This window comes from Psittacula echo, assembly GCF_963264785.1.
Source record: "Psittacula echo genome assembly, chromosome: 3".
NCBI lineage: Eukaryota > Metazoa > Chordata > Aves > Psittaciformes > Psittacidae > Psittacula > Psittacula echo.
This window is the reverse complement of record NC_137736.1, coordinates 63447471-63519559: the sequence shown is the minus strand read 5'-3', so window position 1 is coordinate 63519559 and position 72089 is coordinate 63447471. Positions and strand designations below refer to the sequence as shown.

General features: G+C 40.7%; 2 protein-coding genes across 2 annotated transcripts; both read right to left on the bottom strand.

Moving 5' to 3' along the window:
* Positions 1-17428: 17428 nt before the first annotated feature.
* Positions 17429-43375, bottom strand: GCC2 (GRIP and coiled-coil domain containing 2; the record flags this gene model as incomplete). The annotated part of the gene is made up of 23 exons (XM_080614199.1): positions 17429-17559; positions 19206-19407; positions 20365-20504; positions 21288-21482; positions 22860-23077; positions 24565-24741; positions 26548-26669; positions 26833-26970; positions 27670-27747; positions 27865-27965; positions 28507-28669; positions 29290-29394; positions 29777-29941; positions 31006-31125; positions 32530-32628; positions 32709-32809; positions 33477-33546; positions 34238-36727; positions 37481-37585; positions 38387-38454; positions 39491-39575; positions 40227-40289; positions 43268-43375. 23 exons carry the CDS (start codon positions 43373-43375, stop codon positions 17489-17491), a joined length of 5184 nt encoding a protein of 1727 aa, XP_080470325.1. The 3' UTR covers positions 17429-17488.
* Positions 43376-50292: 6917 nt separating this feature from the next.
* LOC308218997 (sulfotransferase 1C1-like) lies at positions 50293-66932 on the bottom strand (the record flags this gene model as incomplete). The annotated part of the gene is given in 7 exon segments (XM_080613535.1): positions 50293-50365; positions 50866-50927; positions 50931-50968; positions 51125-51160; positions 51163-51298; positions 51506-51591; positions 66776-66932. Coding segments are annotated over 7 exon segments (588 nt in total).
* Between the last annotated feature and the right edge of the window lie 5157 nt (positions 66933-72089).

Sequence of the window (72089 nt, the reverse complement as noted above, 5' to 3'; positions counted from 1 at the left end):
TTCTGGCAAAATAGGTATTTCCACCTTTGTAATGCCCCTTCACCCCAGACATCACCAGCACTCACAAGATCAAGAAATCAATCCAGACTGGGACAAAATCAGTTTTAAATCTACGTATCTACTAGTCTCTCTCACCACGGGTTTTCAGCTGGCTCAGGTTCCCATTGCCGGCATGAGCGATGTTGTGGGACCGGAGCGTGCAGGTCACCCTGGTCAGCTGTAGCACAACCACATGCTTAATTAAAATGTCTCTGTAATTGCTGCCTGCGGGTAAAGCAGCTGCCCGGGCACAGCCCAAAGACAGTCTGTCCTGCTTTGTGACACTGGCCAGAGCTGGGGCTGGGCGATGATCACTGCTGGGTGAACCTCAGCCCACTTACCAGCAGACCCCAGCAAAAACAAATTACTTAATCCAGCGCAAATGTTGGTGTCTCTGTCACAAAACCTAAGCCTGTCCTGCTACCAAAACAGTGGAGGGGTTACAAACTGAAGTATGAGCCTATTTGCAAGCATTTCCTCACAATGAAGATTCACCAAAACCAGAGGGTTTTGCAAGCAGATCTGCTGTGCTGATTCAGCCCTGAATCTGCAGGGGCCGCCTTACCCTGACCACGCTGGCTGGCAGCCCGTGCTGCCCTGCCTGCCAAGCTCTAGCTTTTCATTCCCAAATCAGAGACAGCATGCCAGGACACACCAAGGGAGGACTCAGTGATGCTGTGGCTCCGGGAGGCAAGAGGCTGACAGCCAGAACCTCACCCCCACCGGGCAGCACCCAGCGCCAAGGGGATGGCCAAGACCCTGTGACAAATCATTGCAGAGCACTGATGCCTCCTTTCCCCCTCCCAGGCAGATCTGAAGCTATTTCTCTGCGTGGTTGTCTCTCCCCACATCAATGCCACAGCTGTTGTGCATCAGCATGGGGTCTGGACAGGAGCCACAATGCCATGCTGTTGCCTCCCAAGTATTCGCTGGCGTTACTGCTCCGCTTTGCTGTGGTCTTTCTCAGTGCCCTCAACTACACTAAAACAATGCATCAGTAGAGAAAACCCGTATAATTCTGAGCATGGCAGCTTCCCCATGCTGCTCAGGCCACCCAGGAAACGTTCATAACATCATTACATTGCCTTAGTTTCTCAGATTATCCACACCAACTTCCCACCCATGATGTGAGCAACAAACACTGAGGTTTTAACTCTGCTGTTCCCACCAGTTTAGGGTTTACTCAATCAAAAGTCCATCCACTGGTGTGCTCCTAGTACTTTACACTATTTAATGCAAGCAGTGATTGAAGCAACCCTAAAAGCATCGAGTGACTTAGGACTCACCTTCCTATCGAATTCTGTAGAAGTGGCTGGTGGGTTCTTTTAATGAGCGAAAAAATGGATGATCAGAGCTGGAACTCAAGGACTTCTTATTTAAAATATAAGGGAAAACAATATAAAAAACACTTAGCATAAAACCTCATCCTGGGTGCTGTCCTTGTTGCAACATTGTTTTCTATGCATCCTAGGATACTCCAGACGATGCCATTTTCACATAGGAACACGGTTTCAGACTCCAGACAAGAGGTCCACCTTGCCCATAAATAGTTTGTCACTGAGCACACCATCAGCTTCTGCCTCCCGGACCTTGCCAATGGTCTCCCAGGACAAACTCATCAAACTAAACAAGCTGCATAAAGGGTTATCAGGGCACAAAAAAACAGCCAAAGAAATTACCGTATCTTTTTTTTTTCCTTCTATCTGCTTAAAAAACATAAGTAAGCATTTTCATAAAGACTTAAGACACCACAGGAAGGGAAATGCTGAAGTAATTGCAAAGGAGTGTCCTAATTTGAAGAAAAGCGTTAACCCCAGGGCACATTCCCTTGCTACATTTTCTCTAATTATCAGGTTGAATTAGGACCTTCCCATCCTTTCTGTCTGAACACCATCACTTCTGCACAAGCTGTTCATGCACTCCAACATGTTGCTAACGCAACAGGGACAGCAGACCACGTACACAGACGCTTGGTTCATGCTATGGACAGTTTATACAAGCGAAGGCTTTGGCTATCAAAACATGACTGTCAGTCTAATTTTCCTTGTCATCAGCACCTGCCATCATGGAAAGACCTGACAGGAGTAAGTTCCCCATCAACTATCAAGCTGCTTTTAGCACAGCTCATAGTTAAAGCCTCCCTATATTGTAAAGTAATAAGAGAATGTATTATGGTACGGAGTGAAAAACCTTTAAATCGGGCTTTGGAGAAGAACAAAACCCAGATGAATCAGGATGTCTAACCTCACACACTTAGCACAAAGCCACAACTGCAGGAGCTGAAAAGCCTGCCTTAAGTGCTTCAATAATAAATATTTTATTGCAACTTGAAAAAGAATTTGTTAACTATAAAAACCATTCTCTGCCTACTGCAGGCCATTAACGGTTCCCAGGCAGTAACTGTATGCAGACAGTTCTAAGAAAAAGACCTGTGCATCGCAACTGAGATAGAACGCAGCATCGCATTTAGATTCTTACTTATGGAGTCCCCTATCAAAGCCAGCAACACTATGAAGTGCCTGTATTTTTGAGCTTTACAGACTACAGCAGATCAAGAGCTATAAATCCAATTGGTCTATGCTAGTTTTTCAAATGCAGTTATGCTCTAAATAAAGAGCAGCTTGCTTTGTTCAGTGTTTTATGCATGTTGGCCTGTATTTATTGCTACAAAGTAAAATATTTGTGCTAGGAAACTACAAAAACTTAAGATAATAATGCAATAATACTGCAAGCTGAAGTTTTTTCTCTGAAATGCCTAAGAAACTTATTCCAATGATAACACATCAAAATGAGTTCAGCACAACCAGCTGGAAAAGCTGCCCACAAAACTCAAAGGATATTTATAAAGCAAGCACCCAGCAATCCCAAATGACAGCCCACCACCCAGCACTGACTTATCTACAGGACACACTGCACATCCCTCCCTGCCCAAACCCCTCTCCTCTGGGGCAGTCTCATCTCCCAGCGTGATGCTGAGTGAGATGGCTGTACCTTGGGCAGTGGGTGTCCAGGTTTATAGCACCAGCCTCCAAGTTGCTTCAACTGCAAAACAAAAGCTGCAGCAGCCACTACAGTTTAAAAAGCCTCTATAAAGTGAAGGAGATAAACAAAAAAGTTAAGAGTATTTCCTAGGACAAAAGCAAACCCCATGCATGCACCTATTGACCTGCTGCTCTTCCGTGTACCAAATCAAGAGACAGACCTCAAGTCATTCCTTCCTTTTTTCTTTCCCAAGATTATTTAAACTCTCTAAATCAGAGCAAAAAGTAAAGATCCAATATCCTTAGGAGTTTCAGCCTGTGGAAGCCTTTGAGAGCACCACTTTTTGTTAAAAAGTGGTTTTGAATGAAAAATTTGCATTTTTTGCTTGTTTGGGTTTTTTTTTTCCCCAAAGAACCAAAACAAGAAAGCACATCGATTTTTAATTTCTTCTCCTTACATTTTACCAATCGAAATCTATCTCATACAAACCTTATCCTTTTATTTTATTTTGACCTCAACAAACTGGAATCATTTAAAGAAAAACTCCTTCAGCCAGCAGTCCTGCAACTGGCTTCTTCTCTGGAGCTGACCCCACAGCCTGTCCCCGCTGTGCCCTGCCAGGCAAGCAGCATTCCCTGCCTGGCCAGCAGCTCCCTCCAGCCACACTGCTGCCAAAATCAACTGCACAGCACCATCACTTCCTGAGCTACAGCAGAACCCCTCGCCCTCAACACGACGATTCACCCCAAACAACTGGTGGGAAAAGCACCGCAGAGGGGTCTGGCCAATTTAGACAAGGGGCCCCATATCCAGCCCTTGCTGGGCAAGCAGTTCATACTCAGAGTGCATCAGCAGCAGTGGGACTCCAGGCTGACTCTCAGCCATGGGAAGATTTGCTCGGCTGGGAGGCAGCCAGGCTCATCCCTGCTGCCAGGGAGGAAGGATGCTCAAGCTATCAGCCAATCCCGGATGGATGCTCTGCCGATGCCGCTTCCCTGGATGTGCTAGCCACACACTTTTCTTCTTTGGGATGCACGGTATGCATTTTGCATTGAAAAAACTTCCCCTAGACAGCTTTAAGCAAACTGGGCTCCCATCAGAGCGCTCTGCTGCTTCGCCTCAGCAAGTTTCTGCAAGCGTGGGCTCTAGCCTGACTTTGTCCCAAAATTCCTTGCTGTGCCAGGGGTGTAGCCTGGTTCATATTCTGGGAAGCGTGTACCAGCAGGACAGCTGGCTTGCTCCTTGACAACTTCAGCACAACAGATGCCAAATACGCAATTGCTCTATTTACTCGATGAGGCAGGCTCTATACTGGAGCTGAAGCACCTGCCTGGGGCTGAAGGACACGCAGATCCTTGCAGATGCAAAAGGCTGATGCTCACAGCACAAACGCTGACCACTTGGGCACTTCTGGGAATAGAACCTCTCCTATGAAGACAGGCTGAGAGAGTTGGGCTTGTTTAGCCTGGAGAAAAGAAGGCTCCAGGAAGATCTTGTAGCAGCCTTCCAGTACTAAAAGGTAGCCTATAAAAAATCTGAAGAGGAACTTTTTACAAGGGCATGTAGTGACAGAACAAGGGGGAATGGATTTTAGCTGAAAGAGGATAGACTTACATTAGATAGTAGGAAGAAATTCTTCACTATAAGGGTGGTGAGGCACTGGCACAGGTTGCCCAGAGAAGCTGGGGATGCCCCATCCCTGAAAGTGTTCAAGGCCGAGTTGGACGGGGCTTTGAGCAACCTGGCTTAGGGGAAGGTGTCCCTGCCCATGGCAGGGGTTGGAAATGGATGAGCTTAAAGATCCCTTCCAATCCAAACCTTTCTGTGATTCTATGAATGCAGAAAGAAGCCTGGCCTAGAAACACTCATCACCCACTGAGATGTGGGTTGCAACTTAGAATGACTGAAGAGAAAAGCTACCTTAATACACACAGACATCTGAATCACTTTGTCATCCTTTCCTCAGCATGCAGCCTCACAGCAGCTATCGCTGAAGCTGGCCAAGGCTGGTGAGACCCTCCAACTCCCCTCCTGTGCCCCGGGGTTACCAGGGCACTGACCCGGGAGCAGGGCCAGCTCAGCAGTGTCCACCACAGTGGCCCCGATTCGGTTTGACTTCGCTGCTGCCAGAGCTCTCCTCCAAAGGCATGCTGCGGAGCTGGAGGAGCTCACACTAGAAATTGGGCACGGGAAAGATAAAGCAGTCTTTAGCCAGGCTAAAGTCTGGATGCCGGCTGACATCCCGAACCCGCAGCCCAAGCCGGCTATGAGCCGTTCTTTTCCCTTACCGCAACCCCAGGTTTTGCCATGTTAGTGCAGCACTTGCCAAGTGCTTTAACGAGGGACGTTTCTTCTTGAGAAGTAACTACAGCGGGTGAGGCTTTGAACCACCGGACTAGCAGAACAGACTTTGCTTTCCATAACCCATCCCCATTAACCATTCCCCAAGATACGACTACTCCGTAATTGCGGGATAGGCATAAAGCTGCACAAATCTCACCACGTAAGCACCCGAGGTTATTCAGAACCGCGCTTTTAAAACAACCACGTTCCCTAGGAAAGGCCGCCTCTTAAGGCGAAGGGCACTAAGCCATCCTCAAACTCCGTTTAAAACACGTAATACTTGAGGTTTGTGTATCACTTCCAGCTTGCTGTGACAAGGACGCCCGGCCCATCCCGCTGCTCCTCGGGTGAATGCAGCCCCGAGGGGATAAGAGAACAGGGGTTCGCCGTGCCCGCTCCTGCCGGCCCCATCCCGGTGCCGCCGGAGGGAAGGGGAAAGTTCCCCGTGAAACGGGAACTTCCCGGGAGGAGGCGGCTCACCTGCCCGCCTGCAAACCACCGGCCGCGGCGGGGCCCCGCTCCCTTCACCAAGCCCCGCAGCGGACCGTCCCAGCGCCCTTCCCACCCGCCGTAGCCCGGGGCTGCCGCCGCCGCCTCCCTCCTCCCCACACGGCGCCCAGCGGAGCAGAAGGGAGCGTCTTCCCCGGGGCACCGGAACGGAGGTGGGGAGGGGGTGTTCGAGCAAGCGGGCAGCAACCGCTGACAACGGCCGGGCCGCGCCGCGACAAAGCGCCGCCCTCGCAGGCGCCCGCCGCGGGAGGCGGGACGGGGCGGGCGGCCCCGTGCTTCTCCTACCTGTTACAGTTCATCCCTGCTGCTGCCGCAGCGGTCACCCCCAGCATCCCGCCGCTGTCCTGTCGCCGCCGCGGAGCGCCCGCCGCCTCCGGGAGGAGCCACGCCGGGCGGCGGTAATGGCGCTGGGCGGCCGCAACACCGGCACCGCGCCCACCGCCGCCGCTGGGGGGCGCGCTCCGCCCGCGCCGCGGCTGCTGCCGGGCCCGGCTCCGTGAGCCACGGGCAGGCCCCGCCCCGGGCAGCGCCCGCCCGCCGCGCCTGGGGCCAGCTCCCGCCAAGGCCGCCCAGCCCCGCCCGGGGAAGGAGGGCGGGCCCCGGCAAAGGCGGGAATCCAGGTTTGGCCATGGGGGGGGCTGAATCAACTGAAGTCCCGTCCGTGGCAGTGTTCAACGCCAGGCTTTGAGCAACCTGCTCTAGTGGAGGTTATCCTTGCCCATGGCAGGGGATTGGAACTGGATGAGCTTTAAGGACCCTTCCAACCCAAAACATTCTGTGATTCTATAAGTCTTGGGAATTTGGTGTATTTGTGGTTTTTATCAGCCCCTCAGGAAACGCACAGGGTTGGAGGGGTGTTTCTGGGCAGACAGGCCTGTGAAGGAACCTGTACTAGGTGCCAGAGACCGCCTGTTGCTGTTTTTTTCCAGACCAGAAAATCACCATTGAAAAAATTCCAAGTATTTTTGCTATTTCTTACATGTGGTTGTGTAGTATGGTATTATTTCTAGCAAGAGAGCTGTCGCCTCATGTTAAGGAGGTCTTTCTATTCTGGCTTGGAAACTGGCTTAAGGTGAGGCAATAGCTCTCTTGCTAGAAATAATCATAGAATCATAGAATAGTTAGGGTTGGAAAGGACCTTGAGATCATCTAGTTCCAACCCCCCTGCCATGGGCAAATAATACTGTATAATGTAACATAAGGCTCCTTAAGGTGAGTGCTGGAGCAAGGTTCAGGTTTTAATCAACATTGTTTAACAACAGTACTATCAAGCAATCATGTAGGAAAGGGCCAGCACCTCACCCGGATTCTGCTAACATTGTTAGAAGGCAAATACAAGTAAGTAGGAGCCTTCACCACCAGAGCTGCCCAACCTGAGGGTGAGGCGCTGCCCAGCTTGGAGAGAAGCAATCCCATTCCCAGTCGTACAAGTTCCAGAGGTATACGGACAAATGAAAGAGGGTTATGGAAAACGTAGGCTTATTAAGCTATCTATATTGCCAACCTGTTGCCAGCCTTCATATCAGAACAAGGAAGTGGCACGGTGAAAGGAAAAATGCAAATATTTGCCTGCCAGGATTGAGGAAGTCCCTGTGGCTCCAAGAAGACAACACATGCAGGCAATACATTAGGCCAAAGAAAATCAGCATAGGCAGGTACAAGTGAACACACGCCAGGAAGAGTTACCTGAACTGCATGCCCATGGAGTGTATCTTCTTCAGTATCCATTAGGACCAGGAAAAAAATGTGAATTTTTGGGTCTATAATTCACAAAAGAGATTTGGTGGCAGTGCTGCAAACATGGCCCTGGACAGAGCTACCACTGTAAAAACACACAAACTTCAGCCTGTCTGTTGGGGTTTTGTCTGTTTGTTTGCTTGCTCGCTCCTCCAGGGGGTTCAGTTTTGCTTGCCAAGTTTACGAACCCAAACAGAGCAAAATTTGAGCATCACAGGGAATACATTTCTGCACAAAGAGGGAATTAAAGTATATGGCTGCAAAAGGGAAGGGGTGGTATGCCAGAAGGGAGAGGGGTGATCCTTTCCTCTGCTCAGCACTGGTGAGGCCACATCTGGAGGGTTGGGTCCAGGTTTGGGCTCCACAATACAAGACACGTGGCCATACAGGTGAGAGTCCAATGAACAGCCACTCAGATAACTAAGGAACTGGAACAGCTCTGCTATGAGGAGAGGCTGAGAGCTGGGTCTGTGCAGCTGGAGAAGAGAAGGCTCTAGGAGATCTCATCCATGTGTATACATACATACCTGGTGGGAGGGCGCAAAGATATTGGAGACAGGTTCTTCTCAGTGGTTCCTAGTGACAGGACCCCTGGGGAAACGGGCACAACCTGAAACACAGGAGGTTCCCTCTGAACATCACAAAATGCTTTTTCACTACGAAGGTGATCAAGCACTAGTATGGGGCGCTTTGTGGAGTCTGCACCTGCGGAGATATTCCACAGCTGTCTGGACATGGTCCTGGATAACTAGCTGTAGCTGGCCCTGCTTGAGCAGGGTTGGACATCGTGAACTCCAGAGGTGCCTGCCAACCTCAACCAGCCTGTGATTCTGTTAAAAAATGAAACAGACGCACTCCCCGACGAAAAAAAAAACCCAACCGAAACCAACCCAAATCAAAACACGCACTCATTTTAATGAGTCTGTCAGCAGAGCTTCCTTGCATCATCTAAATAAGCAAGCACTCATTCTGTGCCAGTTGCAGGTAATACTACCCTTCTGTTTTTCTCTCATCAGCTTTGGGCAGTCTGCCATTACTTGTAGGCAGCTTCACAACTGTCTTTAATTCACCCCAGTTTGTCTGCAAGGATTTCAGGACCTCTCCCTTGCAGGTCCTCCTTGGGGAGCTGTACGAGGTGGGTGCCCTGGCTGCTGAGCCCAGCTGAGGAGCAGCACCTCTGGCCAGAACAGCCGGAACAGAGGGGAGGTGGCTGGGCAGACGTGCAGCTGCCAGGGCAGCGAGCTCCAAAACAGTGAGTTCTGGAAATAATTAACAGGCAGGGCCAGCAAATGAAGGCAGCCCTTACGGTCCTGCCTTTAGAGAGCACGTTAACAGATTCAATGGCAAGTGAATTGCACCATGTGCAGCTTTCCAGTGCTTTTAGAGATGACATCCCCAGAGCCTCGTCCGTCCGCTGGCAATATAATCTCAAAGTAGCAACGGTATTCACAGGGAGCGGGAGAGCCTCCTCCAAACATGTACGTGTACCAGACACTAAGAACTAGCAGCTTCTGGAAACGTTGTAGTAAGAAGAGCCAGGAATGTAGTTTCATGGGCTGCCTCCCTAGGCTTTGTTGTGTGCTTTGCAGCAAGTTTGCGCCTCGGCTTTAGGGTCTGATTTTAACTTTAGTTGTGACTTGCTGTACAACAGAAACAGCAATTCTTAATTGTTATTAATTCTCCATTACATAATCTTAGAGCATGCTGCCATTCTAATTAACTTGTAAAATTCAGTCCAGAATATTTAGGCAAATCATTTAATAGGATTCACAAACACACGCCATGAGCTCAAAAGAAAAAAAGTCGCTCCTTCCAGCCCAGTGTAATGAGAAGCTACAATTATTTTCTGCCTATGCAGCTTTTACAAGATATGGTACTTCTGCCTGCTTATTCCTGCTTACAAAGCCAGCACAAAGTTAAACATTCTACTGCTAATGTACTTGGCATCAGGAGGAGAAGTGCCATTATCCCCAGCAGAAAAATGAGGAAACAGAGACAGAGAGATCGACATTAAATTCATAAAGGAAGCATGTGGCAAAGCAGGGACTTGGACTCCGTGTCTCCAGACCAGCATATTAATCACAAAATTAATGTTGTTTTGGGTTTGGTTTTCTCTCCCATCTCTCCGTGCTAGATGAGAGTAAAAAGCACTTTTAAGGAGACACATGCTTTTGATGTTCTGTTTCCAGAGCACTTTAAGTCTTCCATCACTGTTGAAATGGCAACATACAGTACCGTGGCTGGCAGAGGTAGAAGTGACTGCACAGAACCTTTATCTATTCAGTTATACACACTACTGTCAGCTTTGCTGACACCAAACAAGACCATTACTGTAGGCCTGGGGAAGAAGTGAGAAAGAAGGGATATTGGGGAGACAGATAGGAAGGCTTGGTGAAAGAATTTGACTGCCTGTCTCTGACCACAAATACCAGCATTTTTACACCCACTTCTGACTCATTTCCAGAAAAAGTATTTCACAATTTTGCCATAGTGATACAAAGAGATTTGAATAAGTAGCTTCCAACTGTGGTATTTGCTCTACCTTTTGCTTTATCCCAGAACTTCATGTAGCTGCAGATGGCCAATTTACGGGATCACAGAATGGTTTGTGTTGAAAGGGACCTTAAAGCTCATCCAGTTCCAACTCCCCTGCCATGGGCGGGTACACCTTCCACGAGACCAGGTTGCTCCAGCCTTGCCTTGAACACTACCAGGAATGGGGCAGCCACAGCTTCTCTGGGCAACCTGTGCCAGTGCCTCACCACCCTTGTAGTAAAGAACTTCTTTCTAATAGCTAATCTAAACCTATCCTGACTCCAGGTGCCTGTTAACAGAGCAGCCTTGTGCATGTTTACCTTAATATGAAAGGTGGATTTCAATTATAAACCTTGTCAGTGTTCTTCATGTTGTGCCTCCAAAGTCTGAAGTTAAAGCAACAGCAAAGGAAACTTTGACCATTTAAGTATGAATAATTTTTGAATACAGGGGGTACTGGTAAACGTTCATAGTAAAATTGTCAATGAATTCACAGGTAACAAACAATTTAGGTTTCATGTTCTTGCTCAGCATTAATAACTTCCCAACTGAAGTGTAGAGATAAGTCTTGACCACTGTTTGAACTCCATAAAAATCCTTGCTATTAAAAAACCCTTGTATATAGGTATTCAGAATACTGAGAGTTTTATTTTAGTGATCATTCTGACATCCTTATAAAAGCAAAGCCAAATTTCTGCTTCATGCATTTCAGACACACCTAGCATATTTGGCTTCACCTGTTTTTGGAAGATGGAAGGAGATTGTTCAGGAACAGGGATATAACTTTTATAGAGCAATCTTGCAACCATGCAACATTGATTAAATAAAAGAATTCCATATTTAGCAGCATAAATTTCTGCTTCAGGAATTGGATGGACACAATAACAGCTAAAGAAAAAGCTGATGGCAGCACGACAGAACAGGTACTTTGAAAAGTAACTTAATGACTTTTGGCAGTCGTGGTAGTATTCTCACAGTTTTATTTAAGCTTGTACGCCACTTGCATATAACAGAAATGTCCTCAGCAGCATTCATTGCTAGTGATGCTTTAAAAAAAAACACCTCAGGGTGTCCATTCCTAACTAATTGAAAGCTTAGTCTACATTGGTAGATAAAGCTATAAAAAGAGTTAATTTAATCCACAGTCACCCTTTCTGTTTACCAGGCTATTCTCATTATGCTCCACCTATCATAAAAAATATACCACTCCCTGAGCCACCCTGAATTCCTAACCCACCCATCAGAAAGTTTTTCAAAGTCTTTGCTGTTCAGCTACAGAAGGTAGGGACAAATCTGATGGCAAATCGTGCTGACAAACCCATCCTTCTCTACCGCATGTGTTAGCACAAGCACCCCTAGCTATTGCAAGATCAGTGGTATTGCCACAGGTTAAAACCAGAGTCATTGCTTGAGGCCAATTTGATGCAAGTAGTTATAATTAACCACATTTTGTTTAGTTATTTGGATGGTTTTGCTAATGCCAGTATTCAGAGGCCCTCCAAAGAGCAGAAACGCAGCTCGGGAGTCAGGCAGCACAAAAGTCAGTCAAATACTTGGGGAGAACTAGAGGAGGGGGGACAGGTACCAATGGGAAGTAATTTAAGTCTATAATTTTTCAATGTTAAACTTTTTGTCACTGCAACTTCCGTCCTTCACAGAATGTTACAAAACCCATAGTTCACTTCATTACGTTTTCTGACAATCCTCCTCCTGGAAGAGCAGCTTGATATATCTGCTATTCTCCACTGCTCTGCAAACAACTGGTTTAACCACTTTCCCAGAGAAAGGCTGGTGGGGAACCTCAGGGCAGGGACAGAGAGCCACCACGTCAGCAACAGGAGTTGCTGTTGCAGTTTTTATTGCCTCCATCTGCTTCTCTCTCTGCTCTTGCAGAGGCTGCATCAGTGACACACATCTGTCCCCTGCAAAGGCTGGCAGCTTTGCCTGGGTTGCTGCAGACCACTCAACAAGAGGAACATGAACTAGCCTGTATAAATATTTGGATGCTAAAAGCCAAAAATGGTATAACCGGCCTTTTGCCTTGGCAGAAGTAATGCTGAGCATCAGCAACTTAACTCCGCAAGGGGAATGATGACAGTAAACCAGTACTTAGGTAAACGCCTTCTTCTGGAGTACTGTAACAGCTTCTATGGTTTTTACTTTTGGGATGTTCTGCATGCTGCAAGGGGCAAGAGATCCAAGAACTAATATGTACCTCCACTCTGGAAACAGTCCAAGTGTTCTCAGAACAAGCTTCGATTTTCAAGCAATGAAGCAATAAAACCCCATTAAATCCTATACTCATCTGCAACTGTCTATCAATTTAAAACACTTTCAAAGGCCATTATCAGAAGACCGGGACTCTGCTCGTGCCCAAAACAGCACATTGGTTTCTACACTGATTATCTTTACCTTGGATTCTTAAGAAGCCTGCAGGGATTCACTGACAACAAATAGAATAAATGTTTCGCTAATACTGAAGCAGATTGGACTGTTGGAGTAGTAATTGACTTCCATTTTTCCACTTTGATTTACTATCCTCAATCTCCATTACTCAGCCCAGCCTTGATACTGAGGGTGAGCCTGAGGAACACAGGACAGGAGGGAAGCTCTTGAACCCAAGATGCATCTTCTCATCTTTGCAAGACAATGACAAATTTTAGATCAAATTCAATTTGAAAAGCAGTCAGATTATTATTTCCCTTTCCCATAGCATATATACATTTATGTGAAAGCTGTTAAAGTTGACTTTAAATATCAGGCTTTTTTGACTATTTTGTATCCATTTGTTATGTCAACTTCTTTTTGTACCTTATGCTCCCCCCTCTCTGACCATGTATTTGTATAATAAGCATGGCCTAACACAAACATGGATAGCAAGAAGATAAACACACCAAGCTCTCACTTGAATCAATAAACAAACCAACCGCCTCTTCATCCACAGAGCATCTAATCTTTGTGCAGATACTGAAAAATTATCACAGGGAATTAGGGAGGAGGTTGTTTTGTGTCCTTTGAAGTCGAATGCTATTAAGAGGGAGTCCTGATGGCATAAAATAAAAGATACTAAGTGTAGTCCTTCTGACAAGCACATTAATACCTTCTGCATCCCTCCTCTCCTTCGTGTCAGACACTGTCAGATTGTTGGTGACAATCTAGTAACACATTTGAAGTCATTTAAATGAGCCTTTTCTTTTTCCTTAAAACTTGATTTTTCCTAAAAAACCAACCAAAATAATCCCCCACAAAACAAAAAAAAACCCAAACAACAAAACCCACCCAAAACCCCAAACCCCTATAACAGACCAATTTCTCTTCCTCTTCCATCATCTAGAAGTATCCATCACTGTTACTGTCTTCCAAAGTAAAGACTGCAGCTACTACACCAGATCCACAAAATCTTCTCTTTAATACTTCAGTTAACATCCCCTTGTTTTCTGTCTTCCACCTGAGAAGTATTGTCTCAGGTAGGAACAGGCATTCAGGGAAAAGAGAAAGACATTCTGTTGGGTAAATGTGAATTTTATTGCAGCGATAGCCACATGAAAAGGCCATGAAAAGACACATTTCCAGCCAAATACTTGTCTATTCAGACTAGCAATTACAAAATTACTATAACAAATAAATTTTTACCCCTTCATACATTTGGTTTCTCAGCTTGTGGATAACTGCTACGTACAAGGCTCCTAAGAAAGATATTTGCACAGTACCCATAGAACTAGCAGGTAGCTGAAGAAGTATCGGTGCACTGGATGAAGCCAGGGTATAAGCCAAATGAAGCACAGGTGGTTGTGCTGCCTTCAAAGCCACTTAGTACAAACTAAGGAGAGTTTTTAACTATTCCTCCACAATTTCAGAATATATAATCTGTCATCAAAGCAAAAGGATGGAGGACGACAGCCAAAGGAAGATTTAAATTTAGAAAATAAATTAACCACATATTCTCTCAATTATAGTTTGGCAAAGGAAGGTCACAAAAGGAAAAAGAAACTTTACTCTTCCAGGTATCATGTCTAACATGGGTTCCCTTTGGCCATCCTGACCCCTAAATCCAACTAGCTGCATCTGCTCTACAGCCTGACAAGCTCTGGTCTTCCAGTCTTTCAACTGGAGCACATTTTGCTTGCACAGATGCATCTCCTTCCAGATAAAGGGAACAGGAAAGGTGTATAACCCAACTTTAAGTCAGCACAGGTACTTCAAAAAAATCAGCCACGGGGCACATGCAGGCCTGGGAACTCTGAATCACTCCCATTTTTGGGTTTCAGTTAATAGACAGTCTGAATAGTGACAGTAGAGTCTCTTTTGGTTTTTTTTCTAATTATACCCTCCTTAGGCTTGGGCTGAAGGCAGGCTCACAGAGGACTAAGAATTGGTCCTAAGCCTGTAAACTCTGGTCAGGGGTTATGTTTTCTGGGAAACACCCTAACAAATATGGCACTGTAAAGAAAACAATCAAAAGAAGCAGAAAGCAAATTCAGCACAGTGCTCTTCCAAAGGAGAGCACCACAGTATATCAAGAAGCAGCATTACTGGTTAAATCTTCAAATTGCTTTTTGAAAGCAGATCACAGCTACAATGCTGTACATTACAAATGCAAATAGATGACATATAAAAAGTTTTCTACGCAAAATAATCCTGCTTCCAGTCCACATTTTTCTATGCCATTTACTGCAAGTGTATATTAAACTTTGATACATTTGCTTACAGTTTATTGCCACAAAGGTAAATTCTGGTAATCTTAGCAACAGAACAGAGCTTAGTAACAGTTATTAAAATATTTTTACAGTAATTAAGATCTTAATCTTCCATTATAAGAAAAAAAAGAAAAAAGTGATGCAAATTGCTCGCTACATTCAGAAGTACGATAGTTGAGTTTTACTGAAAACCAGTGAGCATGCAACTCAGACTTGAAAGAAGTCAATAAGGAACTGGTATTTAATACAGCCAGATATATATGTCACTTGCATACAATTATTCACAGCTTAAAAACATTAAATAACCTACAGTTCTGAAATATGTGCATTTTAAAAGGAACTTGTCACAGCTCTTCAGTGATAGCCAAGCAGACATCATGCAGAAGAGACTAAATCAGGTCAGCTGCAAACTGCATGTGAACTAAGACAAAGTTGTACCCTTCCACTTATGTGCTTCCATTGTTAAAAGCACAGCAGGAGAATGACTTGCACTTATTTTTATGCATGTTTCAAATCTCTCCTGTCTGTTGCTCTGTTTTGGCATTCTTTTGAGTGATGTTAACTAAATTCAGCTGTGAATAAGTAGTTAGAACTCAACATCCCAGACCCAGAGCAAATTGAGAATGTTGAAGATACGGTAATTGTTTCAAAAGCCTAAACTTAGCCTCACGTTCGCTATCTCCATTTCCACTCTACAGATATCCAAGAGTCTCATCCCCTCTCTACTATTTATCAGTTTTGTGATCTGAGAGTCCACAGAGAATGTTTTCACCAGTAGCACAAACCATAACAACTGTGGTTAAAACACACACTGGAGGGGTAAAGGAAAAACAAAGAAACATACAACACCTTGCCACCGCCTCCCCCCCAAAAAACCCAAACCCAACAAACAAACAAAAAAAAAACCAACAAAAAATGTTGCTTAAGACTGTGGAAAAGAATTTAAATATCCATATAAATCCTGTTGGCTTTGATGACTGTGTATTGAAATATATATAAGAAAAAACTTAAACCAAAAGCACAGTTACTGCAGTTTATTTCCAACATGTGCTGCCTTTCTGTTCTTATGTCCAGATTAATCTCAGCCCCAAATAAGGCAATATTAAAGGAACGAGCATCCTTTCCTCAGGGCCTCAACTAAGATAATAAGAAAGGAAGAATACTATTTAGTATTGGTATGTATACCAGGGAGTGTTTCTCTGTAGAACAGCACAGAGAGCATGAAAATCTGAGTGAAAAAGATAGAAAGACTCTGGCTGAAACAGGGTTTAAAAATATCTGTCTGCATTTTAATTAATTACAAATAAATTAAGCCGATGAAAGGCAGCATGGACTATATAAAGGGGAAAAGAAGACTGAAGCTAAAAACAAAAAAAAAAGCTACCGTGTTGGTAACAGAAATAGCAGTTCTATGGCGGAGATTTATTTTTCTTGAAGAAAACCAAAACATGCTGTTGAATAACCTGGAACAGAGATAATCTCATCTATGCAGAAGATTTGTGCAAATGATGTGTGCAAACACAGAGACGTGAGAGAAGGGGATAACATCTTCAATCATTAGAAAATTGAAAAGATGCATCTACTGACAAAAGCTCCCTCCTCTTCTCTCAGAAGTTATTGTTAGGAGTCTGACCTACAGACTCAGATTCTTCCTTTAGCGTCTTCAATATGAGTAGTCAGAATGAGTTTAGCCTTTTCACCTAAGTACAGAGGTCACTACAGTAATGGAACTTCCTGTTCTTGAACACAAACTTCCAACCTCTAGTTAAAAAGCCATAGCTTAAGACCTTTCTCCCAAAGCTTCAGCTCATTTCTGACCTCTGATTCTTGGATTACTATCCCAAGACTTCCACTGATGCCATTAACCTCTACTACAATACCATCCTCCAGATGTGCCAAGCATTGTATTTCATGTAGTTTTAGGCACCCTCTACATTTTGTGGACCGCTGCCTTGATATTTTCAATCTAGCTTCTGCAAAAAAACCCCAACAAAACAACACACAAACAAAAAAACTCCAGCAACAAAAACCCCCAAACACAAAACAAAAACCCCACCACAAACAAACACAAAAAATCCCCTCACAGGACTAAAAATTCAGTCGTGTTAAAGCAGAAAATGCCACTTCTATTTCTTAATGGACTTACACTTTGTAAGCATCACCAGAGAGGAAATAACAATTTTAATTTCTTCGTTGTGCAGAGAGTAACACTAACCATATAGATTAGCAAGCTGAAAAAAATATGTGAAACTGTAAACACTTTAAAAAGCATTAAGTCTAGTTCTGGTTATTCCAGTTACTACATTAGACCAAGTTTTGAAATCAGTTTCAAAAGAGCCATCATAGGTTTGTCAAATTCTGTTTCCAAGCAATCTGCGATTAATTTGTCAAGTCTCATTGTACTACTGATCATCAGCTTTAACATTTACAACAGGACCAGTTCACTGCCATATCAGAGTGCAACATAGGACAGTCTTTCACAGCTGCTAACGGCTTCTTTCTTTGAAGAGTCTGAAAACCCAAAAGTAACACACAGAAATAAAAACTTGTAATTCAATGCTACAACACCAACAGGTTGTTCTTCTGTATAAAGATTTCTCTTTTTGCAACTGTGGAATGTGTTTAAAGATTCAGCTTTTTCACTCTTATCGAAGTCCCGACCAGCTGTGGAGGTATGAAGCCCACCCAGAGGACCGTGAGCTACTCTCTTCCTCACCTGAAGGAAGAGGAAAACCATACATTAAACTAAGTTTATTATGTTAGACATTACATAATTTGGTTATATGACCTTGTTTCCCCCACTGCTTCTGTCCTTTTTTAAATGCTGTCCTTTTAAACTTGTTGAAGAGGTAACATTCAATACTCACTCTTAGGCTGCCATAAAATATATTCATGGATTTTACCACCAAGTCCACTTTACTTTGGGTACTTAACGATGTTTTAGAGGCCATTTATCACCTTTCTCCAGAAAAATCCAATGAGTGCTCATTAGAGTGCCAGAACAAGCTCTAAATGCTATGGTCTTGATTTACACCTCACCTTTCCATATGCAAGCCTATCATGGAATGCAGTACTTTGCCACTTCCCTTATTAGCGTGACTTTGTTCAGAAGTCTGAAGTGCTTATATATACATGCGGTACTTACTCTTTATATTAACAAAGTATAGCTCAGTTGCTAGCAAAGTACATGAAGCTACATGTTGTTACTGAGAGGTGACAAACAATTCATTAAAAAGTGTTTTAAAGGGGACAAATGCTCAGACTGTTTGAAGCAGAGCCAGAACTTTTTTATACAGTCAGCTCTTTGGTTAATTTCATGCAAAGGCTGAATTCTTTTGTTCCTTCCCTAGCTCCTTTATTTCTTAAACAAAAAGCATATTTTCTTGAAGGGATTTTTGAAGTTACTGTATAGAAACTAGTATTATATCTTGGAGTATCGTGTGCAGTTCTGGTGTCCTCAACATAAAAAGGACATGGAACTGTTGGAGCAAGTGCAGAGGAGGGCCACGAGGATGATCAGGGGACTGGAGCACCTCCTGTATGAAGATAGGCTGAGAAAGTTGGGGCTGTTCAGCCTGGAGAAGAGAAGGCTGCATGGAGACCTCATAGCAGCCTTCCAGTATCTGAAGGGGGCCTACAAGGATGCTGGAGAGGGACTCTTCATCAGGGACTGTAGTGACAGGACAAGGGGTAACGGGTTCAAACTTAAACAGGGGAAGTTTAGATTGGATATAAGGAAGAAATTCTTTACTGTGAGGGTGGTGAGGCACTGGAAAGGGTTGCCCAGGGAGGTTGCGAATGCGGCATCCCTGGTGGTGTTCAAGGCCAGGTTGAACAAAGCCTTGGGTGGCATGGTTTAGTGTGAGGTGTCCCTGCCTATGGCAGGTGGGTAGGAACTAGATGATCTTAAGGTCCTTTCCAACCCTAACCATTCTATGATTCTGTGATTCTATCTGCAGTATTGCACCGAGAGAACCCCTTTAATTATCTGTTTAGAACATCTGCCAAGAAAGTAATCTATATTTACCTCTATTTTAAGTTCACTTTTATAGAAATCTTGAACTCTACCCAAAACATGAACACATTACATTTTTTACAACTTACTACTGTCTTCCTAAAATGCTTGTTTCAGACGAAATTATATTTTACCTTAATTTGATTTATACTTTTGGGTATTTGTTCTATTTTCTGAAAATTGAATAATAACTTCTCAACAAAGCAAAGTGGTTTTATCGCTAGCTCACTGGCATTACATTGCTAAGTTTTGTTTTCCTTCCAAAGTCTATAAAAGTAAGTGTAAAACTTCAGTTGCCTTTATTTCCACTTCTTTTTTTTTGCAACCATATTTTGGCCACCATATACCTTGGGCAATTGCAACTAGCTTCCCCTTCTCTTCAGGGCTGAGCTGCAACATGGTGTCTATTACTGGGAGCAGCCTTTCCTTCTCGCTTCCTGATTTTAGAAATATGAACTGCAGTAGAACGTTCTTCAAGTATTCTAGATTAGCCACAGACTTTTCTCTCTCTTGATTTCTTTCCAATCTTCTTATTTCATTCTTAAGAAGCTGTAGATGAGGGAAAAAATATGCAATATTGTTTGCTTCATATAATGAGCAATTGAACAAAGATCTTTTGAAAAGCTAAAAAGTGAATTATGCATCTTGCTTCTAAAAGAACGATGTGTGCATAGCAACACATTCTGGACAAAAATCCAGTCAAAATTGAACATGATTATGTTGTCCAGAAATATACCAGAAATAATCCATTGTAATAAAAATCTATGCAGGAGTTGTAACACTATTATACAATATATTAAATATTTAATATTTTATAATAATATTATATTATTAGAATAATAGTACTAATGATTCTATTTCAGTGATAAAGAGTAATAGTTGAACATTTAAGTTAGCAGTGTGGATCAAAGACAACAATATTATCATTCATCAAAAAACATTTTATAAAAGAAAGCTTAGCATGTTTAAAGGATATTTTTATGTCAAAAATGCTTCCAGAAAACTCAGGGAGGTACAATCAAAACAAACCAAACTCTATTAGTATATGTATCTCTAAACATGTATATTCTTTTAATCTATGACACCTAAAGGGGTTACAGGAAGAGGAACCAGACAATACTTCCCTTGGGATTTACTGCCCGTATCAAAGTGAAAAGAGTAAGGGCACTTTACTAAACATTAAACTTCCAAACTCTTGAGGAGTTTTTTTCACAGCAGCTTTTACTCCTCACCCCCCTCCCCACAATCTACTTGCACCCCTTGCTGCCCAGAAACTGAGGGGGAGGTAGGAAGAATGGGAGGGAATATAACAAAACCCAAGAAGCTGAAGTCAACTCTTCAAGCCCTGATTAGTTCTGTGGAATAAAGGCCTTCCAAAATTAAGTTTTGCATCACCAAATTTTTGTAGACTGGGATTTTCTAAACATTCCTGGTGTTAAACATTTTGGCTAACAAACAGACCACAGAAATTACAGCTGTCCCCACACTTCCTGCATGCCTGCTAACCTTTATTTGTTCCATCAGGATTGCATTGGTTGCTTCTGATTCACGAAGCAATTCATTCAAGTGATCAGCACTCTTCGCTGTTGTGTTTAGTTTTTGAATCAGTTCATCCTTGGTGAGTTCTGTTTGCCACTGAGGTGGCTCTGCAATTAATTGGAAAAGAAAACTGAGAGAAGCAGAAAGCATTTGCATCTACTTACCATTAGGACTTGATTAACGTAGTTGCTTAGGAACAAAATCCATGCAAAGTCAAACTTAAAAGTTAACAGGCATCATTGCTGCTGCCTGCTTGTTTTGTGATCTATTTTTGTATATGTATTATAAAGGGATTGTCAAATCAGTTCTAAGTATGTCAAGATACATGGTTTTAATTTGCTCCTTGTTTCCTACCCATAGATGGAGATTCTCAAGAGTTCTCCACAAGATGTTCAGCAGACTTTTACCACACAATTAGATGCTACCATGTATTTTTCTATTTTTTGTGGACTCTTAGAACATTGTCTTCATGCTGGCTAGAAAAAAAACTACAAAAAAAATCCTGTTCTAATAAGCCACATTAAGATAAACAGACATTTTATCTTTTCATTAAAAAGAGTTAAATCAGCACTTACTGTCGCTAGTAGACTAGTCCAGAATACAGAAGGTTCTGTAACTATTCATTGACTTGCTCATCCAGTCTTTTCCCATTATAAAGTCACAAATACGATATCTTTAAGTCACTAAAACCTGTATCAATGTTTTACTGTTGGTCCTTACTCCAGGACAAAACTACAGAAACTCAGGATACTGTAAACTCAGTGGCACTTAAGTAGGCTTGTGCCTTGCTCCCAAAAGCATGAAAACACAACTGTCTCAGATATTCTGAGGACAGACACTTCTGCAACTTCTGTAGGCAAGTGCTTAAAACAGCCGCATATTCTACCTACCAGGTTTTTCTTCTGGGGAGTTCAAAAGTTGTTCCAAGGATGGTATATAAGTGCTGGCTGAAGAGACGGACTCTGTGTCCGTTGTTTCCATACCTTCTCCCTCTTCCCTAGCTACAGTGTATACATCAAGAACAGGAAGGTCAGTGTTTCGCCCTTCTCTCAAGTTCTTCGTAGCTGGATTTGAAACAGCTGGAGCTGAAAAATACTGATGTTTGTCATCAGAATGAAAGCGGCAGGGCTATTTCGTAAGTGTGACTGTCTCACATTGGAAAGCAGTACATATAATAGTCTTCAAAATGAAAGGGGAGGAAAAGTGAAGAAAGGGGAGAAAGCCAAATACACACATAACATTTACAATAGAAGATACAGCCTTTCACCTCCAAATGACCATTCCAACTAAAGTCTGTTTCTAAACCCAAACTCAATTGGCAATTTTTATTTCAGTGACTATGAAGCCTTTATGGAACTCTCCCTGAAGACGTGCTGTAGTTATAAGTGTCAAATGTTTTTAATGCAAAACAGAATTAGCTTTTTTTTTTTAACCAGTCTTGTGGGAGGTGTAAATTGTTCTAATCTTGCGCGCACTGCCCTGCTGCTTCAGTAACATATGGAAAGAGTAACTTCTTAAAGTGTTCTTGCTGCTTGGCAAATGTCCTACTACATCCTAATTAGTAACTTTACAGATATAAAAATAGCACTTGAGCTTGAACACAGTAAAATCTTATATTAGAAGATGGATCAAATAACAAGTATACCAACAACAAACATTGTTAAAACAGCTTTCAATACACTCTTCTTTAGCTTTGTCCCTCATAGTTGAGGCAAACTGACAGGAAGGGCACCAAATATTTACAAAGTAATTTCACTCCATCTGTCTGACAATGCAAATACTGCAAAAGAGGTAACAGTGATGCAGATTCTAGAACAGAATAGAATAGTTCCAGTTAGAAGGGACCTACTATGATCATCTAGTCTAACTGCCTGACCAATTCAGGGCTGACCAAAAGTTAGAGCACATTGTGAAGGGCATTGTCTAAATGCCTCTTAAACACTAAGAGTATTGGGACACTGACCGCCCCTCTACGAAGCCTGTTCCAGGGTTTGACCACCCTCTTGGTAAAGAAATTCTTCATCTAGTCTGAACCTCGCCTGGTGCAGCTTGGAACTATTCCCATGCATCCTGCCACTGTGTACCAGTGAGAAGACCTCAGCACCTCCCTCTGCACTTCCCCTCCTCTGGAAGCTATGGAAAACGGGGAGGTCACCCCTCAGTCTCCTTTTCTCCAAACTAGACAAACCCAGAATTCCCAGCTGCTCCTCATAGCACACTCCTTCCAGCCCTTTCACCATAATGCCTTCCTCTAGATGCATTCAAGTATCTTAAGATTCTGAAGGGACAGTAATAACAAAGACTCAATTCCTTGTCTGGTATCAGTGAATTGATACAGCATGCTGCAGATTCTCCAGCAAAAGTTTCTGGTGTATTACAGAGCCACACGTTATGAGCATGTTTTAGATTCAGACTCAGGTACACAAATTTGTGTCTAACCCAAGATTATCACTGAAAGTTACCTCTAGTGTTTGGTTCACTCTTGAGTTGGAAGAGCTGAGCTTCTACTCTGGACAGTTGCTGCTGAAGTGTCTCTACTGTCTTCCTGTGCTCTTCTTGCAGGTTCCTGACTTGATCCCTGAAATTGTTCCGGAGAGCTTCATTCTGGGCTGTCAGCTGACTCAAAGCTTGGGCATGCTCTGTTTTCATGACCATGTTCTCAGATTGTATTGTGCAGAGCCTGAAAGCAGTGTGTACAAAACCCGTGAGAAACTGACAACAAAACATTGTTATTTTTACACCTCAAAAATGTTAGAGTGTAAAGTAGTTTTCAATTTTCATATATATGATTATTTTAGAATGACTGTGCAGCTTTTTCCACATTTAAATTCCTCTTTTGCAGGGAAAATTTAACACGGGAAAAGTTACACTTATTACTAATCACATAAATACACTATACTATATAAACTCGTGATCTCTATTTCAAAATACAAAATTCTGACATCTTTAGGAAAAAAATGAAAGCATCAGACATTGTAGTCTAAACATTCTTAAATTCTAGAACCGCAACATCACTGTTTGTAATGTCATACGGGGCACGTCCCTTATTTTATACTCCACTTCCTTTAACATTTATTTACCAAAGACTTATGCAGGACTTCTGAAAATTAAAGTTTCTAAGAAGCTAAGTTTAATCTCTTTTAAGGCTCAACTTTCAGCGCAAAAGAGGGTAGAAGAATGTAGCTGTCAGCAAGAAAAACATCAGTAACACATAAATTGTACATGGTTTGGAGATCCTCCAAAAGCAAGACAAAATTGTCACAAGCAATTAAAAAAGTGCATGTATGGAAAGACTAAGCATAGGCCTTGCCCTTATAAGCATACAAACTTAAATATAGCCAGAGTAGCAAAGAGCTTGTCTGTCTGGGTACAAAAGGAACCTACTATGATATGGGTTGTTTCCAGAAAAATGCAGAAGGACGTAATTTAGTTGGTTACTAAATCAGCTGAACACAGAAGGACATAATTTAGTTGATGAATAATCATGTGGCTATCAGGAACAGATAAACCAGTACAAAGATAGTGATGAGTAGCCAACAGTTCCTAACACTAAGCTGCAATTTCTAATGAGTATTTCATGTCAGCTTCTTTGTAACCTAAATAGAGAAGACAAGACAATGAAAGACCCCTTTTGAAGAGCTCAAGTATTAGGTATTCATGTGATGTTTCAAGAAGTGATACAGATTAAAAAAATTCATTTAATTTTGAAAAATTTGCAAATTAAGATTGTAGCAAGAATGGACTCAAACCACACTACCTTCTGTAAGAAAGGCACTGCGTGGACACAGGACTGAGTATTTTGTCTGTGAAATAATTTGCCCTGCATTTAACTACCTTATTTTTGTAATAGGAAACATCCAAATTTAGTTGAGTAGTCCAACACACATGCAGTGCTGAGCACTGAACTTACGAACAATCAATGTGCTTAATAATGTTATTTTTTAAATCTAATAGTTAACATGTAGAAAGCTGGCAGAAATCTCAGATTCTCTGATCAGCTACTACTTCATTTTCACTGCTGAAACTTTTGAAGGCTTTTAAAAACACCTTTAACTTTCTTAATAATCATGCCCTTTCCTTTGGAAATAAAGTTAAATGCCCTACATGCCCAGTCCTTAAAGTTCACACAAAATAAAATATCTGTATCTATTCATCATCAGACCATACTTTTCACGGAGTTCTGCCTCTTTTGCAACAGTCTCTTGCAGCATCTTATTGTGTCTTTCCAGCAGGGTGTCATGTTCAGACTGCAACACCTCGAGTTCAGATGCATTCAGCTGTGAATTATGCTGAGCATCTTGCAGCTTAACTTTAAGTTGCTCTATCACCATTTCTAATTGCTCTCTACAAGAGGAAGAAAAAGAAATAAGCAACATACATTTAAAAAGAATTACATTAATTCGAAACCTATATCTGCAACATTTTGGATAGTTAATCCAAACTGCTTATTTATTCATTAAATCAATACAGCACTGTAACCAAAATAATCTTAGAATGTGACTGCTGCAGAAACAATTAGAAAAGTTCTGATCCTGTTTCAATATAGTTACAAATAGTTTTATCACATCCCATCTGAACTGTTGGGAATATAACTCTAGGGTTAGAAAGTGAGACTGATACCACTTTCTGCTTTAAGCTGGTTTGAAGGAGCAAGACATAAGGAGATAAGCTGCTTTGAAGGAACAAGACATGTGGGATGCAGATGAGATAAACAATTTCTTCTTGAAAGTGGTGGAGGTTTTTTGGTTTAGTAAGTGCACATCAGTTCAATAACACTGAATACAGCAGACAAATGTCCTGAGTAAATTTTGTGCAAAGGACTGGAAAGCAGCATCAAGATATAAAACCAGATAAGCTATATTGGTCAAAAATAAATCAAAATCAGATATAACAGGAAGAAAGTCTTAAATCACACACATTCTCAATTTATGCATATTCATATATGTATTCATATATGCAGACATCTCCATTATCTTATTAATGGTGTATCTCATTAATCCTTAGAGCTGATACTTGTAAATAATTCCTTTGAAAACTATGTCATCTGTTTATTGCTTGATTACTTGCCCACTTTTTCCCGGGGTGACCCTCTCACAAAAACCAGCACTTTTTAAAATTCTGCAAAAAGGAGATACAAAGAAATGCAACTTGTGTGGCTTGCTTGCTTCAAAAGAAAGGAAGAGGTAAACATAGCTAAGAAAACCCAAGCCAACCATAAGCCCAGTCCTCTAAGAAAGCACAAGTCTCCCTCTGGTGGATTTTTAGCCGCAATTGCACGTACTGTTTTCAGACCTGTATCAGAAATTAATTTTGACATCTTACAAATAAACGCCCAGTCTGGCACCAAAGATAGCGATCAATAACTATAAAACAAAGCTTTACAGGAAGCAGTCTACTTCTGAAGTGGGTTCAGACATTTTCTGAAGTGAATCTGAACTTACCTGCCTTACAACCATACTTAAATGATTTTCAGGGGACATTAGGCAGTGTAACTCTCCTTGCCCTCAACCCAAGTCTTTCCTCATATAACAGTTGATAAGACAACAGTATTTCACGAATCTGCTGGAACTGATGACCAGAGCTTTACCTACACTGAACCGTCCTGCTCTTTTCTTCCTAGATGGAAGTGGCACTTTGCAACAATACTTTATGTCAGAGAAAACGACATGTCTACACAGAATATGCTGGCCAATTTCTGCCAGAAAATTCATAAGAACCTTCCTAACACCTTATTTCTCCCTCTGACTGTAACAACAGGTAATCTACATAAAAATGACTGCTAAAAAAAAAAGACAAATCAAGGAATTAGAAACTAGCAGCACCACCATGGTATAAATTGATCTTTTTTCTGTTCAGATAGGCAGAGCAACAGTTAGATTATAGATCAGATGAAAGTACAGAAATAGAGCTTTTAAAAAAAGGCATAGCAAAAACCAATCAAAAAACTTCAAACAAACAAAACAAAACAAACAAAAAACCAAACAAAAAAAAGCCCCAACCACAAAGTAACTGGGGAAGCAAACTGTCTCCCTTCTGATGTTCTCCTTATTGAAGTGTGGAACTCCCCTGCTGGTCAGCAATTAGCAAAGGCAAGGTCAACAAATGAAGCATCAGTATTTTCCTGTATGCATATAAAAATTTTGAGTTTACCTTTCTTTTTTGGCTCCCTCAGATTCTGTCTGAGAAGCAGATTTATTCTTTTGCTGTTTTAGAACATTATGAACACGGACTTTGTAGCTCTCGAATTCAGATGTAACAGATGCTTGTTCAGCCTATCACATAAAAAACAAACCCTTCATAAGTTATGCTATTAACTATTGCTCCCTTATTTATCTAAAATGAAATGCATCTTACACTGAAACCCCCCACACCCAAATTAAGAACCAACTGTTGCATTTTCTTGTTTTAAATGGATAATTACTTCCACTAGAGTACCTGGGCTGCTTTGCACTCTTCCTGCAAGGTTGCCATTTTTTGCTGGTAGGCATTCAATGTACGCTGGTGTTGCTCCGAAGAAGTTCGCAGGAGTTCCTGAACTTTATGCTTTTCTGACGTTAGCTCAGCCACTTGAATCTGAAAAAAAAGTCAGTTGAAAACTTCACTATGACAAAATTTCTTCTTCCTGCTCAAAGGGAAGTGCCACAGAGAACACAAGATTCTGCTACAGTAATTTCTGTGCAGAACTGGTGAATATAAAATTAAAATCCAATAAAAATAGAATTAAAAAAAATACACATGGGTTACCATGTACTTAATTAAAAATGTCATGTTGTTTAAAGAGACAATTGAAGATAAAATTACAGTGGTGAGGTGGCAGCATTTAAGAAAGCCAAGCCCTCTCCTTCACCTCCCTGCAACTGTTTATTGCATTCAACTCCTATTCTGCTCAGCCAACAAAATCTATGCAGATAGACAACACTTAAGATTTTTGCTGACAACACTGGGTTCTTCTGTTTTAAACTGAGCAACTTCTTTTTTTAAAGTAATTATTTTAAACCACATCCCAACTACAAATTTCAAACTACACAGTCCTCTATTTTGGTGGAAAGGGAAAGAAGAACAAGAAAGGGTAAACCTGTTTAAAAGAACATTACAGGTGTAATATTTGGGGAAAGCAGAAAACAGTCAAAACTCATTTAAGAAAGAGTTAATAACCTAGTACAGCCAGTAACTATTTTATTTTTCAGCCTATATTCCATTCACCCAGTACAAATAACACCCTTATTACTTAAATAAGAAACCTTATAATAATAAAGAAGTGAAGTTTCTTGCCTTGAAGGCTTCCACTTGTTGTTGACTGGCTTCCAGTTCCCCCTTTAATGATGCCTGCAACATTAGATGGTCATTTTCCTGCACGATAAAATTATCTGGTTATTAAAAACCCCTAAATCTCAGAAACTTAATTCAGCCCATTTTTTAAAAGCTAGTTTAAAAATGGACTACACAGTCATTAACAAATGGACTTACAGCTTGTTTTGAATCAGCCAGTTCTTTTTTGGTTTTCACCAGGAGTTGTTTTATCTTGGCGTTTCTTTCCTCATCCTGTTGCATAGTTGACTGAAGTGACTCTAATGCAGAAAACACCAGTTATATGCAAAAGAAACTTTCTACCCTGTATTTCCTTAAAAATATTAGAAACTATTTAAGCAAAATTTGACATATTTCTTAAGAGCTGCAAATAAGTAGCTTACAGTAAGTTTAGTATCCTACTCCCAAGTATCGCTAAAATCTTCAAATAAATGTTTTGAGACTTACAGTTAAGGATAGTACGAAACGAATTTTTCAACCACATACTAACTAGTAAACTTTTATGTGTGTGGTACGTCAGAAGGAAACCCCTTGTCAGTCACCAAATTTCAGAACTTATGATGAACTGTGCTTGTTAGCTGATTCTATTATTAAGTTAATCAGGCAGGCAATCTGGCTTTTATTTACTGAATACTGCATCAACTTAGTAAAGTTTCCTTTATGGAAAAGTATATTTGACTATGTAACTGTTTAGTATCCCTGCAAAACTTCCTCAAGTCAGTGAGTGAGAGAAGTTGTTTCTGAATGCTACTATATTACTAACTATACCATAGTGATTCTTGCTGTTTATACATTACTCACTTATTTCTTCCTGTAGGGTCTCTTGCTTCTGTTTTTGAATCCCTGTCTCCTGCTCAAGATCTTCTATTTTGCTGTCTTTATCAGTGATCTTCTGATTAAGTTCTTTTACTAGCCTTTCATAATCAGCTATTTCCATATCCATCAGTGTACTTTTTTGAGCATCCTGCAAATTGCACACAATGAAGTTACAGCTTACTATCTGCCTTGGCTGCTAAGATTTTTTTTTTTTAGTTATATTAAAAAACTGTATTACCCATCTAAAAAAACCTTTATAGCTATCCATATCCGCAAGCAACACCCATCCATCAGGTTTCCATATCCTCGGTAAATAATCTATTTATAAAAAAAACCCAGAAGCTTTGAAAAACTTGTTGCTAACTTTAAGAATTTTACTAGTAGGTATTTCGCAGATTTTAGTTTCTATGATCTTCAGTCCTTACAAGGGCAGTTTCTGAATAGTGCATCATACAAGCACTCCAGACATCTGAATGCTGTCCCTATTTTGACTGATGACAGGCCACATAACCCAAGGTAAAACAAACAAAAAAATTAAAACCCAACCAACCAAAAATCCCCAAACCCAACACCCCCAAAAACCTCCCAATAAACCCAAAGGTACACATCAGGTTTCCAAACATAAAACCAGGGGTAAAAGCCGTATGTTTTCCCTTTTGCAAACCTTGCCTTTCAAATCCTCAGAACAGAAAGGGAGATATTCAACACAGCAAGATGGGCCAAAATCTTTGGTAGTCCATTAAGCATTAACATGAACAGCAACTCTACCTTTCTGGCTTGCTCTAGTTCTTGCACAGTTTTCTGCAGATGTTTCTTTTCCTTCTGAAGTTGCATCTGAAGCTCCTCTATTTCTCGGAGAGCACCACTATGCTCCTGAAATTTAAATCCTTCTCAATTATGCCAGCCAATTTCAAAATAGATTTCAGCATCTATTTATGCTTACATACGCACACTTAGGTTGTACAGAGATAATTCATTACTTTTTTGTTTGCTTTAGGAAATCACCAGGAACCAAAGAAAACCCCAAATTATGAAGTGTTTTTTCACATTCTGTCATCCCCAGCCTACTCTAAGTGACAGCCTTGCAAAATTCTTTCAGTGAACAGATCAAGCCTTCAAAAAAAGACTGAGTCAAGTAACAAGAAGAGAAGGTATAGAACTTGTTCTATAAAAACTACAGTTTACAATGGTCTAACAGAAGCCAAATCCACTGAAAGCAATGCTTTAGCTTATGCACCATCTCTACAGATACTACCTTTGTTTTCTGTTCTTTTAGAAGCTTTTCAGCTTCTAGTTCTTTGTCAGCCTTTGCCTTGGCTTTTTGTATATCCAGTATCTGAGCTTCCAGCAGCTTAGCATTATGTTGCAGTGTTTCAACACGAGCCAGGAGGTCTTCATTAGCGGAGCGTAACTGATCATGCTGAAATAACCATAGTGGAAAGATAAAAACGTAATTTGTCAAAGTTGCATGCATATTCAGCTAAGATATTGTCTGTATTTAAAACACAAACTCTGATTTCTATGCAACAACCTTACAAACAGCACTCCTGCAAGTGAGTCTTCTCCATCTAACTGTTTTAAATCATACTAAGAAACAGGCTAAATTAAAGTCACTAGCACAATTTGATTACTTTGTTCAGAGTCTCTATAATGCAGACTAAGAATGAAGTATAAGTGAAAGAAGCTGCTAATTACCTAACCAGTGTTTTTATTTATAACATACTTCAAAATAAACTTGAAAAATTCAAGGCCTGCGTAATCAGAAAAATACATACTACTATTTGCCATTTCTTCCTATGCTATTCACTACTAGCTTCCATTTATAAGGAAATTGTGGTCTAGGTGGATCTTCAGTGTAATTATATATGGGGCCTGGGAGTTTAAATCCTAAATCCCATACTCGTTGCAGTTAGCTTTACAAAAATGCATCTCACAGCTGCTTAATTACTATCTTAGACTCTTGCAAATGCCACTATAGTACTCTACAATGCATCCTGAAGTCTCATCCTTGTGAAAGATACAGAACCCCATAATTAATTTAGTATGTTTAAACACACTGTTTATTAAACAACAAAACCACATTTTGTCTTAGAAACAGAAGAAAAAAAAAACCAACCAAAACCAGTGTAACAGCTAAAGGTGCTGTACTTCATGAGAAGTGCATGTAGATGTGAAACCAGTGATAGAATGTAAGTTTGACACTTTTTTTTATATATATCTGGTAGATGCAGCAGAGTTGTATGGCCAAACCAAGCCAGAGGTGATCACTTGCTCTTTTCTGTGAGCTGACCTCAGGTAAATTAAATTTTCCTATTGAAAAAGCCAGACATTCTAGATATATTTACCTTTGTCACAGCCCAGACAGAATACCAGATGCTGAAAAACTAAAAACAAACCAAACAACCCAAACCCTGATTTTCAATTCACTATGCAAAACACAAGATTATGAAACTATACATAGTAGCAATCACATACAGAACTGACCTGCTGGGATGACACCTGTAGCTGTCTTGTGAGGTCTTCTATCTGATGTTCAAGATTATTTGCTCTGCCTTTTTCAGAATCCAGCTGTTCTCCTTGCTTATCATACTCTATCAAAAGATTCTTAATACATACAAACACAAACCCATCATTTTTTACAGTATACATTGCATAAGCGTATTCTATACCTCAGATGCTTACTTATCTTCCTAATATTTCAGCATATGAGTTGTCTTACTGCAACACTGGAATATCAGACTGAAATTAACGCTATTATTTCGTCACAGGCTCTGGAGAAACCCTTTTCAGTTCATGAAATTCTAAAGTGATTCAGGTCACAAAAGACCTCGGGAGGTCTACATTCAACCTCCTGCTTAAAGCAGGGTCAGTAGTGAGATCAAAACAGCTTGCTCAGAGCTTTCTCCAGTCCAGTCTTTCCTGCCTGGAAACGACCTGCCTCCAAGGATGGCACTACCTATCTGGGCAACACCTTCCAAAGCTCAACCATCCTCATACGGCAAAAATAGGGCAACACATCCAGTTGGAATCTCTCATTTCAATTTAGGATGACTGTCTCTCATCTTGCACCACCATTAATAACATGACTCTACTCCTTTGGTAATGCCTCTGTAGGTACTGGAAGGCTCCCATTAGGTCCTTCTCAACTCTTCTCCAGACTGAGCAATTTCTCAGCCTTGTACATCACTTATTCCAGTCCCTTAATCATGATGGATGTGTACTCCATCACTTTCTCTAGATCACTGCTGAAGTTAAACAGGACAGGTCCCAGCACAGGCCCCTTTGGTACCCCATTTGCTACTGGCATCTAGTACAAGCCATTAATTGCTACTCTCTAAGACAAACCATGCAACTGCTTTTTAAGCACCCATTCAGTTGTTTTCCCATTTAGATCATAAAGTCCTAGTGTGGATACCAGAGTACTGTGAGAGAGGATCAAAAGCCTTCCTGAAGTCAAGGTAAGCGAGAGGCCCTGTTCTTCTCCCACCCACAATTCCGACTGTTTTATCATGGCAGGCAATCAGATTAATCAGACACAATTTACTCTTGGTGAATCATTGCTGACTGTCCCTAGTCACCTACTTCTGCTTCATGTGCCCAGAGACATGCTCCAAGACTTGCTCCTGGGGAATCATTAGTTTATGTCTTTTTCATTTAAGGACTTCCTAACTGATCACAAATTCAACATACTCTGAAGAACTCATAAGAATTTATGTTTTGCCTCAGCAATATTATATGATATGTATTGATGCTGTATTTGAAAGGTTTAAAATACTATCCAATAGAAAGGAAGTGCCTTATTCACTTCTGACAGCAGCTACGCAGTTCTGCTACTAGAACCTTACATTTCCAGACTTGGGTACTCAACTGCACTGACACAATTTCTTTTGCCAAACATTCTTATGCAAATATATATATATATATACACACACATATACAGGCTAGGCTTCAAAAGCAAAGCTTTTTCTGACTGTTAACTGTCTTTTGCAAATATAGTACTATTCTTACCTTATAGCTTTCAGCTCCTTGAATAACATCTTTCATTGAAGCAGACAACTGATCTTTTTCTGACCGAGCCAACTCCAATTCTTCCCTCAGAGTTTGCATCTTTTTAAAAAGAAAGGCACGTCATTAAAACAGAACCCCATATGCAGAATGTTCTTCATAGGAAGAAGCAGTCAGGGTACCTCTTTTCGGCTGGCATCTAATTCTTTCTTTGCTTTCACAGCAACAACCTTAATTTTATTTAGCTTCTCTCCTTTTTCTGCAGATTCTTTTTCAAGCCTTCCTAAAATAAATAAATGAGAAAGTGAAAAATATGCCTCACCTCTCCTCTCCCCCAAGAACTGAAATGAAATTCAATTAGAACACAAATACCAGCATGACTTGAAAATAAAATATAAAGCAGGAGAAGATGTTGAGATGTTTCATTCAGTTAAGCGTTTAAATTTAAGCCAAAACATCCAGCCACATAGACAGCTTGGGGACAATCTTTCCCTGTTTCAGAGGCTTCCATCACACAATGTTAACAGCCATATTCCTATCTACTCTACATACAGTTGTAACAACTCAGAACCATTTCCTTCCTAATGTGTTGGGATAACTGCAATGAGGCAACAGCAGTTTTGCCAAAGCATTGCTCTCCTCACTTCTTGGCAGCCTTAGGGATTCTTATTGACACAATTATTTGCCATATTTAAAAACTAAAATTAAATCCACTACACCATTTACAGCCATATGCACACAGGAAGAAAAGACCTTAAGAAATATAAAATCTAAGATAGCTAACAATATTTTAAATCCTTAATGGAAGGAATATTGTAGGAAGTTGCATTGACTATCTACTTCCCACCTTCCTTGGCTGTAGGAAATACAGGACAATTATGCAGAGAAACAAAAACTAACAATCCAAAACCCCAAACTGTTTACATGAAAGAGAACAGTGAGAAAGATACCAATTTTTTCCTGAAGCTCTGCTACTGAAGACTCTCCATCAGTTTTCTCAGTCATGGTCTCCATTGAATTCTGTATTACAAACAAAAGATATAAGAAGTGTTACAAAAATGTCTTTGTGATGTTTTTCCCCTAACAAGCCACCAGAAGTTTCAGCTACAGCTGGACTATGTCTACATTCTTACTACCAATAAATTCTTTATGTGTAATTTCGTATCAGCTTTGCACTGAAAAGCATAATTATGATGAAAGGAAAATATTCCAACCTTTTAACAGCTGCTTTTGATCCTGTTCGAGGACAAAAAAAAAAAAAAAGGGAGACCACTAATTCTGCAGCTGTCAGTTTTACATAACCATCAATTCCCAGGACCTGAAGTTAGGAGCAGATAATGCAGATCAAGCAGGAGTTTTGTTTGAGATGGAATCATAGAAAGTTAGAGGTGAAAGACTATGAGGTCGGTTAGTCCATCTAGTTAAATGATTACTGAGGGATATTGATAGGAAGAGAGGTTGAAATACAAGCAACGTTTGTCAACAGATCATTATGATTGCTTTGGCTTTGTTGTTTATTCCTGGGGGAAAGGAGGAGATTTTGAGGTGCTAGGAAACTCAGAAACGTGTTATGTTTATAGAAGAGAAACTCACTTTCAGGCCAAGGGAAGAAAAAAGAAAAAGAAGAAAAAGAGAATTGAAAGTATTTTTTGAACCTTAATTCTGAAGACTTTAGAGGTTTAGTCTGTATACTTCAATAACAAAATATAACCTTTAGAGAATTCAGTTCGTCTTTCACATTTCTAAGTTCAGTTTCCTTTTGTTCCAGAATGAAATTTAAGTTGTCTTGTTTTTCTGATCCTTTTTGCTGTTCTTGTATTTGACTTTCATAAAAAGCAAGTTTTTGAGTAAGCTCTTCAGTATTAGCTAAAAGATCTTGATTTTCAATCCTTGTTTTTTCACTGGCATTCTTCAGCTCCTGGAGATCACACTGAAGTGCTTCTTTTTCAGACAACACTTCTTCCAATCCTTCTTTCAAGAGTTCCTTTTCTTTTTCCAAATCCTGAATCAGGGATCTATGTTCTGTATACTGAGCTGCATTTTCTTCCTCTATTCTCTCAACTTCCCGCTGCAAATGAAGAACTTCCTCCTCCTTCTGCAGAGCAAGACACTGCTGCTCTTTTAGTTTGGACATGTATTCGTTTGCAATTTCTAACAAGTTAAGAGAATCACACTCTTCGCTGTAACCCGAAACACTGGACCCCACTTGCTCAAGTAAGTGGTACAGCTGAGTTCTCACAAGGGATCTGTGCTCTTGTTCACTTTCAAGTAATGTTGATATATGGTCTTTTTCTGCAGTCATCATTTGTAGTTTCTTTTCTAAGTTTTCAGAATGCTCTTTCAACACCAACCAACCATCTTTTTCAGAGGTAATCTTTTCCAGCTCTTCACTTAATTTGCCTTTTTCATGAGTTATTTTCTTATTTTCCTCACAAAGAGTATATGCTTCAGATGAAAGGCTCTCTCTTTCACGCATCAGAGATTCAATCTGGTTTTCCAGTTGCTCTAGCATTTGAGCATTTTCATTCTTCCTAGTTAAAGCTTCGTTCAGTCTCTCCGTTAATTCTTCCACCTTTTTCTTCAGGTCAGTATTGTACTGGTTAGCAACACCTATTTCTTGCTGAAGTTCCTGAATTTTTCCTTGTTCTTGCATGCACCTTTCCTGAAGGGTTTTTCTCTCTTCACCCAAGCACTTCACTTCATTTAAAATATCCTTGTTTTGATCAGTAAGAGAAACAATCTTCTTCTCCAGTTCTTTTATAGCAGTCTCTTTTTGGTCGATGGAGCTTGTTATTGTGTTATTCTCCTCCTGTAGACCAAGAATTTTACATTTAAGTTCTTCTACATCTGGCTGATTAGATGATAATTTTTCTATTTCTTCTCGGAGGCGATTCACAGTTTCAAGAAGAACATCCTTTTCATTGAAAGCAGCCCGGAGTTTCTGTTGCAGTTCACTGACATCAGAAGCTTGCTGTTGTCTCATTGATTCAAACTCCTGGCTGATCTTTCCAGCAGATTCCCCTAACTCAGTCTGTAGAGTTTCCATTGTTTCTCTCAGGCTGTTGTAACTGGACACTGCTTCTTCCTTCTCCTGAGTTAGCTTTTCAAGTTGGTCTCTAAGTTCCTGCATTTCAAAAACTAATGCCATCTTTTCTTTTTCAGAACCAGATAATAAAGTTTCATTTAGTTCAGCAATTTCTCTCTTATGTTGTTCTTTCAGAGTCTGAGTCTCTAACTTATGCTCTTTCACAGCAGTTTCACAGTGCTGTCTTGCTGCCTGAAGCTCCAATTTTAGTTTTTCAATTGCACAACAGCAGTCTTCTTTAGTAAGCTGCAATTCATTTATCTTAAAATCCAAGTCTTCCCTCTCACGAAAGTACTCATCCTTTATGTGATGGATTTCCTCTTCCAGTTTTAGTTTAACATTACTCATGTAAGTCAACTCATCTTTTAATATACTATGTTGGGACTGAAGCTCTTCCAAACTATGCTCCAGCTGCCTAACCTTTTCTTCCATTGTCAGTTCTGCATAAGGTTCTTCTTGTGTATCTACAACGCCTACTTTGTTTTCTACATTTTTATTTAAGACTTCTCTCAGCTGCTCCAAATCATATTCATGCTGGTCAGTACTAGCACATATTTCATCTTCCGCATTTTTCTCTTTTATTAAGCCCTCCTCTGCCAAAATGTGCTGTAACTGATTTATCTGACTTTGCTTTTCTTCATTTTCTTTAGAGGCTATTTCAATCTGATGCATCAATGCTGACACCTCTTCCTGATGGGCAATTTTTAATTTATTAAGTTCTTCATTCAGATTTTTTATTTCATTATGGTAACACTCAGAATTGCTTTTCACAGTTTCTTGCAGATTTGTCACTTCTTTGGTTTTGTCTTCATTCACAGTTTCCAACTGCTTGCTCAGACACAAAATTTGCTCCTCGTAAGTAGATTTAATTCTTCGGACATCATCTTGTAATCTTTTAACTTCTTTTTGACTATCACTAAGACATTCAATATGTTCCATCAGCCCCATTTGTTTCTTCACTTGTTCTTCTAATTCCATTTCCAGCTTTGCTAAATCTTCGTTGTGTTTACATTGTGCATTTGCTAATTCCCTCTTCAGAGCTTTTATTTCTTCCAGAGAGTTAGTACTTGATTGCTCCAGTTGCTTCTGCAATTCTTCTGTCTTAGCCACTGCAGCCTAAACAAACAGGCAAGTTATTAAATACTGGTAATTTTGCACACAGAATACAAGTCCTTAGTTTTAAAGATTGCTATAGTTCTCAAATATCTAACTACATTAGGACAACTCAATTCAGAACTGCAGAGAGGACAAAAATGAATGAAAATGTAGAATGAGAAAAAAAAAACCTAAGTCTTAAATCATGTTTACCAGTATAACTTCACAAAATGGTCATGACAGACTTCAGCTTTAGCAACTATTCTGATAATGTATTAAAGACCAAATTGCTTTTAGTGACCAGATTCAAGTATCTGGAATATAACAATGTTCATCAGTTGCAAGCAGTTCACTCTTGACTTTATTATCAATTGAGATTACTGACATAATATAGATGCCTTGGCTGACAGGCTCTTTCCTGTGAATACCTGAATGTATTTCCCACAGAAAGACAGATCTGACTGATTGAAGCTGTCACATATGTAGGCAACTAATGTACAGACTGAATTCTTTTTGAACAGCTGTGGATCTAGCTGGTGCATATAAAATTTTTAATATTTAGTCATTCCTTTAAAAACTATCAATTAAGAAATTTAGAAGATGGGTATTAACATATGAAGCCTTTAGGGGTTTTTTTTGGGGGGGGTTAGGTAAAAAAGGTAAGTGAAGGAAAAGATTAAAATGAAAGTGAAATACACAGCAAGTAAAACTAATCAGCAAAAATAAACATAATTCTGAAATATTTTAGTAATGTTCTATTGCTCATTTCAGTACCTCTGCTTCTTGCTTTCTCTGAACATTTTCCTTTTTCAGAGCTATGCACCGCTGCTCAGTTTCAGCTTTTTCCAGAAGTACAACATCCAGTCTTTCTGTGAGAGCCTAATTTAAGGGAGAAAGATCACTTAAAAAAGATTTCTTAACATTGGAAGCTTGAAAAATTTTTGCAGACTGCAGGAACTCACATATACTTAAATGACTTTGTCAATTAAAACAATAGCTCCAATTTTAAAAATTAGTTTCAGCCCAAATATAACAGATCTGGAATAGCTAGACTAAAACAATGATGCTGAATAATAGTTTCTGTTCAAAATTGTATTTCTGATCAGCAAGTATTTTATCACCAGGTGGCTGTGGGAACTCCCCTTTTGTAGAAATCTTCATCCAAATTATTAAAAACAATTTCCCAGTTAATAAATTCCTCCTCACTACCAGTTTTTCCTTTCAGATGTCATCTGTGACCCTTACTTTGAGAAAGATAGATGCTCTTGCCACTTAAAAATTCCTGTTACTTTTCTCAAAGTATTTCTGGTGACATGCAACTTTAATTATGGGTTTCTGATCACACTGAATGACTGTCTCAGGAGTTTTCTAAATGGCTGAAGTCTTTCCACAGTGGACATTCTAAAATAAACAAAACCTTGTCTAACCAGCTACACAAGGAAAAAGTCTTGCTGAGAAAGTTGTACAATTCTGTACTACTCCTCACAAAATCAAGTGTTTTCTGAGAAGTGGAGGAAGGAGTTAAAAAGAGGGTTTAGGAAGAGTCCTGAATTTCCAAAAATTTATTATATTCAACTGGAATAACAGTTTTAAAGCTATTTACTATTTACCAAATTATTTCTATATATTTACTTCAGCTAACATTGTGTAATGCATTAAAAATCCACCATGTATTCCTACCTGAATAATATCATCAGCTCCTCCAGTAGCTGCTTTAGATCTGAGCTCTTCAATTTCTTTCTCTAGTTCTTAAAAAACCAAAAAAAAGTATAGAAATTTCACAGCATGAATCGATGCTCCTTCACAGTAGCAAATTAAATGTAAATCCAGTGCCTAATGATGCTCCTATTTAAATCAGAAACATCTTTTATTTCATCAATTTTTTTTTATTTTTTTTTTAATGGAGTGATAGAAGGGGCTAATGGAAAGAGACTACTACTTCTCAGGTCTTGAAATTTAGCATTGTTTCCTAAGGAAGCAGAGCCTCCTTGTTTGGGTAGAGGGACAACAGATAGAAATCAATCTGATGATGATCTTACCTTCTATTTCATGATCAATTTAAGCCAGAGAAAAGATATCCAGTTCCTACTGGCTCTCTATAAATAGGCAGCAGGCAGAAGAACAAGACCTTATGAATAACCCCATTGAGGAAACGCCTACTATATATAGCCCAACCTATCCTTACTGTTTCACTGGGAAGCTACCAACAGTCAGCATAACTGCAACTCCAAACAAGGGGAAGTGGCACCAGGCCAAATAGTGGGCCGCTATACAAAAAGGGACAGCAGAGAGAAGAACAGCACACGACAGCATAGACCTTACAGGATAGTTTTAGTTGGTTAACACAAAATTTTGTTTGATACTTTTACAATTTCTTGTTAAAGCAGTAAATGATCAAATATAATGTAGCTAATCATTTTAAAGAAGCCATTGTACTCTACAACAGTACTAACTATGCAAAAATTTGTCAGAGACATTCCCCCTCCCATCTGCTTCCTGAAAAGCAACAAGTATCCCTGCAACTAATATCAGGAACAATGACAAGTCCCATTTCAACTCTTGCGCAAACCACGTTGTTCCATCATGCCACACTGCCAGATCAGAATTAATTTAACACTTGACAAAAGCAATGTTTCTTTTTCTTCCCTTCCTTGCTTAAAGGACTTCAGTCCTTACCCTCACAACAAAAAAATAATCTACCTAGCAAAAATATGCATTGATATTTGGAAAGGTCTGATATTATCAAGCATTAAGGCAGAAACTGTGTTCTTCCCATTAAGGTACCTGTACATCTTGACTTCACTTTCTGTATAAGCATCACTTGCTTTTTTGCAAACTTGATGAGATCTTCTTTGGGTAATGTGTCCAGCTGTAAAAAAAAGTATGTATTACAGAAATCAGCTTCCTGTAATCTAGAGATAAACAGAAAGCAGGGCATTTTAGCATTCAACTCCAAGAAGCTAAATTTTAGGACAAGAACCTGTCTTATCAGACATTTGAAAGAATAGTAACAGTCCAAGTTACTGCTGTTCTGTTATCAAACTTTGTTATTTCCAGAGCAGTCAGAGAAACTACTTCTAATACTGTACTTTTCAAAAATCATTCTAGAACACAGAAGTGGGCAGCATCAGATAGACACAGAAACTCACTTGGGAAGGGTTACAATTCAGTAATATACTTTAAACAACGTTTTGAAAACAGCATGCTGTAACATTGACGTGCACATTATGAAACAGACTGTTGCCAAAACTGCATGCTAATGATATTTTACAAAATATTATAACAGGAAGCGAACATATCAATAAGAGATATTTTCCCCCATATATTTTTCAAAACACCTTTGCCTAATGTTTATAAATCTTTTTTTTTTTTCAAGAAGTCCAGAAGACAGGGAACTGTTTAAAAATACCTTTATGTTAGTATGTTTATATACCTTTATGTTAGTCACAGCTTGCATGCTAAGCTGTAACCCTTTCAATTACTGCTATCCAAACAAATGACATTTGTGAGGGCTGATTACCTTTGATTTGCCTGATCCCGGTGTGACAGAAGACGCCACCATCTCTTGCCCAGCATCTTGAACCTATAACAAATTAAAGCACTATGGTCGATAACTGAACTTTCGAATGTAAGACTACTGAAAGAACTGAAAGCTGCAAACACCAAGAATAACCGAATATAGCGAGAGCCTGAAAAAACCCAAACATATTTGCAGGACTAGTCAGAAAGGATAATGTAAAAAAAAAAATCTGATAGACATATATCATGATTAGTACAATACAACAGCAGAATAGGAAACTCCTGATTTCCAAACCAGTATGGTCTGATCTTAAGATTCCATTACCAAACTGACGTCTAGAGTTGATATACTACTCAAAAAACATTCTATTTACAAGAGGTTACAAAGGCATGACTCACTATCCTGTTCTTAAAAGACTTATTAAAAAAAGGCGTGAATAGAAAAAACATGTAGAGGAGTAGCAGTTAAGTCAAACTTTGGGAACCTTTCATCCATATATACCCCTCAACTTCTTTTTCTTTCTTTCTTAAACATACATTACACTAGTTATCACTAAAATTGTTAGCCTAAAGAACAGAATTGAAAAGACTCTGCAAAGCCCAGGCTCTTTTGAACAAAATATAACACAACTCTCCCACACACTAAACTTCCACAGATCTAATCTGGGAGACTATGTTACCTTACAGTGGTTTATCCAAGATATGCTTACCTGTATTCAGGAACATGAACAAAGACATGTAACAGAGATGGGGCAAAGGAAAATGGAACAGACACTGCCAATATATTAAGGGTAGCATTTCCAAGCTCTGACCTTTACAGTGCTTTTTCCTTCCTACTAGCCTGTGTGTGTGTGTCTGAATAAAAGTGAAGGGGTGTATATATAATTATTTGTGGATTTATATAGCTAGGTGTTTGCATTTATATAGCTAGGTATGTATACATACATACCTTCAATTTATTTGGCTACTCTATTCTGATAAAACCCCACCTTATAACAGAAACTGGATCTAAACACTGCTAGAATGGAGAATCACTAACAACTTACAGAGAACGGCTGATACAGACAATAAGAAAGGTCATCAGAAATATGAGTTCAGGTCCAGACCAAGGACTAAGGCAGTTACAGTTTTCTCTCTCTGTATCACACTGGCTTGAGGCGGGTTTTTTTGGTGGTGTTTATTTTTTTGTTTGTTTTTTTTTTTTTTTTGAGATGGCAAAAAGACATTTATAAGAAAATAATGTGCCTGTTAAACATAAATACTGCATTGAAAAAAAAGAAAAAAAAAGCTATATAATTTAAGTTTCAGATTTCCTTGGTATGCAAAGTTGTGTCAACATTTACATCCGTAATACTTCAGCACTGCAGTTAGTAAAACAGTCCCTACAACCAGTACGCTTCCACAGTGTAATTAAGTATAACAAATTGTACGTACTGTTTAGAAAATGCTAGCATATGTCTCTTCATGCTACAGTTTGGTCTACACATTACTTTTACTCTCCTTTAAGCTAATACGGAGAGGGACAGAACTACATATCATGTAACACAATACATCCAGTTTTGCTGTTCTGGTAACATAAACCATAAGAAGCTCATCAAATACAGAGGGTTTCACCCATTTGAACTGAACAACAATGAGGAAGATGAGCTAATAAAAAAATCCTAATATCTTCATTGATTAGGTGCATCTGAGATGTGAATCAGCAGATAGCAAGCACACTTCTAAGCACTGAATCCTGCAAGTTTTCATTCAACCATTTTGAAACCAAGGCATGCTCCCATGCTTTACCAATACATATATACATACATACATATACACATATACATCCACATATTTAATTTAAAACCTACTTTATCTACACTAAGGTGTTTCTAAGCCAGCTTACCATGTTCTGTGTATTTTAATTGCTATCCACCTTTTACTTTTGCAATAGCTTAACATACTCCTAGAAAGCCTAACCGATACATAAATGCAATATATTAGACTTTGATGCAAACTGTGGCAGTAATGACCATTACGAGCAGTGACTTTCTGAGCAGCATGCAACTTTCAGACACCATCAACTCTACTCATACAAAGTAACATCACACCACCTTTTGAGTTACTTCAAACCGCAGAGGCAATAAACCTCTATTAGAATGCATGCGGATCAGAAACTACCACAGAATCATAGAACCACAGAATGGTTTCGGTTGGAAGGGACCTTAAAGCTCATCCAGTTTCAAACCCCCTGCCATCGGTGGGGCCACCTTCCACTAAACCAGACTGCTCAAAGGCCAGTCCAGTCTGGCCTTGAACACTGCCAGAGATGGGGTATCCACAGCTTCTCTGGGCAACCTGTGCCAGTGCCTCACCACTCAAGTGAGTTACTTTCATGTGGGACCTTTAACTTCTTCAAGGCTGCCTTTGGATTTGCCTTGGTGTCTACTAGATACACATACTTCGGTAATTTTACTTGCTTGTGTTGGGAAGGATTTCATAGTTGACATACTGGGAACACATGAGATCATCTCAGCAGTAGAGAAACGCTTATTCACCCACGGGTACTTTTAAAGAGCAACCACGCAACACATCGACTGTCATCCGAGCGCTTCCTCCTGTGACTAGGCACCGGCTGATCTCCCCCAGCCCTGCCAACAGGATGGCATCCCCACCTCCTCCCAGGAGGCACTAAGCAAGCCCTGGAGCCCGCACCAGCGCTCACACTGCCGCAGGCCGGGACCAGAGCGCCCATTCCCACCCACACCCCTTGCGCAGGCGGGCCGCCCATCGTACCCTCTCTCAGCGCAGCCGCTCAACGGGGCTGCACCGCGCCGCGGGCGGGCGCGGAGGAGGCGCTGGCCCCGCGCCAACGGCCGCCGCTGGGGGGCTGCGCACGAAAGGGGGTGTGGGGAGGACGGAGGCCTGGCGCGCACCTCCCGCGCACTGCAGCCCAAGGTCGTGCGTCCCACCCCCCCCTCTTGTGCTACCGGCTCCCCCCCTCCCCGGCGGCTGCGCGAGCCTCCCCCCCTCCTTCCTCAATCTCGCCTGCCGCCCCTTTACCTCCATGGCGGGGCCGGCTGGCTGCAGGGGCGGGGAGACCGCGGCTGCGATACCGCAGCCCCTGTCAGCACCGCTACATCCTCCTCGAACCACTTCCGCCTCCGTCATCCCCGCACGCCGGTAACGCAGCGCCGAGCCGGGGGGCGGTCAGGGAACGTCCGTCACCTGAGTCCCGCCCCCTGCCCACCCCGGCCCGCCCCCTGCTGCGCGGCGGTGTAACGGGGAGGGGTGGAGGGGGCCCGCGATGTGGGGCGGTGGTACCGCGCGATTACTGCCTAGCGTGGGGTGTACTGCGGCCGGACCGCCTCGGAGGCTAAACCGACCGGCCCGAGCCAGGGGATGCAGGCGGCGCTGGCAGCCGCAAGCTGTCCGTCTAGTGACAGCGGCACAAGGGAAGGGGTACGGCTGCAGCGCGGCTGTGCCCCGCCATTTCCCATGCTGATGGGCTCCTGGGGGTACGAGCTGGTGCGAGGGCACCTGAGAGTGCGGGGAGCGTGTTAGGGGGCAAGCGTGTCTCACTGTCACCGTGAGGAGGTGAACGGCTGTGTGCTCAGGCAGGCAGTGATGGATTGAAGACCCTGTTTTTTAGTATCTTCATGGAAGCACAGAGTGATTAAGTTATTGACGTTATAATATTGTGATAGGACAAGGGGTAATGGATTAAAACTTAAACAGGGGAAGTTTAGGTTAGATATAAGGCAAAAGTTCTTTACTGTGAGGGTGGTGAGGCAATGGAATGGGTTGCCCAGGGAAGTTGTGAATGCTCCATCCCTGGTGGTGTTCAAGGCCACGCTGGACAGAGCCTTGGGTGGCATGGTTTAGTGTGAGGTGTCCCTGCAGGTGGGTTGGAACTAGATGATCTTAAGGTCTTTTTCAACCCTAACTATTCTATGATTTAGTATATGAAGGGCGCCTCCAAGCATGCCTGAGAGGGACTTTTCATGAGAGACTGTAAGGATAGGACAAGGGGCAGTGAGTTCAAACTTAAATAGGGGAGTTTTAGTTTAAGGAAGAAGTTCTTTACTGTGAGGGTGGTGAGGCAGTGGAACAGGTTGCCCAAAGTGATAAATGCTCCATCCCTGACAGTGTTCAAGGCCAGGCTGAACAGGGCTTTGAGCAACCTGGTCTAGTGGAACGTGTCCCTGCCCATAGCAGGGGGTTGGAACTACATGTGCTTTAGTGTCCCTTCCAAACCAAATTATTCTGTGATTCTATTTATCAAACATTGGGTGTGAAAGACTACCAGAGTAAACAGCATAAGCCAAGTATAATGGCTTGCAGTTCATTTTTTGTAAAAGACACTTTTATGACCATGTGGGTAGGTGTTCATTACCTATTTTAAAGTGCATACACATGTTTTATTGTAGTCATGTATGCACTTTGGTAGTGCCTGAGTTATTTTTGGCATGTCATGATAAGTGATTGCCTTTTAATGAGAAGTTGCCTGGGAAAAACAATATAGGTCTATTATTCTATTTACAGTTCATTGGATAAATACTGAATAACAAGAAATGAATTGTGGTGTCATGAGACAATATTATTTTAGTAAAAAAGGAGAGTCATGTTAGTCAAAATGCTGCTCTTGGGGAAAAATAATTTGCATTTTTCCAAGTGTGCTTATTGTCATTCTTTTTTTAAAATTTAAATGGCAAATAGTGACAAAAGGCAGAAAGTTCTTCACACACACCTCAGAAATTATTTCCTTGCCTTTTTTTTCTTTCCTTCAATGCATTCAGTATACATTATATTTGTGGGGTTTTATACTGTAATCTGTGCAGGTACACAACTGCAGCAGGAGCATATGATTCCATGCTCTCACAGAGGTTGCTGACAAGAAACAGATCTCCCTAAACAAACCACAAAAAGCTGCTTTTCCATTACTTCTATCTATTATTGTACTTTTTAGAAGCCCCACAGGGCACTAAACTGTTGAATTCTTTCTTTCCCCGTCTACTTCAGGAGACTGACCCAGGTACCTACGCCTGCACTGCTGTGGTCTAACCACAGGGGTTTTACACAACTTCAAGAACAGCCTTTCTAGATACAGACCTTCCAAAACCACCCTGTAGCAAAAACTTTTGACATTGAGCTCTGCCATATTGCACAGCTCTGTCCTTCCAGGTCAGCCCCAATTGAAGCTGGGTGTTGGGGAGAGCACTTCAGGAAAGCTTACCTTCTCTTTTGGAAAACTCCACAGAAAAAAGGTTTCATGTAAACTTGCTCCTTCTGTCAGTCCTCAGAAAATGTATTACGATCCAACTCTTGAATCATCTCCTGACTTCGCCTACAAGGAAATTGATTTTGGAGATTGTCCAAGGCAGACACATAAAGGGGCTTCAGATGTGTTTGTACTGAAGACAATCAACTACTGTCTCACTCATTGCAGGCTTTCTAAAACTGATCCTGGCTAGGGAGCAATCAGCCCCCGCCCCCAGAGCTCCCTACTTCTGTGAGACAGGTTATTTGACAGAGACAGGCCAGTTCTCCCTTTACATCCCCTCCATTTTATGCAATAGAATTACAATTGTTGTAAAAGGTTGTTTTGATGGTCTTTCATTCTGGTCCTGAGCTGCAACAGCAATTGCAAATAATCCTGGCTAGGGAGTGGTAGAAGAATTGAAAAAGGTTCTAGAATAAATAGAAGAAAAAAGATTGAGAGTTTTGGTAGCTGGTTGGTTCAGTTTGTTACATTGTATAGTGCAAGTTTCTCCATATTTTGTGGGGAAAAATACCACTTCATACCAGCAATAGTCTTACATGATTCTCTTAAACAGTTCAAGAATTGTATGTCTCACCTATCCAGAAGGAGCCAGTAAATAAGCACTCCATGCAGCTAATTTGAGACAAGATAAGGGAGAAAAAGAAGAATAATTTATATGCTCCATATACTCCATTATTTTATTATCTTTGTAAAAGATAATTAGTTCATCTTTGAAGTATAATTTTTTATGTAAAACAAGATTGCCAAGATGTTTATGAGATCTGTTGAGGCAGAGCATAGCAAACGTTAAATCCTGCTTTCATTGAGAAGCCAAGTCCTACAGCGCTGTAATTAGCCCTTACATCAAGGCAGGATGCAAATGCTTGTTCACTGTCATTGGAATTATTAGACCTGCAAGAATATTCTGAAGAGCACAGAATGAGAAAATTACTGTAATTTTGCAACTGAGGAATGTGTTTCCAGCATACAAGTGCTGATGTTTTAAATACTTGCCCCTGTAGAATCTGCCTTTACAGCAGGTTCTGAAGATCACAAGCTCTCTTGCTTAGGAGCCGTGCTGGGCCAGTCAGCATTCTTGCTTTGAGCTACTTTTATGACTTTTCTGCATGCCAAATTAGTATAAAGAAAAGCAGGATATGAATTTACAGTATTAGCTATTCTTCTAACTTTGTAAACTTAAAGGATTGCCCTTGCCTCATGCAAATGAACCATAAATTATTTGGCTGACTGTGCCCATTTTGTTGGGTTGGGTTCAGGTTCAGTAGGTTCCCACTGGAGTGGAATGGTAGAGCCTATAGGAACAGTGAAAAGGTTAAGAAAGTGTAAAAGGGGAGGCTAATCCAAATGTTCATATGAGTAAATAAGATGCAAGGGCAATACTATCCTGTATTTATCTTGATGCTACTTTGTGTGTGAAGGATTTGGTTAGGTATTAAAAAAAGAAATTGTATATTTAGTCCTTAATTCTGGTCTTCAAATGCTATATGAAACACCGGTAAGAGGTTTGGTGTTCTATTACTCATCTACAAAGCCCACCAAGCCTGTTGAAAGATTGTGTAAAACGAAAACAAGGAAACTAACATTTTGTTTGAGTACTTCAGGTTGGGTCTGGCTGTAAAAGACTGTTCCATTGTTAACAGAACATAAAAGCCTTTTAACCACACACAGAGATAGTAGCAAATACAGATGAGTGAAGGTTACGGTACAATAGCAAGTTACTGTGAATCAAGAGGCCTAATTTTAACATGCAAACAAAATTAGTTACCTTCATTTTTGGGTGGGTAACCTAAGATTCTATATTGCCTGGGCAAAGCAGGAGCCAGTGTTAACATAATCCCTCTGTCTCCATGGTCATGGTAGACGGTTATAATTCAACTGGGAGCCTTCACACAGTCCTAAAGGCAGTCTGAGCTCACAGTGCTGATAAATACCAACTGCCCTTGCAGCAGACTGTGCCAAAGCCTTTCTGCAAAATAATCTGTGAGTAATTTGCCTCTTCAACATTAACCGTGGGATACTGCTGCATGACAGCATTCCTGATCCACCTGCACAGTGCATAAGACTTTGCTTGGTCTGGAGGACAGCAGAACGTTGTTACCCTGCCTAAGCCGATGGCTTTAGGTCTGATAGCACAGTTTGGTTGCATCCTATGAGTATGAAGGGCTTAACTTTCTCAATGTGCCTCTAGGCTCACCTACAGCCTACACTGACAGGGCTTCCATTACTCATTGAGGATGTGACAGAAGTGGAAGCTTCAGTCCAGGCTTAAGATACAGTGTTAATGCATCTCAGGAAAGTGCCAGAATTAATTATTAACCTTGCAAAGATAAGGCTGTTTGTGAGCATGTTGACATAAATCATAAAAACTATACAATGTGTATATTATAGGTACGTATGTTTAGGACAGATTAAATAAAAACTACTTCCTGTCCACAGTCTGTTTCCTAACTGGAGAAACAGATCATCTATGGTAAAGGTAGTAGAAAGGAAAGCAGTGTCTCTCTGTCTTTGAATGCTAGCTAAGAAGATGGAACAGCTCCCTTCTTTGTCTCCTTCTTTAATTTTTTGAAGCTTGGTGCTTCTTCCATTCTGTTTCTTAAATGTTTGCATTCCACATGGAAGTAAAATGGCTCCCCTAGTTGCTATTGACAGTCAAGCTAAAGAGTGGTCATGACTACCCTAGAAATGATACAGCAGTTCCTGTTAAAACTATATTGAGGCAGGAATCTTCAGTTGTTCCTTGGGAGGATTTGTTTTGGTAGTCGTTAATGCACAGCTACAAAACAGAACCATGTGGACGATTAACATGTTAAGCAACACTTTTTCAAACATTTGTTAGAGATGAGTAACAGAATTTCTCTGCTATCAGAACTCTGTGGGTACACTTGGGTGGAAGAAACAAGCAGAGCTGAAGAAGTTGCTGTGGGATTGCATTCAACTGACACAAGTCCTTTTTTATCTGACATAGAAGTTGCATCTGTGTAAGAAAGTTAGTAAAATCATGCACCTAGGTAACTGAATGAAAATAAAACACAGGTGTATATTCAGGATATATGTCAACTACAGTTCTATACAGAGCTCTATTGCCATAAAGAGAGTCACTTGTTTGCACCAGAAGCTTGTCAGTAGTTTAAAATGTAGTTTGAAATCTGCCTGAACAAGTACACTCTCCTTCTGCAGATGCTCATTGGTTTACAGTATCTTGTGTAAAATAAACTAAACCTCCAACCAGTATATGTTGGTATTAGTAAACAATCTCTGTATACAAACACATCATCTAAAGCTCTTCTGTACATAACTGGCAAATGTAAAAATATGTAAGTTAAGGGTGCTCTAGATGTAGACTCCTGTTATACCCTGAAGCATGCTGTCAATAATAAACTAAACCCAGGGTAGTCTCCAGGCCCATCAGAGGATGTATGCAGTTGTTTTTTTTTCCCCAAACTTCCTTGGTAACTACAGATCCAATAATTTTCACTGGTAACAATTCAGTGTTCCCTGTTTTACTCTGGTACAATCAATAACATCTTGCAAATTATGTCTAATCCACAGGTTGATCTCTCTCAGCTATGGTGGCTTGAGGAGGCATAAAAAGTGGAAACATCCCACATTTCTATCCTCCTGCCAGCTACATTTTGTCATAAAGGTTACCATTTCCACCTTTGAATATATATTAGGATATCAACAGGATAAGAAAAGCCAGGTTTTTTATGTAGCCACACATCCAGTGGTTTTTTCCCCCTTTTTTTAATAGGACTGCACTCTGACCTGTGCTACTTTTTATCTTTTTTTTTTCAGAGCAGCTGAACTGCAGCTGTATGCAGCGTTACTTAAGGAAGTGAGAGCAAAGGTGATTTCCCCAATGTTATTCCCTTACTGTATGACACCTCTAGCCTTGCAGTGGCTGTGCAGCTCCCTTTCAGATTAGGCTTCAGCCACCATCAGCATTTTGCAGTTCTGATAGATTCAGTGATTTCAAAGGAGGAGCAAATAGATTATCTGTGCGACCTTTTGTACAGCGCCACTCATAAAATGTCACCAAGCTAGTAAGTTAAGCATGTTTTCCATTTACTGATGTCTCTTATGACTCTGAGTGAAGAGGGCTGGATTGGCAAACTGATGTGACTCACCGTTTCATGGAGCAAGCCTAGAGCAGGCAACGCCTTTTCCTCATACTGGTTATAGTAAGATAGCGTATCAAGTTAATCATAAACAAAAAGCAAACAAGCAGCAGAAAGCTCCCCAGGCTGATATTTAGCCTTCCTGTGATGAACAGCAGTGCTTCTGCCAGGTAATTTTTTTTTCTCAGGCTGTCAGTTTACTGAGACATCTTTTTTTTTGTGTGCAAGAATTTCTGTTGACCTTCAAATGCCTACCTTTGCACTAGTGCAGCAAATGTGTGTTTCTGGTCTCAGTGTTTCCTGCATTTTGGGGGAAACTCGGTGGGCCAGGAACTGACAGCGTGGCTTCTATGTTTAATAGGAAGCCTTCCATTTGTTTTCAGCTTGATGCAAGATACAGCTGCCCTTTAGAGAACTGCATTAATTTTAGACATTATTAAGTAGGTAGCCTGAAATGGACTCTGCATGGTGACAGCTGCTCCTCTTACTAAATCCTTGGAACTCGCTGCAGGCCAGAGAGAAAATACTCCCAGCAAACATTTTCTGTGTTAAACTAAACTGAGCTAGACTAAATGAGACTAGGACAGTATTTTGCTCCAGCTGCTGTGGTCTATGTTGTTTTCCCTCTGACATTCAGAGTAATTAAATGGGCTACAAATCACTTCAGTTAATTTCCCACAAGCTCAAAGGAAGTAGCGGGTGTTTGGTGTTTTTGGAAATGTTGCGTTCATCTCGATGGAGTTTATGATGTCTGGCCTAAAATGAGAGAAAAAGAAAAGAGTCTACTTTATGGCTTCTGTTTATACTTGACCACTTTCAAATTTGTTTATTGTTACTTTTTCATTAACATTTGTACAACACGTGAATAACATGTAATACCACACCTGTTGCATTCTTTTGACACCTTCTTTCCCATTGGTTCCTAATTTCTGTTAGAAGTTGATTTCAAAATGCCAGCAATATCATCTACAGTTTTAGAAAGACAAAATCTCAAAGCATCTCTGAAATATTTTTGTCCATGCTGAAGGTACTGTGGGGGGATGAATGAGAAATATCCAGGAGAATTATTTTCTTCAGGGAAACCTAAACTTCATCATAATTTGGGCGCCCCATGATAATGAAAAATCAGTGGTGTGTGAAAGAGGGACATTAAATTCTTAGGGACACAGGAATTTTGTGAAGGAAAAGCAAAATATATAAAATGGAACAGGCTGAAGATCTCAGAGGGTAATTCCCATGCTAATAATCACAATTACATGTGAAAACTAAGAAAGTTACCAGCCATTTTCTTCTTATAACCTTCATCAAATTTCTTATTCTATGGCACAATGAAATAATTCTTCCAGTCCCTGACAACCCCTAGAAACAGCAAAGCAAAAAAAGAGATAATATTAATTTACCAGTATTTCCTGAAGCCCATTAGCCATGACTCGCTAGATACTTGTACTTCAAGGCTTATTTCAAAACAGGATGACAGCCAGGAAGACAGTCAATGACAATAACAAACCTCAGTACCTTGTCTCATGAACGGTGAAACAAAGAGATCCATTGAAACTCTGTAGTATAGTTTGGCATAGTATTTTCCTTCATTATTGGAAATGAGGTGTTACGGACTATCTTGTTTAGAACTTCCTGATTCACATTCTTCTCCAGGAACTTCAGAATCTTCTGAATTTCTTTCTTTGGATTCTGCAGAGAGAATAAAGGGGGATTAAGATACAGAGACAGGAGAAACAAAGAAATCAAACATAGCGTTAAATTTGCAATTGTCAGGGTGAGAAGATCAGGTTATCGGAAGATTTAGCGGCTGGCATTATAACAGAAAAGTGGTGATTGTAGGTAGAATCTACTGGAATTCCAGATTTCAGAGCTCTAAACATACCTTCAACCTTCTACCTCCTTCATGTCTTCATGGAAGAGGTAGAGAATAGGGTGCTTATCTGTTGCCTCCCACCATCCTTTCACATGGTCATACCAGGAATCTCAGAGCACTGAAAATGAGGAACAGCCGGAGGTATAAATGCCCAAAGTGACTTTAGGTGTCTATGGCACTCATGTTTCCCTCATAACCAGTGTCTGGGCGTCTCTCATCTGGTTCTGAATCTCTGTAGCCATGACTGCTGTGCTCTGTGCTTATCACAGCACTCATGTTATTAATCCCTCAGGTGTATGGATGCTCAGAGCAGGATTCATGTGTAAATTTAAAAGGAAACAAATGCAGATGCTTACCCCTGAATGAAAAATCCAGGCTGCCTTTATGGCTGGTTGGGAGAAACAGACATTTCCAGAGTGATTCATCTGGTCAGCTGGACAAGACCAGTCTTAATTTGCCCTGCTTTGAGCTGGGGTTTTGGACCAGAATGGAAACCAAAGATCCCTTCCAAGTTGCATTATTCAGTGATTCTAACTAGTTTAAATATTTGCTATACAATCAGAAGTGCTCCTTTCTCTCCAGCAAGTATACAGATGATTAGCTTGGGCAGAGGTAGCTGTGTTCTAGATGTCTGCACTCAGACAGATGGCTCCCAATATGAGCAGATCGAACAGAAGACACAAGGTCTTTAGACATGAGACTCTCATCTTGTGCTGGTCCAGATAGTGGTGTTTCTAGGACTACATGGTAGCAAAAAATATTAAGGACCTATGGAAGCTTTCCTGACCCAAATTGCAAACTGCCATCCACCTGAGCAGGTTTTCTTTCTTGGTATGTGCACCTCTTTTAGGAAGGGAAGTATTGGCTTTTGGGGTTGCCAGCCTTTAGTTCTATAACTGGCTTTGTTCAGATGCCTGATTTTTACAAAGTTGAATTTAGGTAAAAAGACTCCTTTATCTCAATTTCACTGAATAAATTGCCACAGAATTCCACCCTTTGGTCCACGTGCAGGCGATGACTTTCCTGATACAACTAACATCATAGACATAGGGGGTCCCAGCTGAAGGGCTGGGTGATTGTTCTGGTTTCAGCAAGTCAGTGAATTGGTTAAGCATTCCCTTTATGAAACAAACCAAGAAACCAAGAAGACTGCTTGGCTGGCTTTAAGCTGGTCAGTTGATCGTTTTCTGGCTTTGACATCAGGTTTTAATTCCAAAGGCTGGCAACGACAGAACTAACAAATAACAAAGAATAAGCAGAAAATACATGAGTAAGGTATAATATTTCTTCTGCTGCTTGTGTTATTGTTTTGTTGTTTTTTTGGTTGGATTTTTTTTCCTTTTTTTTTTTATATGACCATTACTTCCAAGTTCTGTCATGGGAGGATTTGCTGTTTTCCTGTTTGTGTTAAGCCTGTGCCGATTCTGTTTGTCCTTCTCATACCTACACCTGGAGGTTCATTTGCTGGTTTGAAATGGTATTCATTCCCCTTTCAGTTATGCGGCCATCCTGATAATGCAGCAATCCCCAGAGCACATCAGCTGGTGTGTCTGAACAAAGAAAAAACAAAGAGCTGCTTATCAAGTGGGTTTCTTTTGTTGTAGCTGTGAATCTGAGTAGCTTATGAACAGTGCACTGTGCCAGATAAGCTGGAGTGAGGCTGAAACCCACTGCCTGTAGCTTTAAAACTGCTTTTGAAGTATGCAATGGGTGATGCATTTGTCCTGTTGTGAAACAGGGAGGTGAGAGTTGAACTGGCTGGCCCAGGGACTGGGTTTCTGGTCTGGGATCATGGTTTACTGGGCCACTCTAAAAAAAGAACAAGCACTCTCGGCAAAGAGCTTCCTTCAGGTTTCCATTAACTTTTTCCTGAGTGCAAACTGCTGGCAAGTGTTTCCTCGTGTAAAACACACTGTGTTTATTGTATTTTATTGTATTGTATTGTATTTTGTTTATTAATGCATGCTGCTGCTATGTTTCATGGCTATCCATGGCCACACCATGCTGTTCTTGACGATATGGCTACTTATATGAATGAGCATAGATACTCGAATGTTACCGACTAGAACATCTGAAAGGAGTTAAGCAAAGGTAAACAGCACTACAGTGGAGTCAGAACTTGAAGAGAGCAGATGAATAACGACACAGTTGTCTTCTGTTAGCCTTCCAGACTCTGGAGTTGGGTCTGTGTTGTTTTTTTCCTGTTCTTCAAGTGAGATCTCCTTTAAAATAGCTTCTTTCATTCCTATTAAATCAGGTTTAGGTTTTCTAGCTTGAAAATAAATGCAAAGGGATTGTCTAAGAAATAAAATGTTTCCACTTCCTGTTTGACACTTTCACTTTAAAAAAATCATTAGTAGAATATTCCTTATTGAAGATAATTCTTTGTTGAGTTTTCTGGCAAAAAAGTTCTGTTTTCTATCTTACTGGATATTAATGGAAAGCCTTAATGTTTGTGTATTATCTCTTTTTTTTTCTCCCTGCAATGAGCGTGTCAGGGGTCATTTGTATATAGTGAAAGAACATTTGAAAGAAGTGGGTAACTCAAAAACTCACTGAGTGAATTACATCAGATTTTTAAAATACCTGACAAATTTGTCTTGGACAAGAAATCTCTCAGGCTAGTGGACATGAATAACAAATAATTTAAAGGCAGGGAAGGCTGTTTTGCTCTAATTCTTATGTCGGAGTTGAATATTTTTGCATTTAAAATTTAATCAAGAATCACAGTAGGACTTTCAAATCATGTTAGAAAAAGTGTATTTGTTATTTGCACAGGATCAGACTTGAAGTGGATGAAGGCTACAAATCCTACATCAGTGTCAAGCACTATATTATGATTTTAAATCTGGTTTTGCCTATATTAGCTATCTATATTATCTAGGTGTTATGTCTTATAAATTAAAATCTATATTAAAATCTATAGCTATACATTTGAGTGAAAGAATTTTCTTCCTTGTTATACTTAGTGTTTGTATGACATTTCTCTAAAACTCCCATCTCCCTCTGCTGGACGAAACACAGTCTTTCTTGCAAAAGCTGTTAAATACACTTGAAAGCTGTTCAAATCCTTAGATACTAACCTGTATTCCTCATTCAGAAAAATGCATATACTCTGGAGAAAGGAAAGAACAGTCTGGACAGACCAAGGTTTCACTTTCAGGCTTGTTGAATTTTAAAGCTGGTTGTCTGGATTAATCTCTTGGTGCCTGAATTAAACCGACCTATCAGTTGGTGAGCCACCGTAGGCAAAGTAAGCTTTTGGTATTGTGGGATGCATCTAGGGTTAATCACAAGTATGTCCTGTCATAGACTCCTGACTGTCACAGCCCATATGTTGTCAAGAGCAATCCTGCAGGTATCTGTAAAACAGGAACAGTACTGTCAATCCTATGATGATAATTTAATGAATTTTTAATGAATATTTGGGTTGCAGCCAGCTACAGTTGAGATAATCATCACAGATATATTTATGTAATAGCAGAATAAATGCTAAGGGAAATGTTAAGTGTACACATGGAATGAAAAGTCCTAAAGCTTTAATTCAACATCACATTTAAGCACAATACCTGAGTGCAGTCGCTATCAGTAAAGCACTTAATATCCCATTACCATCACACTCCAGATATTGCTTTGCTTTAAGTAGCCTCTCTCCAGCAGAGTTTCCTGCTAGAGGAAGTGTTGGAGCCCACAGCGTGTATAACTCTGACCAGCTCTGCATGTGTTAGGGTCACAGTCATATTAATATACAATCTTGTTACTGTGGGCATTCATAGTCAGGTGATAAAGTTTAATTGGAATCCTGCAGCTTTTCCCAGACACTTTTCCCAAGAAAATATGCATATGAAATGCTGCAGTGTCACCCTGTCAGTGGCACTAATGCTTTTGGCATTGTTTCTGGAAATTACTTTATAGAAATAAAAGGTCAAGTATTCACTATGCAGAATAACACGTTCCCACTTGTAAATGAGATTTGGTTTAGAACCACAGGGGGAAAACAGAAACTTGTTATAAACAGTTACAGAGCTTGGTGTGCTTTATCTATCTATCTATCTATCTATCTATATCTGAAATGATGGAATTCACTTACAAGCATTACTTAGCATGTTAATACATGATACACAGTTGGCTGCAGACTCTACTTTGCTAGCAAGCTCAGTGTGGACAATGTTAATGCAGGAAGCATTCCTTGATACAGATAGGATAGAAGCTCTTCATGTTCTCAGGCTTAAAATTACATGTGGGTGTAGCATAAGTCTACATTAGAGAACCTGGGAGCACTGCTTAGTTTAAGGTGCCTGACACAGCTGTGTCCTTGTTTCTTCCCAAAGGAAGCCCCAAAATCTGTGCCAGATGCTGTAGGAGACTGGTGTGCCAAGAACCCAGTTTGTGCTGTGATGAGCAATCAGCAGTGAAAACAAATGCAGACCAAGAGCAAATGTAACCAAAGAGCTAGCTTATGGATCACAGGCGACGGGTATGTGTCCAACCTTCCAGGGAGCAGGCATGCATGGCTTGATGAGCAAGTGCTAAATGAACACTTACGGTCCTTTTCCTCAAAGTGGTGCTAAGTGGAAAAGTAATTTATTTTCACCATCCTTTCGTGTCAACCTGCCCTACAACTGTGAAATTAAAGTAGGACAGAAATGCTTTTCAAAATAAGTACTCAAAAAGAAAGTAAGTTGACCATGGGTTTCTGTTGGTTCCTTTGTATCAACAAATGAATCTTGTTCTTAAAGCTGGATCCAGGATTCTAGTTCTTCTAAACAGAATAAGTTGTTAACGTATTGCGTTTATATTTATCCAAATACAAGCTTCATGCCACAGTAATAGCAGGGGTTCCTTTAGCAACTGTCTTGAACTGATGTGAAAAGATTTCTATTCAAGACAACGTCTGCTTTGTAGCACAGCTTTTTGTGAGCACCTCTACTTGCATTAAGTGAAGTTATTCAACAGGCCACTTGCTAGGTCAGGGCAAAATACAATCAGACTTGCACAATTATTTTTACAATTATTTTCTGAAATGAAACATGCATTTCTTCTTTACAACTGAAGTCTGGAGATTGAAAATTGAATTCTTGGCTGTACTTGTGGATGCTCAAGTGCTACCCTGTGCTACTTCAGGCACTAAAACATCTTGACCTTTCATCTGGAACTATTAAATGGAGTTTTGCTTAAGTGGCACATCTGCTGTTCAAGCTGGGACTTGGTTGCATGAAGACTGCCATTCTCAGTTCAGAAGACATTTGCTTATCCAACCAAATTATAACTCCAGTTTCCTTTTTACAGGCATCTGTTTGGAGGCAGGAAAATCTCTCTGGATGTGAAGCTTCAGAAAGGAGCTTCAGAAATTTTCATGCAGTGTTGAATTTGTGATCATTATCCAAATTCCTCTCTGAAATTCTGCAAGCCCAATAACATTACTTCCTGAGTCAAGTGCTGCTTGGTTCTAGGAAATCCTTGTGTGACTATGTCACAAATTAAAGAAGGTAAACCAGATGCTACAAACAAGCAAAATTTGAACATGTATGCTGTCATTTTTCTTCAGTACAATAGGTTCATGTGTCACAATTCTTATTAGGTAGCAGAAAGAACATTTTAGTGACATACCTGAGCAATAAGAAACCTCTCCTAATAAGGTTTATAAAAAATTCTTGGCAGTGACTGTCTTTATGCATGGTTGTAAAAAGACCTTATTCAGATAAACACAGTGCGGTGAGGGAAAGCAAAGCTGTAAAAAATATTAGTTGGTCTTCTTGTGAGTATAAAAATTGAATTATAACCACCAACATTTTATCAGGAATATTCATTAACAGCATAAAATCTGATACTCTTCAGAAGTAAAGAAATATATGTGTTTCACTTGCCTATGTGTTCTGATACAGGAAGACAACTTTAATTTACAATGATGGAGCCTTAATGGTATACATTTTTAAGATATTTAGTGTATTTATTTTGAGAAGTTGTTCACATTTTCAATCAAAAAGACATTTTAAGTGGTTGAAATGATCTTCAGTTGAAACAGGTTGACATCTGTACCCCTTCCTAGCCCTGTAACAAAAGAACGCTTTAACAGCTGGACGAGAACCAGGATGAGGCTGCCTGGTGTTAGCAACAGCTGGTGTCCAGATGCCTCACTGTCCTACTGAGCTTCCCTGTTGTGATGCTACAGGAGCTGATGCAAGTGGGAATAGTTAAGTGGGAAATCTGTCTGCCCTCTCCCTTTTTAAATATTAATTTAGATTTTTTTCATCTTATTGATAAAAGTCTACTCACACTTTAGTGGATTTGTTTCTTCTCTCATTTGGTAATTCTTCTGGGAACTATGCTATTCACATCAACAGAATTGCACCTGTATATAACTAGGAGGAGAGGAGTTGATCGAAGATTCATAAAGCCTGTTGATGTTGCCATGTCTTTTAATTCCCATGGGTCAATGAATCAGTTAACCTGTTTCCTTCAGGTCACTGGCATAAAACCAATAGGAGTGTTAACATTTGCTGAAGAATTAACACCGTTCTGAAATAAATGACCAGTGTTTCAGTATTACATGGCAGGCCAGAGACTGTGCTACTCTTTGTGGCAGCTTTAGAGGGGAAGAAGCTCTCACGCTTTAAGACAGAACTTTTAGGCTTAAAACATCTGTTACCTTTCCGTTAAGATACAGAGGCAAAAACAAACATTGAGGTGTCAAAGGCTGTATTTATATAGCCAGTGGGTACATTTCTTCTTGTTGTTCTTGTGCAACTCTTCCATAGTGGAAAAATTATTAGAAAAGCCTTTCCTGAACAGCCAGTTTGTATTGGTCAAGTCTGACAAGCTGTCTTCTCACGCCAAGGTATTACAGATGTGAGACATCTATCAGGAGCTAGTAGGATTATCACACAGTTTAAGTTTGTATTAAATGAGACATGTTGGGCAGGACTTCCACCATATTTTAGTAGCAATTGGTCTCGCTTTGCATGTGTAAAACTGCACATGCATGGTATCAGCAGGCTTAGATGAAGCTGAATTACCTTGGTGGATGTCTACCTCTAGTAACAACTGGGGTAGCTAAAGCAACTAGACTCCTAACATAGATGCATTTCAAGTTCCTGAAGTTAGGCAAGCTAGATCCAGACTAGTATGGTAGTGTGCCTACCAATAAAATTGTTTCAGAACTGTACATTTTAAGTAATCTCTGTATATAAAGAAATGTATGTAAATGTAGAAACAAAAAAAATTCCCTAGTCTAAATCTTTGTTGTCCAACCAAATGTTGTATAAAAGGTCTGGAAAAAACCCTGCATAAATAACACCATTTCTAAAGTGCATGGCTAATCCTGCTTCCTTAAAAATGTAGGATAATGTATCTGTTAATTTAATGGGAGAAGAGCTAGGTTGTGATGGTGGAGTATTCAAAACTATTGTAATGTGTAAAGCTTTAAAAAATCTTGCAAGCATCTAAAACTTCTGCACTAAGCAGATACTTTTTTCCACTCTACATCTATATCTCATAAAGGACAATCCTTTTGTCCACAGATTGTAAAGGAGGCACATGAGGTTCTGGTTCTCTGCGTACTTTGTGTCATACCTTCTGTCCTTGTAGCTCCAGCCTTGTTCCTTGGTATGCTGAAGTATACAATTGTACATGTCATCTGCAAGACAGAAGGGCAGGATCTTGCTGTCAGTTTTTCCCAACAAGAAAAGTAGAGTTTAAAGTCAAAACAGATGAAAAGCAAGAAAGCTATAGGAATAAAAAATGACCAGTCAGGTGTTTGTGCCTTGACCTAAACCGTATGAATGACAAAAGTGTGACAGCACGTTTTCTGAGTAGTTAGAATTTTTTTGCCTCTTAATAATGTTCATTATTTACTCCTCTAATTGTCATGAAAAAAAGTCTCTTGAAAAGCCACTGCTTTCCACAGTGAGGCCACTGCTGGCCTAAGTTGAAAACTTTTGTATGTGCCTTCAGCACAAAATTAAGAACATTATGGTCACTTATTCTTTTATAATTTTGGATAGGTGTCTTTCCTTAGATTGCTTACTTAGATTGTAACTGATCTAAAACTCTTTTGTTGAATTTGGTAGGAGCTGATAAACGTTATGCTGTTTGCACTTTCCGAATGGCAAAATGTTCAGCAAAATCTTAATAATCCAAATTTATGTGATTTTTCTTTTTCAGCAAGAATGATGTAAGATGTAGGGATTCTTAATGAAATTAAAGAACAGAAGATTGCAAATTAAAGGTAAATATCTTATGAAGTGATGTCCTTATAGCAAGTATGGCTGCATTTGAAGGATCGGGAAGTTATGACCATTAATGTAATATGTTTCATTTTACATGCTGAGAAAAATTCCTCCTTTCACAATAAATGACAGTCCTCATACAGGATGAACAAACTGGATATTTGTATGCGTAAAAGATAGCAATTTTTCAGTTAATATATGCCATTCATCAGTGTTGGCATACTTTGATACTGTATGTAAGGACAGTTTAGTAGTTTATTCTTGTTTGCTTTAATGAAGATGTTTCTTCTATAGAACATCTGAGAGAGGGAGACCTACATAAAAGAGACGTGTGAATTATTTAAGGGTAATATACCAGATTAGTGATTTTTAGTGTCAAAGAAACATCCTGGATGCTTTGTCTGCATTCAGTATACTCGCTTTTGCATGCATGGAGTATGGAAGCTGTCAAAGTGTTGAAAGTCTGACAGATTTTTTGAGCTAAATATTCTATTTTTTGACAGAACAGTTTGGTTTCTGAGTCCTGCATCCTTGCTTCACTGAGCAAAGGATGCTGTTATGTTTGGCTTAGTTCATTTTGAAGTCTCCAGTGGTCATAACCCATAAACCAGAGTGACACAGGGCCATCAATCAGCAAGCTTTGAATTCTTGAGCCTATCTTGCACATGATGTTCAGAGTGCAACCTGTGGAATATCAATCATTTTTATAATGTGATAGTGGAGCTCTGAGATAGGAGTTCCTGCCCACATATCCAGGTTCTGAGCATTTAACTGCTGGGTGAACTACCTGACAGTACTGTTACTTCAGGCATGGTGTTTTCACATGTAAGAATGCCTCTAAACGTTTTTGAGTTGTACTTTAATGACATGCTATTCAACCAATGAGCCATGACCGTTCTCAGGTTTTGACGGCTAAATGGCCGTAATCTGAAGGTGATTTTCTTCAAGCTCAACATTAATTTTATTCTTTCTACTGTAATACCAGCTAGTACTTACAAGGTGAGTACTGGTGTATGTGACAACTTTAAAATTTGGCAAATTAAAATAGCGATACAATCTGCTTAGTATTTATATGTATCTATGATCATTCCTGTATAGTTAACTGCATAGATTTTCTAAGTTAATTGAAGGAAAATCATATGTTTGATTCCCACTTGTGGGAGACTCACAGTAATAATCCTGTCTATTTGTGATAGGCATAAAAATACATGAGATTAAATTTAGTGATTTTATTTACCTGATTTTTAAAACTTCAGTATATGATTGAAGTCATGCATTTGTGTAGTGTTTTGTTGTGGGACAAAAAGCTGGAGGATAAAACTCATCTTTTTTTTCTCAAAATAAGCTGTTAATTTTTTCCCTTTCTTGCATAGCGTGTGAGTTTTAATTACACTTTTATTGTGAGTAGCCCATGAACGTGACCAATAAGCACAGCTTTCTATTAAAAAGTATTCATATTTTTAAACCACAAAGACATATCTCTGCATAACTGCAAGGTACTTCTTTAACTTCTTTGTTATCACTTGAATGATTTTTTGCCATGCTCATTGTGCTCTGCTAGACCTGGCTCTGCTGTAAACCTCATAACAAACTGGAAAATCCTGGGACTAATTTACACAGATTTCCAGTGACTCACTAGGGGTGGCATGGCTGTTTGAAGGTAACAGATTCTGCTGGCTCCACGGAGTTTGTGGTTGGTGGTGAAGCTGTGGAGGGGCTGTAGAACACCCAGCTATTCCTGAGGTGTAGGGATGGGCTAATCTGGGGCCAGCACAGCATAAGGGTTATGTGAATTTAGTTGCCTGAGCATAGGAGTCTAATCACCTTGGACACCCCAATCTGGCTTCCCTCCAGAAGGGAAAAAATGTCCTGTGGGTCATATCTGTCAGCCATGGGCAAACATCTTGGAAATATGCTAAATTAGCATGTGACTTGCTTGAAGGACTCTGTGTGTGTAATTCAGACATCTCTTAGTGTGCAAAGACAGTGGATACATCCCAATGCATGCAGGAAATAGCTCTGACATCTTAATGCAATTATATGTGACAGTTATAGGTATAAATATATATTAAAACCCCTCCATCATCTTCCAGAACTACAGGGAACTGATCTCAAGACTTAGCACCCAAAGCTGCTGTCCCAGAACATCGTATGCAGGAACTGATGGCTGGTTTCACTTCACATTTACCAGCTGGCAGCCAACATTTAGCAAATCTAATTCAGAAAGTAAGGTAAGAAACACTCGTATAACAAGCCTTCTCACACTTGTCAGAAGTGTGAGCACTTCGTGATATAAGTGCAGAAGTGGGTCAGAAATGAAGTTTTTTTTCGATGTTAAAGCTCGCTCAAAATTCAAAGCAAATGATCTCCTCTATTCAAGTGACTGGTGTTGGCAGGGCTTCCACCAGCTTTTTTACAGGGACGAATACCTGGAATTAGTTGCTGTATAGCAGGGTTGTGTACTATATACTACTTGTTTCCTTCTCCAGCATATAAAAGCATCCAGCACTGCCTTATGAAGATTGCCAGTGTGTCTCTACCACACGTCAGTAAACAAGTAGCAGTGGATTGGAGCGCTTTCAGGAGGGCTATTCTAGGAGGAAGCATTCTGGCTACATCAAACTGAAGGGCTTCAGGTCTTGCCTGATCCCATCTCGGTGACCTGGGCACCCACCAGCTGCCTTCTCCTGCCCCTGGTGTCTGCAAGAAGTAAACTCAGCTGTAGGCTGCTGAAAGGACCAGGACTCTGTAATATATGTAATAATATGTAATATATGTAATATATGTAATAACAGTGGATATGTGATGCTAAATGTGTAAGCGGATTTTGTTGCTATGTTTATGTTGTATTTTGATTGTAGGCCCACTCAAAATACAGCGCAGAGGGCGTATAGGAGTGATAAAGAACTGGCTGGATGGCCGCACACAGAGTTGTGGTCAATGGCTCCATGTCCAGCTGGAGACCAATAATGAGTGGTGTCCCTCAGGGATTGGTGTTGGGGCTGGTCCTGTTCAACATCTTTGTCGGTGACATGGACAGTGGGGTTGAGTGCACCCTCAGCAAGTTTGCCGATGACACCAAGCTGTGTGGTTCGGTTGATACACTGGAGGGAAGGGATGCCATCCAGAGGGACCTTGACACGCTTGTGAGGTGGGCTGATGCCAACCTTATGAAGTTTAACCATGCCAAGTGCAAGGTCCTACACCTGGGTCGGAGCAATCCCAGGCACGGCTACAGGTTGGACAGAGAAGAGATTCAGAGCAGCCCTGCAGAGAAGGACTTGGGGGTGTTGGTTGATGAGAAAATGAGCATGAGCCAGCTTCAGTGTGTGCTCACAGCCCAGAAAGCCAACCGTATCCTGGGCTGCATCAAAAGGAGCGTGACCAGCAGGTCGAAGGAGGTGATCGTGCCCCTCTACTCTGCTCTCGTGAGACCTCACTTGGAGTATTGTGTGCAGTTCTGGTGTCCTCAACATAAAAAGGACATGGAACTGTTGGAACAAGTCCAGAGGAGGGCCATGAGGATGATCAAGGGACTGGAGCATCTCCCGTATGAAGACAGGCTGAGAAAGTTGGGGCTGTTCAGCCTGGAGAAGAGAAAGCTGCGTGGAGACCTCATAGCAGCCTTCCAGTATCTGAAGGGGACCTACAAGGATGCTGGGGAGGGACTATTCATCAGGGACTGTAGTGACAGGACAAGGGGTAACGGGTTCAAACTTAAACAGGGGAAGTTTAGATTGGATATAAGGAAGAAATTCTTTACTGTGAGGGTGGTGAGGCACTGGAATGGGTTGCCCAGGGAGGTTGTGAATGCTCCATCCCTGGTGGTGTTCAAGGCCAGGTTGGATGAGTCCTTGGGTGACATGGTTTAGTGTGAGGTGTCCCTGCCCATGGCAGGGGGGTTGGAACTAGATGATCTTAAGGTCCTTTCCAACCCTAACTATTCTATGATTCTATGATATATTTGTAAGTAAAAGAGAATCAGAGAGCGATTCCTGGCTCTGCAAATACAAGGCTGCACTCAGGGCATTTGTTACACTCATGGGGAAAACCAGGTCAGCAGTATCCTGGGAACCACCCTATGCCCTGCATGCCATCATGCATACTGCCTCCATGCCAGAGGTGGAAAAGCAAAGCTGAGCTGGGGAGTACATCAGTCTTATGCTTGCTTTTTGGCTGGGCTCCCTAAGATTCATTCAGCCTGACTATCCTGCAACATCGGCTGGGGGCATAGTCAGCGATCTAAAAATGATTAGCAACACAGTCCTCTGCCTTGGGAGTGGAGCAGCTGAGAGCTAATAGGGAGATAACCAGGCACTGCATTCTGTAAGAAGCTTTAGGACATCAGTGACAGATCCACTCATCTTTAAAGACATGATACATTTGATTCCCACGTGTGGGAGACTCCCAGTAATAATCCTATCTATTTGTGACAGGCATGTCACAAATAAAACATGGGATTAAATTTAGCAGGGTGAGTGTAACTGTACAGTAGTGTGATTTTCCTCATGTTAAAAGGTCAGTTGCAGCTGTGTTGCACATTGCAAGAACTAATCCCACAAACAAATTAAAATCTTGTCCCTTGATGCATCCATTGATGCTAAGAGGTACTGTCAGATGTACTTATTGGGCTCAAAATATAGGCATATACATGTATGTGTATAGGCATATACATGACTATGTACATGTATATGTGTATGTTGTATATGACTGAAGCATGCCTCAGGACTCTCCATCATGCTTACTTCCCAGAAAAAGATATTCCTATCAGTTCTGTGATTTAATTCAGAATGAGGTAAAGTGTAATATCATGTACTTTACCTGTAAAATACAAAATAAAATGAAATTAATCATAGTCCCTCTCTTTCCTCTAAATTCAGCTAATTTCTTGCTATTTTCCCAGATGGACTCAGTTTTCCCTTCCTGGGGAAAAAGACATTGTGCTTCAGCAACTAAATGATTTGAACCTTCCAAGGGTAAAATAAGGTGGGGTTTTTTTTCACAGTAAGAAAGACTGGCTGGTCTCCAAAGCTTGTCTGTCTCTATCTGCATTCCTGACAGTTTGCTTGGGCTTGCACTCCTGCTCTGCTCTTAGATCAGTACAGATACCTTCGTAACCATGCAACTGCTTTTCATGCCATATTATTTCTTTATTAAACTTAGCCTTTTGTGTTTACACCCTCGGTGCTTTCCTCCATAACAAAATCTTAAAACACTGACATAGTATGCTGGAAAAATTGATGTAGGAACCTGCTGGATCTGGTACAGATGGCAAGTGCTGTTGGGTGACTCTTGTTATGTGGTTGGAAATAGGTGTTTGTGGGTCTGCTTGCAGCCAAGGCAGATATTAAATTCTCCTTATCTTTCTCATTTTATACAGCTTCCCATAACAGCTCTTGCCACTCATCACATCCTAACTCATCCAACCTAGTTTTAGAAAGTCTTTTTCATTCCAAATCAATAGGTTCCTTTTGAAGCAAGAAGCTTCTTCTGGGAGCATGCTCTTATGCTCTCTCCTTTGGACTAGATGTTTGAAGGATCACCAGCATTTAAGGAAATCCTGTCCTGTTGGGGTTTAGTCAAATGTGCTGGCAAAAATTGGATACCAGGGATTTAAGCAACTTCCACTGCTTTGAAGGAGCTGGCTGAGTCTTCTGAGACTCCCTGGCTGCCTACAGAGGCAATCATACTGCACATGGGTGCCCAAAACCTTTCTGTAGATGTGGCAGTGAGCTCTGAGACAAAATGATCACAGTTGGCCACTAATGATGTGTATCACGTCGCCTGGAGAACAGGATGGAAGACCTAGGGATAGATTTGTGGTGGTGCTGAGCACACACGACTGATGCAGAAGCTGACTGAAAATGTACTTTGGATATACATAAGACTATAAAAGGCAGTTCTGAAAAACCAGGATATAGAACTGTACCTCTTTGATGGAGTATCTATGAATTTAGATAATCCTTCTGGAACAGATTTTTATACTTTTGATATCCCTAATTAAATATAGCACTGAAGTCCACAATTTAATTAACAGGTTGTTCTAAAAATATATTTCTTCAAAAAACAAACAAACAAACAAACAAACCCAACAGAAAAAAAACCCTCAGCAAGATAATTTCACGAGAGGCCTTTATTTTTTCTTATGAAATTTATTGCCTCTGCAGCTTCCTTGTACAGTCCATGAAGTGATAAGGCAAACAGCTTTTATATCTGAGACAGACTCCATAGGTAACTCAGGTTGGTCACCCAAAATCGATAGGCACAGCTTAAATTCAAGCTTTTGACTCTCTCTGTGTCCAAGTTTCTCAACTGTAAAACTAGAACTGGGATAATGGTTGTAAAATTAGCATTATTATTGCTCTTGATGCTCTTAGACACACAAGCAAAGAGATTTTTGGTATATTAAAAGGTCTAGGAAGTGTTTGAGGTTATAAGCATCATTTCTGAAAAGTCTATAAATGATTTAAAAAGATAATGTAAGAATTTTTGAGCTGCTGAATATTAACTTGCTAATGACTTTAAGTGGTCCATTTTCTATTAGTTCAAATTCAAGCAGTGATTTTACCATATATATTTTCTTCACATTAAAACTATATTTTTGCTTCATATAGTCTCCTCATTGCTTTATTTTTTGTCATGCATGAGTCTGAATTTAGAATATGTCTGCATGATTCCTTGGTGGATAAGGGACAGTTACTTTTACAAATAGGGTATTTTTCCTTTTTACCCTGATTTCACTCTTACTCTACAGGACTTTAAGGAAATGCAATTATTTCCACCATCATCTGAGAAGCCACTTAGATGCTCAAAGGTGAGCATTTGCTTAAGTGCTTTACTGATTGAGCTATTATGGCACTGGAGAGTATCAATTAAAACAACCAAAAAAAAAATCCCTTTGTCTCCTTCATGATTAAAAAGAAAAATAAAGTGAGGAGCATACGGAGCATTTGACCTTTAGAAAACATTTTCTCAGGTATTTTAATGAAATGCAAAAGGTACTTCTAAAATCTTTAGCGTTCATCAGCGGTTGCCTCGTCTATCAAAACACCGACATTAAATTACGGAACAGGAGCAGAAAACCAGGCAGTAGACCTTTGGGAGAGGCTTCCTCCCGCCCCTGGCCCCGGCAGATGGCACTGTTCTGAATCATTTGAGCCAGAGCCAGCCGTGCCCGAGGGATGCTGCGGCCCCGGCCCGCGGTGCAGGACGGTACCGGCATCGCACCCGTCTTCATCCTCCCTCACGCAGGCGGGCGAGGGAGTTTAGATTCTTCGCAAGTTAGAAATGAGTTAATCTCAACATTTTCATTGTGTTTTGTTAAAGTCATCAAGAGGTTGTTGCTAGCGAGGAAAAATAAAAAGTGCTCCAGTGCTGGAGCTGTGATTTTCTTTCTGCTGCTTGTACCTGTTGCTTCACTTCATAGTAACTCTGCCCCCCCTCTTCACTTCATAAGAACTCTTCCTTCCCCATTCTGGTTTTCAGCAAATTCAGGGTTCATTTCATAAAGTTGTAAGTTATAAAAATCTACTGCAGGTGTCAGAAAGAAGAAATATCCTGATACCTAGCGAGGTGCTTTGGAGAGGCTGTGTCTCTGCGGAGGGGTGAATTCACCCTGTGTGTGTATGTGTCTGCTGATTTGCTTCCATGGAGGGAAGCACAGACCTAAATGCTCAATTTACAAAGGAACTCAGGGGCTGGAAAAATTAACTTTCAGATAACCTATTGCCTTGCAAAATTCTCTGCCCTATGTTAGAAGCTCAGGCTTCCTTGAATGGGAGGAGTTTGGTGTCAAACGGCACTTCGTGTTCACATTTGGGCAGACAAAGCTCCTTTTTGGTTTTTATTTGCTGTTTTTATTCGTGACTTCTGAAGTTTGGTGTTTAAATCACACCACTCTTCTGGTAAAAAGACAGGGATATTTTTTTTTTTTGAACTGGGAGCACTTTTTTGGCTGTAGGTATTGATCTGGCCTTACCTTGATTCCTGGGAAGGGATATGTGTGTGCCTTCCTTACCTCTGAGCTGCAGGGAAAGTAAACATGAGCTTGGGGAGCAGCTTTGATGTGAAGTACTGCAGAGAATACATGGCTTCATTCCTAGGATTCTCAGATTTGGGGAACCTGTCTTTTAGTTTATGCTTGTTATCAAGCAGATGAGAACTCTGAAAATAGATCCTTTCTCTCTTGTTCCACTGTGTATAGTAAACCACAGACTTCCTGGATTCTTATGCTTGGAAGAACCTGCAACTTTTCTGCAAGTTGCCACAATCATCTGGGACGAGTCCCTCCCTTTGGACCCAGTCCTCCTCAGCTGAGAAACAAGCAGCAAAATAGACTTCAGCCCTACTTTTCTTTGAGCCCCTGTTGTGCAGTTCAGGCAGCTTCCTGCTTAGCATGCAGGTTTTCGTAGTTTATAGAATCATAGAATCACAGAATGGTTTGGGTTGGAAGGGACCTTAAAGATCATCCAGTTCCAACCTCCCCAGCCATGGGCAAGGACATCTTCCACTAGACCAGGTTTCTCCAAACCTTGTCCAACCTGGCCTTGAACACTGCCAGGGATGGGGCAGCCACAGCTTCTCTGGGCAACCTGTGCCAGTGCCTCACCACACAGTAAATAATTTCTTCCCAATGTCTAATCTAAATCTCTCTGTCCTGGGTTCAGCAGCAGCAGTCAGTTTTTCTCCTTCTTAGTAGCTGGTGCAGCGCTGTGGTTTTGACTTTCGGCCTGGGAATAATACTGATAAAGCCGATGTTTTCAGTTGCTGGTCAGAATGTTTACCCTGACCAAGGACTTTGTGAGTCTCATGCTCTGCCAGGGAGGAGGAGAAGCCAGGAGGAAGCAGGGACAGGACACCTGACCCAAACTAGCCAAAGAGGTATTCCATACCACAGCACGTCATGCCCGGGGATGTAACTGGGAGTTACCCGGAAGGGCACGTCCTCTTTTCTGTTGGGCTCATTTCTGGCGGGTGGTATTGTATTCTCTTCCCTTGTTATTTCCTTTATCATTATTATTATTGGTGGTAGCAGTAGTGATTTGTGTTATACCTTAGTTACTGGACTGTTTTTATCTCAACCCGAGGGAGTTACATTCTTTCGATTCTCCTCTCCATCCCTCTGGGGGGGGGTGGGGAGTAGAAACTGCGTGGCTCTAATTTACGGCCTGGGGTTAAACCACGACACTCTCCTCTTCCAGTTTAAAGCCATTCCCTCTTGTCCTGTCCTTACAGGCCCTTGTAAAAAGTCCCTCTCCAGGTTTCTTGTAGCCTCTTTAGGCACTTGAAGCTGCTGTAAGGTCTCCTGGAGCCTTCTCTTCTCCAGACTGAACAAACCCAGCTCTCTCAGCCTGTCTCCTGTCTCCTCTCCATCTCCCTCTCCCTCTCCTTTCCTCTCCCTTCCCCTCTCCTCTCATTTAAGTTTTGTTTCTCTGCTTAGGTGGAAGGCCAGGAGAGATCATCTGTCTTCAGAAATCCCAGTTTCCCCATTTCCCCCCCTTTTGTCCTCTTTTGTCAGCAAACCCCAGGTGCAACTTGCCAGCAATCTGCTGCAGAAGTCGGCAGGCTCTGGAAGGAAATAGCATTTCTTCACCTGGTCAGTTCAGGTGCTTAAGGAAACCAAGATGAAATTAAATTGTTCCTCTCTTATGGAAACCCAAAGGAAAAATACACTTAGAAGTACTTATCCCCTGACTGTGAGGTCCTGGGGATGATATCCATAACAGGAGAAACCTGGTCATCATGTCTGTTACTTCTCTGATACAACCCCACTTAAATATCTGTGAATTGTGTTCCATCTTGGTGGTGCTGGCCAGATATGGATGTGGGGAACGGTTGACTTCACCAGCTGTTCTCAGGGCAACTACATGGCCTAAATTGGGTAACGCATGGGCTTTAGCAGAGGAAAATGATAACTTAGGCACTTTCTTTCTCAGAGCTTTCAAAAGGTTCAAGGAAAATGGCCTTCACTGAGCAGCCTTAGCTCCTGCAATGATTCTATTTTTACAGATTCCAGTGGGAATTTGAGTTGGTGCTTGCCGAATGCATACAGTGGCTGCCTCACTGTGCTCTGTTGTGCTTTAAAAGACCCAAACTAAGGCCAGTCAGAGACCAGAAAACACTGGATTCTCCCGCACCTTTTTCCCCAGGCAAATAACTCCCTAAACACAAAATTTCAAACAAGTAAACCTGAATATTGTTCATTGCCATTTCCTGCTGTGATAAGTAGTTTAAGGTCATCTTTTCTGTATTTACAATGTATGGCTTAAAATACAAACACCCTTTCTTTGTGCTTTGTTATTGTCTGCATCACTGAGTGCTTTCACAGATATATGCTGTAATAGAAGATGTCTTAGAAATTCAATGAAAAAGGCAGCCAGTGCCACTGGGGAATACAGTACTCTACCAATCACGACACAGCCTCCCTTGACCAGGTCCACAATGCAATGCTCTTTTAAAAATGCATTTAATTCAGGGCTGAAATCTATGCATCATAAAGGGATAAGACACGAAACACCTTCCTGTCCTTTTCAGCTTTTGGTAAAAAATTTGCTTAGCAACTTAATTAAATATTTAGTTGTCCAAACTTGCAAGGTCTGCTGTAATTTTGCCTGAAAGTGAAAAGAGAGAGACCTTTCTAGACATCCTGGGTTTACTTTTTTTCTGTACAAGAATGTCATGACATTTTAAACCCTATGGGCACTTTCTTTTCTTCCACTCCTTAATTGAACAGCACGATACGTTTTAAACTGCTCCTTCACTGTGGCTCCCGAGTCTGAAACATATCCAATGCAGATGTCTTTCTTTTGTCATTCCTCTTCCTTCTCCTTTAAAAATTTGGTCTCCCAGACATACAGGTGAATCTGGAAAAGATTTTTCTTCAAAGCAGATTTTAATTCTTGCTTCTGTGATTGCCAGTTGCAACCCATAATAAATGTGATTGCCTCTGGCTTTGAGAATAAGCCTCAAGTATCCATTCTGGAACAAGCACTTTCAGAGCTACTAGGCTGCAATTATAGTTGTGTTAGCAGGTGTGAATTATTTAGTTAAGGTCGGGAACCAGTCTCCTTTAGAATAAGCAGGTTTCAGATGCAGTTTGATCATTTAAATGTGTTAATTGCTTGAGAGATTAGGTTATCTCATTATGGGTTGGATTAAATTTTGTTCACTCAAGATAGCTTTATGAAGTACTGAGGCATACATTTCTGCCCCAGGCAGAGGCAGTGCAAGGCAGCCTGGAAATGTAAGTGATACGTGTGAATGGTCTGAATTTAATTTGACAAGACAGGTTATGTGTATGAGAAAGTAACACTAAACGATAAGGAAAAAAATCACAATACATATTGCATAGCATCAGTGTGTGGTCATAACAAGAGCGTACGGTGCTGAAGTACCACACTGAAAGAGCAGGAGTATCCACTTCGGTGCTCCATCCATGTGACTTTCAGGAAAGTAAGATGTTGTACATCACTTTGAACATAAAAAATGGCAAAATTGCCCCAGAGTTCCCTGACTCAGTCACTGAGTTTTGCGTGAAGTAGAACGTCACATCTGTTCAACAGATACTTCTGGCCTTGGTCCTTTTTGTCCAGGGCTTGAGTGCCTTTTCATAGCCTATACACTTTTCGTAGTTTACATTTTCATGCATCTAATGCCTGGGTTTGTGTTGGTATCCAGCATGTGTCCAAGCTGTCCTGGTGCCACAAAAAGCACAAAATAAGCCAGTGTAGGTGGGACCAGCTCTAAGGGTGTGAATGATGGAGTTCAAGGGTTCAGAGCACCAAACACAAGACGAACAGGCTGAAGCTTTGTGGCTGACTGAACTTATTTTCTGCAGCTCTCCCCTGCTTTAGAAAAACAGTCCCTTACGCATGGTCATGTCCCTTTCACCTGAGTGCTTGGTAGATATCTACCACATGGGTTTGCTAAGAGAAGCCTACTGAAAGGGGAATGAAGGGAGGAAAATAACAAGGATTTACAAACACTGAATAGGAAAATGTTGGAATTTGGACCTAAAACCTCGGTAGAAGTTGCCCTGGCAACAGCAACCTGAAGTGCAGGGTTGGAGAGAGAAAGGGAGATCCCATCCTGGGGCTGAACCCATGAGCTGCCAAAGCTTAGGGAGGTGCCTAATCAGGGCTGATCAGCATTGGAGAAGCTGCTTGGTGATGGCCTGCTCTGCTGGAGCTGCTGATGAGCAGCTGGACTGTCACACATTGTTCACTGCGGAGCTGTTTGGTGAACAATTTTCAGTAGCACAAGAGGGACTCTGATAATTACAAAGGAAGACTTTCCCCTGACTTTGTATCTCTGCAAGGGTAAAGCCCTTGAATCATATATTGCTTGCATGCGATTCTCAGAAGAAGGAAGAAGCTGAATT